At 46.0% G+C, this 71,216-nt stretch overlaps 4 protein-coding genes and 1 pseudogene across 5 annotated transcripts; 2 read left to right on the forward strand and 3 right to left on the reverse strand.

The window, feature by feature from the left end:
• Positions 1-22,529: 22,529 nt before the first annotated feature.
• Positions 22,530-24,806, forward strand: LOC125548867 (protein NRT1/ PTR FAMILY 5.10-like). Its single transcript, XM_048712394.1, has 4 exons — positions 22,530-22,688; positions 22,782-22,999; positions 23,118-23,608; positions 23,714-24,806. Exons 1-4 carry the CDS (start codon positions 22,586-22,588, stop codon positions 24,537-24,539), a joined length of 1,638 nt encoding a protein of 545 aa, XP_048568351.1. The 5' UTR covers positions 22,530-22,585; the 3' UTR covers positions 24,540-24,806.
• Positions 24,807-27,060: 2,254 nt separating this feature from the next.
• LOC125545409 (protein NRT1/ PTR FAMILY 5.10-like) lies at positions 27,061-29,425 on the forward strand. The gene is made up of 4 exons (XM_048709334.1): positions 27,061-27,448; positions 27,536-27,753; positions 27,836-28,323; positions 28,412-29,425. The coding sequence occupies exons 1-4, from the start codon at positions 27,346-27,348 to the stop codon at positions 29,238-29,240; spliced, it is 1,638 nt and encodes a 545-aa protein (XP_048565291.1). The 5' UTR covers positions 27,061-27,345; the 3' UTR covers positions 29,241-29,425.
• A 122-nt stretch (positions 29,426-29,547) lies between these two features.
• Positions 29,548-33,689, reverse strand: LOC125545410 (3-phosphoinositide-dependent protein kinase 1-like). Of its 2 annotated transcripts, XM_048709335.1 has the most exons (11): positions 33,036-33,687; positions 32,696-32,876; positions 32,510-32,562; positions 32,330-32,431; positions 32,137-32,242; positions 31,969-32,047; positions 31,076-31,241; positions 30,685-30,819; positions 30,448-30,611; positions 30,077-30,299; positions 29,548-29,993 (listed from the first exon to the last, which is right to left on the reverse strand). In XM_048709335.1, the coding sequence occupies exons 1-11, from the start codon at positions 33,255-33,257 to the stop codon at positions 29,901-29,903; spliced, it is 1,524 nt and encodes a 507-aa protein (XP_048565292.1). In that variant the 5' UTR covers positions 33,258-33,687; the 3' UTR covers positions 29,548-29,900. The 2 variants fall into 2 exon arrangements, with proteins under 2 accessions (XP_048565292.1, XP_048565293.1); XM_048709336.1 differs by lacking the exon at positions 29,548-29,993 and having other exon boundaries at positions 30,171-30,409; positions 30,501-30,611; positions 33,036-33,689.
• A 12,374-nt stretch (positions 33,690-46,063) lies between these two features.
• LOC125547035 lies at positions 46,064-50,276 on the reverse strand (annotated as a pseudogene).
• Positions 50,277-55,561: 5,285 nt separating this feature from the next.
• On the reverse strand, positions 55,562-57,587 carry LOC125545412 (amidophosphoribosyltransferase, chloroplastic-like). Its single transcript, XM_048709337.1, has one exon. It carries the CDS (start codon positions 57,471-57,473, stop codon positions 55,824-55,826), a length of 1,650 nt encoding a protein of 549 aa, XP_048565294.1. The 5' UTR covers positions 57,474-57,587; the 3' UTR covers positions 55,562-55,823.
• Positions 57,588-71,216: the final 13,629 nt, after the last annotated feature.

The following is a 71,216-nucleotide window of genomic DNA, read 5'->3' on the forward strand; positions in this document are numbered from 1 at the left end:
CCCTAACCCTAAATATTTTTCCCCTATTCATCGTGCCGTAACTTTGCATCCGTAGCTCCGTTTTGGACATATAGCATATCAGAATGTTCGTCTCAGAGAGCACATCATTTCATCTCATTGCATCATTTTCATTTGAGTTCATCTTGATGCCCGAAATGCTGTTAGAAGAATGCTATTTGAGATAATTGTCAGATATGCTGCTCCAATTAGATATTTGTCATTTTTGCCATGATTGTTGTGTGCATGATATGCCCCTGAGCTCTACATGTGTTTTGTTATATGCTTTGCCATCTTTCCAGAGATGCAACCCATGTATTTTTGTGATGTGTGTGGTGACTAGCACAAGCTTGCAAAGTGGAGCATTCGTTAATGCTGATTTAAGGGATTTAGCATTTCCACTAAGTCCTTGATCTGTTTATCTCATTATGCCATATGTTCATGTTGTTTCCTAGTGATCCGTGCCTCTTTTGAGGATGATAAGTAAGGATGTTTTGTTAATCTTGTAGTGCTCTATCCATCCATGTCTTTGTTTGCAATTATGGAGCACCCTAGCTTGAGTCAATCGATCTCTACTTTTGTCATTTCGTGAATCTGGGCAGATTGTCTACTTGTTAGCGATTTTGCCGAGGATGTTGTAGTTGATCCGTGCATGCTATGTTATTGTTCTTGCCATGTCTAGCTTGTATAATGTGTATTCTTGATGGGTGTATGCTTAGATTGTCATGACTTGCTCTGTAGTGAGTGCATCGAGCTCGTAAACATGCCTACTTGATATCTGTTTCAGCATGTCCCAGTTTTTCACTAAGTCTGAGAACTGATTATGTTTTTGCCATGTTCACATGCTTGCAAATGTATTGTCTGATCCCTTTTGGCTCAAGGTCACTAAGGGACTTTTGTTAAGCTCTTTGAGTAGCTCCATGTCATGCTTTACCTTGCCATGTTCAGGTCCTGTAGCATATAGTTTTCATGATCCAAAGTGTGCTATCTGATCTGAAATTCCAGACAAGTGTTAATTTCACTAAGTCTGAAATCTGTTTTACCAAATGCATTTTTGCCATGCTTGTTTGAACCTGTTAATGGATGAATTGGCCGTAGCTCAGTGTTCCTCTTTTGTTAAGCATAATGAATGTATCTCTTCCATGTATTTTGATGCCATGTTTGGGTGCTGTGGCATGTTCATCTTGTTGCATTTAGACGGTTACTTGTTGTAAATCGCAGAACATGGTCATATTTGAATCGCTTGCCATTTCCAAACCGTAACTCCGATTCCGGCGTTCTTTATATCGTTTTCAAGCGGTTTCACCTCACCTTTCCAGTGGCACACTTGGATTTCCAAGTTGTGGCCAGGTTCATGCATTCCTTGTCAAATCTTGCATATGCATCACATATTGCATCCCGCATAGCATACCATCTTCGCATCATGTTGTTTGAGTTTGCACGTGGTTGATTGTGTCCTTGTTGCTTGTTTGTCTTGTTTGGGTAGAGCCGGGAGACGAGTTCGCTAACGAGGAGCCCGTTGAGTTTGCTTTCGAGGATCCAGTCAACTCTGAGAACTTTGCAGGCAAGATGATCATACCCTCGAAATCACTACTATCTTTGCTTTGCTAGATGCTCGCTCTTTTGCTATGCTTATGCTACGATGCCTACCACTTGCTTATCATGCCTCCCAAATTACCATGTTCAACCTCTAACCCACCATGTCCTAGCAAACCGTTGATTGGCTATATTACCGCTTTGCTCAGCCCTCTCTTATAGCGTTGCTAGTTGCAGGTGAAGATTGGAGACCGTTCCTTGTTGGAACATTATTTACTTGTTGGGATATCATTATATTATCTTGTTATCTTAATGCATCTATATACTTGGTAAAGGGTTGGAAGGCTCGGCCTCTCGTCTAGTGTTTTGTTTCACTCTTGTCGCCCTAGTTTCTGTCATATCGGTGTTATGTTCCCGGATTTTGCGTTCCTTACGCGGTTGGGTGATAATGGGAACCCCTTGATAGTTCGCCTTGATTAAAGCTTTTCCAGCAATGCCCAACCTTGGTTTTACCATTTGCCACCTAGCCTCTTTTCCCTTGGGTTTCCGGAGCCCGAGGGTCATCTTATTTTAAGCCCCCCTGGGCCAGTGCTCCTCTGAGTGTTGGTCCGACCGAGCTGCCTGCGGGGCCACCTCGGGGAAACTTGAGGGTTGGTTTTACTCGTAGCTAGTCTCATCTGAGTGTGCCCTGAGAACGAGATATGTGCAGCTCCTATTGGGATTTGTCGGCACATTCGGGCGGTGTTGCTGGATTTGTTTTAACTTGTCGAAGTGTCTTGTAGAACCGGGATACCGAGTCTGATCGGAATATCTCGGGAGGAGGTCTATTCCTTCGTTGATCGTGAGATCTTGTCATGGGCTAAGTTGGGACTCCCCTGCAGGGATTTGATCTTTCGAAAGCCGTGCCCGCGGTTATGGGCAGATGGGAATTTGTTAATGTCCGGTTGTAGATAACTTGAACCTTAATTTAATTAAAATGAATCAACAGTGTGAGTTGCCGTGATGGTCTCTTCTCGGCGGAGTCCGGGAGGTGAACACGGTGTTGGAGTAACGCTTGCCGCAGGTTGCCCTCTAGTTATTCGTTCGCGCCTTGCCTCCTCTTCTCGCTCTCTTTTGCGAACAGGTTAGCCACCATATATGCTAGTCGCTTGCTGCAGCTCCACATATTTACCTTGCCTTACCTATAAGATTAAATAGTCTTGATCGCGAGGGTGCGAGATTGCTGAGTCCCTGTGGCTCACAGATTACTTCCAAACCAGATGCAGGGCCTGATGATTCCGTTCCAGATGACGCGCTTGAGCTCAAGTGGGAGTTCGACGAGGACTCACGCCGTTACTATGTGTCTTTCCCTGATGATCAGTAGTGGTGCCCAGTTGGGGTGATCGGGACCGTGTCGCATGTTGGGTTTATCTTTCATTTTGGCGCCGTAGTCGGGCCATGAGTGTTGGAATGTTGTAATTCTATTTATGTACTTTGATTGATGTGGCGAGTGTAAGCCAACTATGTATCTCTTGTGAAGATTTCCTAACTTGCGACATTGCTTTCAATGCGGTTATGCCTCTAAGTCGTGCCTCGACACGTGGGAGCTATAGCCGCATCGAGGGTGTTACATGTAAGCAGCTTCACCGAGGTCTTTCTTCGAAAAACTCCTTTCAAACACTCCTTTACGCTTTGCAGAATAATTCTACATTATTTCCGATCAACAATATGTCATTCACATATACTTATCAGAAATGTTGTACTGCTCCCACTCACTTTCTTGTAAATACAGGCTTCACCGCAAGTCTGTATAAAACTATATGCTTTGATCAACTTATCAAAGCGTATATTCCAACTCCGAGATGCTTGCACCAGTCCATAGATGGATCGCTGGAGCTTGCATATTTTGTTAGTACCTTTAGGATTGACAAAACCTTCTGGTTGCATCATATACAACTCTTATTTAATAAATCCATTAAGGAATGCAGTTTTGTTTATCCATTTGCCAGATTTCATAAAATGCGGCAATTGCTAACATGATTCGGACAGACTTAAGCATAGATACGAGTGAGCAACTCTCATCGTAGTCAACACCTTGAACTTGTCAAAAACCTTTTGCGACAATTCTAGCTTTGTAGATAGTAACACTACTACCAGCGTCCGTCTTCCTCTTGAAGATCCATATATTTTCTATGGCTTGCTGATCATCGGGCAAGTCAACCAAAGTCCATACTTTGTTCTCATACATGGATCTCATCTCAGATTTCATGGCCTCAAGCCATTTCGCAGAATCTGGGCTCATCATCGCTTCCTCATAGTTCGTAGGCTCGTCATGGTCAAGTAATGTGACCTCCAGAACATGATTACCGTACCACTCTGGTGCGGATCTCACTCTGGTTTACCTACGAGGTTCGGTAGTAACTTGATCTGAAGTTACATGATCATCATCATTAGCTTCCTCACTAATTGATGTAGTAGTCACAGGAACAGATTTCTGTGATGAACTACTTTTCAATAAGGGAGCAGGTACAGTTACCTCATCAAGTTCTACTTTCCTCCCACTCACTTCTTTCGAGAGAAACTCCTTCTCTAGAAAGGATCCATTCTCAGCAATGAATATCTTGCCTTCGGATTTGTGATAGAAGGTGTACCCAACATTTTCTTTTGGGTATCCTATGAAGATGCACTTCTCCGATTTGGGTTTGAGCTTATCAAGTTGAAACTTTTTCACATAAGCATCGCAACCTCAAACTTTAAGAAACGGCAGCTTAGGTTTCTTGCCAAACCATAGTTTACGGTGTCGTCTCAACGGATTTAGATGGTGCGTAGCTGTCTCTAATGCATAACCCCAAAACGATAGTGGTAAATCGGTAAGAGACATCATAGATCGCACCATATCTAATAAAGTACGGTTACGACGTTCGGACACACCATTACACTGTGGTGTTCCAGGTGGCATGAGTCGTGAAACTATTTCACATTGTTCTAACTGAAGGCCAAACTCGTAACTCAAATATTTTACTTCTACGATCATATCGTAGAAACTTTTATTTTTGTTACGATGATTCTCCACTTCACTCTGAAATTCTTTGAACTTTTCAAATGTTTCAGACTTGTGTTTCATCAAGTAGATATACTCATATCTGCTCAAATCATCTGTGAAGATCAGAAAATAATGATACCTGCCGCGAGCCTCAATATTCATCGGACCACATACATCAGTATGTATGATTTCCAACAAATCTGTTGCTTGCTCCATTGTTCCGGAGAACAGAGTCTTAGTCATCTTGACCATGAGGCATGGTTCGCAAGCATCAACTGATTCATAATCAAGTGATTCCAAAAGCCCATCAGCATGGATTTTCTTCATGCGCTTTACACCAATATGACCTAAACGGCAGTGCCACAAATAAGTTGCACTATCATTATTAACTTTGCATCTTTTGGCTTCAATATTATGAATATGTGTATCACTACAATCGAGATCCAATGAACCATTTTCATTGGGTGTGTAACCATATAAGGCTTTATTCATGTAAACAAAACAACAATTATTCTCTAACTTAAATGAATAATTGTATTGCAATAAACGTGATCAAATCATATTCATGCTCAATGCAAACACCAAATAACACTTATTTAGGTTCAACACTAATCCCGAAAGTATAGGGAGTGTGCGATGATGATCATATCAATCTTGGAACTACATCCAACACACATCATCACTTCACCCTTAACTAGTTTCTGTTCATTCTGCAACTCCCGTTTCGAGTTACTTCTCTTAGCAACTGAACCAGTATCAAATACCGAGGGGTTGCTACGAACACTAGTAATATACACATCAATAGTCTGTATATCAAATATACCTTTGTTCACTTTGCCATCCTTCTTATCCGCCAAATACTTGGGGTAGTTCCGCTTCCAGTGACCAGTTCCTTTGCAGTAGAAGCACTTAGTCTCAGGCTTAGGTCCAGACTTGGGCTTCTTCACTTGAGCAGCAACTTGCTTGCCGTTCTTCTTGAAGTTTCCCTTCTTCCCTTTGCCCTTTTCTTGAAACTAGTGGTCTTGTTAACCATCAACACTTGATGCTTTTCTTGATTTCTACCTTCGTCGATTTCAGCATCACGAAGAGCTTGGGAATCGTTTCCGTTATCCCTTGCATATTATAGTTCATCATGAAGTTCTAGCAACTTGGTGATAGTGACTAGAGAACTCTGTCAATCACTATCTTATCTGGAAGATTAACTCCCACTTGATTCAAGTGATTGTAGTACTCAGACATTCTGAGCACATGCTCACTAGCTGAGCAATTCTCCTCCATCTTGTAGGCAAAGTACTGTCAGAGGTCTCATACCTCTCGACACGGGCATGAGTATGAAATACCAATTTCAACTCTTAGAACATCTTATATGCTCTGTGGCGTTCAAAAAATTTTTGAAGTCCCGGTTCTAAGCCGTAAAGCATGGTGCACTAAACTATCAAGTAGTCATCATACCGAGCTTTTGTAAAATGTTCATAACGTCTACATATGCTCCTGCAATAGGTCTGTCACCTAGCGGTGCATCAAGGACATAATACTTCTGTGCAGCAATAATGTTAATCCTCAGATCACGGATCCAATCCGCATCATTGCTACTAACATTTTTCAACATAGTTTTCTCTAGGAATATATAAAAATTAAACGGGGAGCAACATCGCAAGCTATTGATCTACAACATAGATATGCTAATATTACCAGGACTAAATTCATGATAAATTAAAGTTCAATTAATCATATTACTTAAGAACTCCCACTTAGATAGACATCCCTCTAATCCTCTAAGTGATCACGTGATCCATATCAAATAAACCATGTCCGATCATCACGTGAGATGGAGTAGTTTCAATGGTGAACATCACTATGTTGATCATATCTACTATATGATTCACGCTCGACCTTTCGGTCTTCGTGTTCCGAGGCCATATCTGTTATATGCTAGGCTCGTCAAGTTAAACCTGAGTATCCCGCGTGTGCAACTGTTTTGCACCCGTTGTATTTGAACATAGAGCCTATCACACCCGATCATCACGTGGTGTCTCAGCACGAAGAACTTTCGCAACGGTGCATACTCAGGGAGAACACTTATACTTTGATAATTTAGTGAGGGATCATCTTATAATGCTACCGACAATCAAAGCAAGATAAGATGCATAAACGATAAACATCACATGCAATCAATATAAGTGATATGATATGGCCATCATCATCTTGTGCTTGTGATCTCCATCTTCGAAACACCGTCATGATCACCATCGTCACCGGCGCGACACCTTGATCACCATCGTAGCATCGTTGTCGTCTCGCCAATCTTATGCTTCCACGACTATCGCTACCGCTTAGTGATAAAGTAAAGCATTACAGCGCAATTACATTGCATAAAATAAAGCGACAACCATATGGCTCCTGCCAGTTGCCAATAACTCGGTTACAAAACATGATCATCTCATACAATAAAATTTAGCATCATGTCTTGACCATATCACATCACAACAAGCCCTGCAAAAACAAGTTAGACGTCCTCTACTTTGTTGTTGCAAGTTTTACGTGGCTGCTACGGGCTTAGAAAGAACCGTTCTTACCTACGCATCAAAACCACAACGATAGTTTGTCAAGTTGGTGCTATTTTAACCTTCGCAAGGACCGGGCGTAGCCACACTTGGTTCAACTAAAGTTGGAGAAACTGACACCCGCCAGCCACCTGTGTGCAAAGCACGTCGGTAGAACCAGTCTCGCGTAAGCGTACGCGTAATGTCGGTCCGGGCCGCTTCATCCAACAATACCGCCGAACCAAAGTATGACATGCTGGTAAGCAGTATGACTTATATCGCCCACAACTCACTTGTGTTCTACTCGTGCACAACATCAACGCATAAAACTTGGCTCGGATGCCACTGTTGGGGAACGTAGTAATTTCAAAAAAATTCCTACGCACACGCAAGATCATGGTGATGCATAGCAATGAGAGGGGAGAGTGTTGTCTACATACCCTCGTAGACCGGAAGCGGAAGCGTTAGCACAACGCGGTTGATGTAGTCGTACGTCTTCATGGCCCGACCGATCAAGCACTGAAACTACGGCACATCCGAGTTCTAGCACACGTTCAGCTCGATGACGATCCCCGGACTCTGATCCAGCAAAGTTTCAGGGAAGAGTTCCTTCAGCACGACGGCGTGGTGACGATCTTGATGTTCTACCGTCGCAGGGCTTCGCCTAAGCACTGCTACAATATTATCGAGGATTATGGTGGAGGGGGGCACCGCACACGGCTAAGAGAACGATCACGAAGATCAACTTGTGTGTCTAGAGGTGCCCCCCTGCCCCTGTATATAAAGGAGCAAGGGGGGAGGCCGGCCGGCCCTTGAGGCGCGCCAAGGAGGGGGGAGTCCTCCTCCTAGTAGGAGTAGGACTCCCCTTTCCTAGTCCAACTAGGAAGAGGGAAGGGGGAAGGAAAGAGAGGGAGAGGAAGAGGGAAAGAGGGGCCGCCCCCCCCTCCCCTAGTCCAATTTGGACTCCCCATGGGAGGGGGCGCTCCACCTCCTGGGCTGCAGCCCTCTCTCTCCCCTCAGGCCCACTAAGGCCCAATACTTCCCCGGGGGGTTCCGGTAACCCTTCCGGCACTTCGGTTTTCTCCGAAATCACCCGAAACTCTTCCGGTGTCCGAATATAGCCGTCCAATATATCAATCTTTATGTCTCGACCATTTCGAGACTCCTCGTCATGTCCGTGATCATATCCGGGACTCCGAAGAACCTTCGGTACATCAAAATATATAAACTCATAATGAAACTGTCATCGTAACGTTAAGCGTGCGGACCCTACGGGTTCGAGAACAATGTAGACATGACCGAGACACGTCTCCGGTCAATAACCAATAGCGGAACCTGGATGCTCATATTGGCTCCCACATATTCTACGAAGATCTTTTATCGGTCAGACCGCATAACAACATACGTTGTTCCCTTTGTCATCGGTATGTTACTTGCCCAAGATTTGATCATCGGTATCTGAATACCTAGTTCAATCTCGTTACCGGCAAGTCTCTTTACTCGTTCCGTAATACATCATCCCACAACTAACTTATTAGTTGCAATGCTTGCAAGGCTTATGTGATGTGCATTACCGAGAGGGCCCAGAGATACCTCTTCGACAATCCGGAGTGACAAATCCAAACCTCGAAATACGCCAACCCAACAAGTACCTTCGGAGACACCTGTAGAGCACCTTTATAATAACCCAGTTACGTTGTGACGTTTGGTAGCACACAAAGTGTTCCTCCGGTAAACGGGAGTTGCATAATCTCATAGTCATAGGAACATGTATAAGTCATGAAGAAAGCAATAGCAACAAACTAAACAATCAAGTGCTAAGCTAACAAAATGGCTCAAGTCAATCACATCATTCTCCTAATGATGTGATCCGTTAATCAAATGACAACTCATGTCTATGGTTAGGAAACATACCATCTTTGATCAACGAGCTAGTCAAGTAGAGGCATACTAGTGACACTTATGTTTGTCTATGTATTCACACATGTATTATGTTTCCGGTTAATACAATTCTAGCATGAATAATAAACATTTATCATGAATATAAGAAATAAATAATAACTTTATTATGTGCTCTAGGGCATATTTCCTTCAGGCCCTCCCCTCCCCCTATATATACTTGAGGTATTGGGGCTGCCCAACATATGATTTGATCTCTCTCTTGGCGCAGCCCTACCTCTCTCCCTCCTCGTCTCTCGTAGTGCTTGGCGAAGCCCTGCTGGAGTCCCGCGCTCCTCCACCACCACCACGCCGTCGTGCCGCTGCTGGACGGAGTCTTCCCCAACCTATCCCTCTCTCCTTGCTGGATCAAGGCGCGGGAGACGTCACCGGGCTGTACGTGTGTTGAACGCGGAGGCGCCGTTATTCGGCGCTTCGATCGGAATCGACCGCGATCTAAATCGCTGCGTGTACGACTCCACCAACCGCGTTCTTGCAACGCTTCCGCTTAGCGATCTACAAGGGTATGTAGATGCACTCCCCTTCCCCTCGTTGCTAGATTACTCCATAGATTGATCTTGGTGATGCATAGAAAATTTTAAATTTCTGCTACGATCCCCAACATTGGGGACACAAGAGACGCTTTGTTATTTGGTTGCAGGGCTGCTTGAGAGAGATCATCTTCATCCTACGCCTCCTACGGATTGATAAACCTTAGGTCATCCACTTGAGGGAAATTTGCTACTGTCCTACAAACCTTTGCACTTGGAGGCCCAACAACGTCTACAAGAAGAAGGTTGTGTAGTAGACATCAAGCTCTTTTCTGGCGCCGTTGCCGGGGAGGTTGGCGCTTGAAGGTATATCTTTAGATCTTCCAATTGAGTCTTTTAGTTTCTTGTTTTATCACTAGTTTAGTTTATAAAAGAAAACTACAAAAAAATGGAATTGAGTTTGTCTCATACGCTTCACCTTTTTAATATCTTTCGTGAGTATGATGGAAAGGATAATTGTGCTCAAGTGCTAGAAGAAGAAATCTATAAAATGTTTGGCACTAAATATTTGAATGATGAGCATGATTGCAATGTTGTTAGTATGAATTTGTACTAGTTATGGTGAAAATTCCTCCTATAAACATGTCAATTTTTGTGGAGTAGACTGGGTTTGCAAGTACACACCAAATAGGGAAGATAGATATTGCAAGAGGCATAAGTACTTAGAAACCAAATCGTTGCAAGAAATCCTAGATGAGTGTGCTGAAAGATTCAATATTTTTCGTGCCCCTTGTGAACTTTGCAATGAACATGGTCATTTAAAGCTCCAATGCTATTTGTTTCATGATCAAGTCGTGTCGAAACATTGTGATAATTTGATTACCCTTGAGCATCATAAAGAGCTTAGCCTTCTTTTGGGTTATGAAGAAATGAAACATATAACTGAGGGTATTCCAAAGTTTAATCTTGATAGAGTTCTTGATTTTGATCTAGAGAAAATTTATGTGTATTGTGCGGTGAATTGCATTGATAATCCTTATATTGACAACTACATAAAGAAAAGAAAACAATTAGAAGATGAAGAGAATACTAATGAAAGGGAAGAGACTTCCCAATATCCTCCTATTATTTCTTATGATGAATCAGGCAACGAGGAGGAGCCTCCTATTCAACCAATCTCATTAATAAGGAGATCCAAAAAGAGGATTGAACCCACACATGATGTGGTGAAGAATAAGAAAAGAAAAAGGAAGAGAGGTAAAAAGGTATCTCTCCCAAATAAAGTTGCTCCTATTACTATTGTGCCTCATGAAAATATAATTGTAGAAGATAATGATACTTCTTATGATCTTGAAAATCTTTTTGGCACTTGCTTGGAAGAATATAATAATTGCTATACTATTGGTGCTATCCATGCTATTAATGATGAGAGTGACTATGCTTATGATACGAAAAGGCCCAAGCTTGGGGAAGCTATGTTTGATGAGGATGACATATTTGAGAATATATTTGCTGCAATTAATGTTTGTCCCAAGCTTGGGTATGCTACGCTTAATGATGATATTTTTAGCCTTCCATGTTTAGATATGCAAAGTGATTATGATGAGAACAAAGTTGCTACTTATGATGATTATTGTGATGAAACTTATGCTATAAAAAGTAGTAATGATTATATTTATAAAAAAATTCATGATTATGATTACCCCTTCTCTGAACATTACCCTTTTAATATGGAAACAATTTATAGTATTCGAGTTTCCTATGATACTCCCACTATTCCGAATGAGAAGAATTTTGCTTATGTGGAGAGTAGTAAAATTTATATGCTTGTAGATCATGAAAAGAATGCTTTAGGTGATGGTTATATTGTTGAATTCATTCATTATTCTACTGAAAATTATTATGAGGGAGGAATATATGCTTGTAGGAATTGCAATAATATCAAGTTTCCTCTCTATGTGCTTAAAATTTTGAAGTTATGCTTGTTTTACCTTCCTATGCTAGTTGATTATTGTTCCCACAAGTTGTTTGCTCACAAAATCCCTATGCATAGGAAGTGGGTTAGACTTAAATGTGCTAGTCATATTCTTCATGATACTCTCTTTATGTTACAATTCTCATCCTTTATGTGAGCATCATTGAAATCATCATGCCAAGCTAGGGGCATTAAACGATAGCGCTTGTTGGGAGGCAACCCAATTTTATTTTTGTCCCTTGCTTTTTGTTCCTGTTTAGTAATAAATAATTCATCTAGCCTCTGTTTAGATGTGGTTTTATGCTTTTAGTTAGTGTTTGTGCCAAGTAGAACCTTTGGGAAGACTTGGGGGAAGTCTTGTCGATCATGCTGTCAAAAACAGAAACTTTAGCGCTCACGAGAATTGCTGCCATTTTTATTTGGAGAGTGATATTTAGTTAATTATTTTTGAATATGATTAATAGATAAATTCCTCAGGTCCAGAAATTTATTTGAGAATTTTATAAGTTCCAGAAGTATACGTTTGATCCAGATTACTACAGACTGTTCTGTTTTTGACAGATTCTGTTTTTCATGTGTTGTTTACTTATTTTGATGAATCTATGGCTAGTAAAATAGTTTATAAACCATAGAGAAGTTGGAATACAGTAGGTTTAACACCAATATAAATAAATAATAAGTTCATTACAATACCTTGAAGTGGTGATTTACTTTCTTATACTAACGGAGCTTACGAGTTTTCTACTTTAAGTTTTGTGTTGTGAAGTTTTCAAGTTTTGGGTAAGGATTCGATGGACTATGGATTAAGGAGTGGCAAGAGCCTAATCTTGGGGATGCCCAAGGCACCCCAAGGTAATATTCAAGGATATCTAAGAGCCTAAGCTTGGGGATGCCCCGGAAGACATCCCCTCTTTCGTCTTCGTTCATTGGTAACTTTACTTGGAGCTATATTTTTATACACCACATGATATGTGTTTTGCTTGGAGCGTCAATTTATTTTGTCAGGATTTGCTTGCTGTTATTTAGAACAATGTTTTGCATCTTTTATTTCAATAAAAGTGGCATTGATAGCCTTTACTATGCCTATGTTACAAGTATACATGTTGCTGTTTGAAAACAGAAAGTTTACCGCTGTTGCAATAATTCCCTAGAAAAGTCAGAATGTCATAAAATGTTGAAACATTTTGCATATTAAGCTCTGATAAATTTACTACAGTGGTAATTTCTTTCATAATTTTTGGATCTAGGGAAGTATGGATGTTGCTGCATTCTTTACAGACTATCCTGTTTAGGCAGATTGCTGTTATGTTTGCATTGTTTGCATATGTTTGCTTCTTTAATGATTCTATTTGAGGATAGGACTATTAAATATGCAGAGGAATTTAGTATGCAATGTTGAATAATAATTTTAGTGATTTGCTATAGTAGAGTATGATAAGGTTTTGCAATGGTTTATACTAACTTATCTCACGAGTCCTTGTTGAGTTTTGTGTGGATGAAGCTTTTGAGATTTAGGGAGACCGTGATATGAGAGGAATTAAGGAGACACAAAAGATCAATCTTGGGGATGCCCAAGGCACCCCAAGATAATATTTCAAGAAGTCTGAAGCATCTAAGCTTGGGGATGCCCCGGTTGGCATCCCACCTTTCTTCTTCAACAACTATCGGTTAGTTTCGGTTGATCCTAAGTTTTTCCTTCTTCACATGATGTTTGCTATTCTTAGATGTCATTTTATTTTGTTTTCTGGCTGTTTGAATAGAATACCAAGATCTGAAATTATTAAATGTTAGAGAGTCTTCACATGGTTGCATAATTATTCAACTACTCATTGATCTTCACTTATATCTTTTGGAGTAGTTTGTCGATGCTCTAGTGCTTCACTTATATCTTTCAGAGCATGGTGGTAGTTTTATTTTGAAGAAATAGATGAACTCTCATGCTTCATTTATATTATTTTGAGAGTCTTAAATAGCATGGTAATTTGCTTAAAATCCTAATATGCTAGGTATTCAAGAATAATAAAAATTCTCTTATGAGTGTGTTGAATACTAAGAAGTTTGATGCTTGATGATTGTTTTGAGATATGGAGATGGTGATATTAGAGTCATGCTAGTTGAGTGGTTATGAATTTGAGAGATACTTGTGTTGAAGTTTGTGATTCCCGTAGCATGCACGTATGGTGAACCATTATGTAACGAAGTCGGAGCATGAGGTGTTTATTGATTGTCCTCCTTATGAGTGGCGGTCAGGGACGAGCGATGGTCTTTTCCTACCAATCTATCCCCCTAGGAGCATGCGTGTAATACTTTGCTTTGATAACTTCTAGATTTTTGCAATAAGTATATGAGTTCTTTATGACTAACGTTGAGTCCATGGATTATATGCACTCTCACCCTTCCACCTTTGCTAGCCTCTCTAATACCGCACACCCTTCGCCGGTATCATACACCTACCATATACCTTCCTCAAAACAGCCACCATACCTACCTATTATGGCATTTCCATAGCCATTCCGAGATACATTGCCATGCAACTTTCCACCATCTAGTTCATCATGGCACATTCCATCCTTGTCATATTGCATATCCCGGTACACCGCCGGAGGCATTCATATAGAGTCATATCTTGTTCTAAGTATCGAGTTGTAATTCTTGAGTTGTAAATAAATAGAAGTGTGATGATCATCATTAATAGAGCATTGTCCCAAATAAAAAAAAGAGAAAGGCCATAAAAAAGAAAGGCCAATAAAAAATAAAGGCCAAAAAAAGAAAGGCCAAATAAAAAAATAATAAAAAGGGGCAATGCTACTATCCTTTTTTCCACACTTGTGCTTCAAAGTAGCACCATGATATAGCGGGTCTCATATATTGTGCTTCAAAGTAGCACCATGTTCTTCATATAGAGAGTCTCATATGTTTTCACTTTCATATACTAGTGGGAATTTTACATTATAGAACTTGGTTGGTATATTCCAATGATGGGCTTCCTCAAAATGCCCTAGGTCTTCGTGAGCAAGCGAGTTGGATGCACACCCACTAGTTTCTTTTGTTGAGCTTTCATACATTTATAGCTCTAGTGCATCCGTTGCATGGCAATCCCTACTCACTCACATTGATATCTATTGATGGGCATCTCCATAGCCCGTTGATACGCCTAGTTGATGTGAGACTATCTTCCCCCTTTTTGTCTTCTCCACAACCACCATTCTATTCCATCTATAGTGCTATGTCCATGGCTCATGCTCATGTATTGCGTGAAGATTGAAAAAGTTTGAGAACATCAAAAGTATGAAACAATTGCTTGGCTTGTCATCGGGGTTGTGCATGATTTAAATATTTGTGTGGTGAAGATGGAGCATAGCCAGACTATATGATTTTGTAGGGATAGCTTTCTTTGGCCATGTTATTTTGAGAAGACATGATCGCTTTGTTAGTATGCTTGAAGTATTATTATTTCAAAGTCAATATGAACTTTTGTCTTGAATCTTTCGGATCTGAATATTCATATCACAAGTAAGAAGAATTACATTGAAATTATGCCAACTAGCATTCCACATCAAAAATTATCTTTTTATCATTTACCTACTCGAGGGCGAGCAGGAATTAAGCTTGGGGATGCTAGATACGTCTCCAAGGTATCTATAATTTTTGATTGCTCCATGCTATATTATCTACTGTTTTGGGCAATATTGGGCTTTATTATCCACTTTTATATTATTTTTGGGACTACCCTATTAACCGAAGGCCCAGCCCAGATTTGGTGTTTTATGCCTATTTCAGTGTTTTGAAGAAAAGGAATATCAGACGGAGTCGAAACGGAACGAAATCAACTGGAGAAGTTATTTTTGGAAGGAAACACACCCGATGGACTTGGACCCTACGTCAAGGAAGGAACGAGGTGCTCACGAGGGTGGGGGCGCCCCCCCTAAGGCGCGCCCCTTGTCTCGTGGGGCCCTCGTGGCTCCCCTGACGTACCTCCTGCACCCATATATACCTACGTGACCTAAAAATTCCAGAACACAAGATAGATCGGGAGTTCCGCCGCCAGAAGCCTCCGTAGCCACCAAAAGTCAATCGGGACCCTGTTCCGGCATCCTGCTGGAGGGGGGAACCCTCACCGGTGGCCATCTTCATCATCCCGGTGCTCTCCATGACGAGGAGGGAGTAGTTCTCCCTTGGGGCTGAGGGTATGTACCCGTAGCTATGTGTTTGATCTCTCTCTCTAGTGTTCTTGAGATGATACGATCTTGATGTATCGCGAGCTTTGCTATTATATTTGGATCCTATGAAGTTTCTTCCCCCTCTACTCTCTTGTAATGAATTGAGTTTCCCCTTTGAAGTTATCTTATCGGATTGAGTCTTTAAAGATTTGAGAACACTTGATGTATGTCTTGCCGTGGATATCTGTGGTGACAATGGGATACCGCGTGCCACTTGATGTATGTTTTGGTGACCAACTTGCGGGTTCATGAACCTATGCATAGGGGTTGGCACACGTTTTCGTCGTGATTCTCTGGTAGAAACTTTGGGGCACTCTTTGAGGTCCTTTGTGTTGGTTGAATAGATGAATCTGAGATTGTGTGATGCATATCGTATAGTCATACCCACGGATACTTGAGGTGACATTGGAGTATCTAGGTGACATTAGGGTTTTGGTTGAATTGTATCTTAAGGTGTTATTCTAGTACGAACTCTAGGGCTGTTTGTGACACTTATAGGAATAGCTCAACGGATTGATTGGAAGAATAACTTTGAGGTGGTTTCGTACCCTATCATAATCTCTTCGTTCGTTCTCCGCTATTAGTGACTTTGGAGTGACTCTTTGTTGCATGTTGAGGGATAGTTATGTGATCCAATTATGTTAGTATTGTTGAGGGAACTTACACTAGCGAAAGTATGAACCCTAGGCCTTGTTTACTATCATTGCAATACCGTTTACGCTCACTTTTATCACTTGCTACCTTGCTGTTTTTATTATTTCAGATTACAAAAACTATTATCTACTATCCATATTGCACTTGTATCACCATCTCTTCACCGAACTAGCGCACCTATACAATTTACCATTGTATTGGGTGTGTTGGGGACACTAGAGACTCTTTGTTATTTGGTTGCAGGGTTGCTTGAGAGAGACCATCTTCATCCTACGCCTCCTACGGATTGATAAACCTTAGGTCATCCACTTGAGGGAAATTTGCTACTGTCCTACAAACCTCTGCACTTGGAGGCCCAACAACGTCTACAAGAAGAAGGTTGTGTAGTAGACATCAGTATGTACCAGTAGCTATGTGTTTGATCTCTCTCTCTCTCTCGTGTTCTTGAGGTGATACGATCTTGATGTATCGCGAGCTTTGCTATTATATTTGGATCCTATGATGTTTCTTCCCCCCTCTACTCTCTTGTAATGGATTGAATTTCCCCTTTGAAGTTATATTATCGGATTGAGTCTTTAAAGATTTGGGAACACTTGATGTATGTCTTGCCGTGGATATCAGTGGTGACAATGGGATATCACGTGATTCACTCGATGTATGTTTTGGTGATCAACTTGCGGGTTCCGCCCATGAACCTATGCATAGGGGTTAGCACACGTTTTCGTCGTGATTCTCCGGTAGAAACTTTGGGGTACTCTTTGAGGTCCTATGTGTTGGTTGAATAGATGAATCTGAGATTGTGTGATGCATATCGTATAATCATACCCACGGATACTTGAGGTGACATTGGAGTATCTAGGTGACATTAGGGTTTTGGTTGATTTGTATCTTAAGGTGTTATTCTAGTACGAACTCTAGGGCTGTTTGTGACACTTATAGGAATAGCCCAACGGATTGATTGGAAAGAATAACTTTGAGGTGGTTTCGTACCCTAACATAATCTCTTCGTTCGTTCTCTGCTATTAGTGACTTTGGAGTGACTCTTTGTTGCATGTTGAGGGATAGTTATGTGATCCAATTATGTTATTATTGTTGAGAGGACTTGCACTAGTGAAAGTATGAACCCTAGGCCTTGTTTACTATCATTGCAATACCGTTTACGCTCACTTTTATCATTAGTTACCTTGCTGTTTTTATATTTTCAGATTACAAAAATCATTATCTACTATCCATATACCACTTGTTTCACCATCTATTCGCCGAACTAGTGCACCTATACAATTTACCATTATATTGGGTGTGTTGGGGACACAAGAGACTCTTTGTTATTTGGTTGCAGGGTTGCTTGAGAGAGACCATCTTCATCCTACGCCTCCTACAGATTGATAAACCTTAGGTCATCCACTTGAGGGAAATTTGCTACTGTCCTACAAACCTCTGCACTTGGAGGCCCAACAACGTCTACAAGAAGAAGGTTGTGTAGTAGACATCACCATGCCAGCACCAACATACAATGCCGGCTTCAGAAAATACCACGGTTCATGCTGGCGCACTCGCCAGCCGGCCGGCACACATGCCAGCACACAAAAAATGGTAGGACTTGGAGTTCGACCACGCCATCGCGGCTCCCGTGGTCATGCCGGCACACCTGCCGGCATACAAAAAGATGGCCCTCGACGCCATAGACGGCGGACGGCATTTCCTCGAACAGGTTGCGGGCGTCCGGGAGACCGCCGGCCGGCGTCTGTCGCGCGCGTTTCCTCGTGCCGCCGGACGACGAGCCACCGACCACCGGGGTGGCGTTAAGGTCGATGGGCACGCCTTCCACGCTCACGTCGGGTGAGCGCTCCCCGGAGAGGCGGGAGGCCTGCGGGTAGACGTGGAAGCCGGGGACCGGGTTGCAAGCCGATGCGCGGGGTGAGTCGGGCATCACCACCGAGGAAACACCGACGAGCCGGTGCTGGCCGCGGCGACAGCGGCTTGGACGAGGTTGTGCTGGCTAGGGTTTACCCCAAGCATGTTGAGCGCCTCCCTCGTTGCAGCAGCGACGCGGGCGTTGGTGAATTCGTGCTGCACGGTGGCGGCCTCATCCCTCGCGTCCGCAGCGTGCCTCCGGCCCTTCCTCTTGGCTGACTCCCTTGCCCGCTGTTCGTGCGTCAGCGCCTTCTTCGGCTTGGTCGCCGCGGCGGTTTTGCGCGCCGCACGAGGCTTGCCTTTCCCAGAGGGGGCGACGACGCCGGACGAGGCGAGGGAGGCGAGGCCGGCGGCGGCGTCGAGGTCGAGGTCGATGGCGTCCTCCATAGTTGGTTGGGGGGCAGGGGCGCGCACTGGCGGGAGCGTTTTTGGGGAAAATGGAGGAAAATGGTTCTGGTTGCCACCGATAGACGGGCCCGGGGAGAGGAGTAGGCGCGCGCGCGTCCGTCTCGTGTTCGCGCCGACGCAAATCCAGCTCAAAAATGAGCCTGGAATGGGTCGCCCGCGGACAAAAAACGGACGCGCGTCCGTTTGGGTCGGCGCGTTGGGCCGCCACTTTTGTCCGCGCCGACCCAAACGGACGAGGGCGAACGAAATGGTTCTCCCCGTTGGAGTTGCTCTAAGGGTGTTTTGTTCCAAGCTAATGTATGTTGAGAAATTCAATTGTTGAATGTTTTTTTTTTGGATTTTCGGCTGGTACTGGAGAGCTTTCATCATCCAAATCAATGTTCACAAAGGTGACCTGGAGTTGTCTTGCTCCATATTAATTTTATCCTACTTAAAATTCAAAAAAGATTATCCTAGTTCAGCCCAGTGAGTGTCAGGGAACGGCGAGCCATACAAAGTCAGCCAAAAGGTAATAAAACTAATTAATTAATTACACTAAATATAGGAGGTTGTAAGAATATAGCTGGAAAAAAATGTTTGTTGTTTCTAGTTTTTCATCACTACAAGGCTCCTTGGGTTAGAGATAACTTTAGATGATAACATTGCTTGATAGTATGAGGTTTGAGTCGAAGTTAATCAATTATTTCATTTATGTGCTAGAAAGGCTTTTATCATTCCTCTAGTCTAGTAACGTATTTTATCACTAAAGGTTCCTTGTATGCTTTTTCAATGGGCGACTATCCAAATTTGATATAGCCAATATTTTCAATAGACGCCTTCCACTTGTTTTAAATAGTTGAGACGAAGGAAAAAAATTTGAAAAGGAGGATTACCTCCGGTATCTGCATCAAGCGATGCACACAACCATTTATTGAGCCAAAGCAATGCCGGAGATTATGTAACTACTTTGATGGAAAAATCAATGAATCCACATACTGAAGGTAGACATTCAGTTTAAAATTGATTGTGTCTTTGAACTTAAAGCGATTTTGATTAGCATATGATCCTCCGCCATGTCCTTTTGTTCAAATGTACTAATCTTGATCCAAGAGAGGCGAATCACAGGAAAAAGAGGAGTTCATACTCAACTGCACTATTGGTATCAAACCAATTTCTGCTCTCTTTCGAGGAAGATAGGGAACAACATGGCTGATCTGCTCAAGTTGCTGAAAGTTTTATATCAGTCGCTTGACGTTCGATAGCCTAATAGTTCTTTTTAATAACGGCCATACCAACTTATTTTCAGCATTGCCGTCATCTTCCTCTATTAAACAACTCCTCTTGAAGTAACACAGTCATCTTGCAGGAATCTCCATGGCACGGGACTATGAACGGATTATGATATATTGAGCCTGATTTAATGTTACCCTTTCAAATCCGGCCACTCCATATATGCACCGACTTGTAGTACCATTTACATTCAAACTACAAGGCATCACGTCGTAGTAATTTAAAAAAACCATGGCAACTATTTAAAAATATCAAAGCACTAAACTTTTTATTTTCATTTCTTCCATGTACATCTTATCTTCGGTGTTTTATGCTTCAAATGTTCATAATTTTCTAAACCATTTATTGAATAAATAGACAGCACGACAACGCGCGTCATCATGATCTAATTGTGTTGAGACGTGGTTCTTTTTCTTGAATTGCCCGAATGCTTTTTGTCCGCTTCCCGTCCGTTGCCGCTTTGTTTCTATACCATATCTCCTTTTTTTAATGTATTTAGTATTTGTTTTCCCATCCATACCGCACCTGTCCCGCTTTGGATTTATAAAAAAAATATGTAATATAAGAGTATCTACATCCAGACGCCTCAAACCCATCTCATACGTTTGGGCAGGCTGCTTGGCCACTGACCGGTCACAATTTTTCTAAACAGGCCTCAAACGCCCGAGATGACCGGCACCCCTCATATCCAACCCAAATATGGGGCACCCGAAGGAAACACCGGTCCGGAGGAAACCCGGCAGTCCGAAACTCGTTTCCTCCGGACCAGTGTCGCCACGTGGTCCTACCATCCATATTTTCCTCCGCCTGTCCACCGTCGCCGCCACTTTCCACTTCTCCCGCCCGCCTAGTAGCCATGCCCCCACGTCGCCGGGTCAGGAGCGAGCCATTTCTAAGGCCGGAGCGCCGGCTCGAGCTCCTTGAGCAGATCTGGACAAGGCGCGAAGTCCAGATCGCCGCGGGGCTACCTCCAGATGCAATGGATCTGGAGAAGGAGTTGGAGGAGGAGGAGGAGGTGGAGGACGACGACGAGGAGGAGGAGGATGCGGGGGACGCTGGCGACGCGGATCTGCATGCGGAGCAGCAGACCATCCTCGATTCCCTCCGCTCGGAGTCGGCTGCGGAGGCTAGACACCGTCGGCGGCAGGAGATGAAGGCCATAGAGGAGGCGGAGATGCTCGCCTACATGGATGAGGTCGAGCAGGAGGAGGATGAGCCGGAGCCCTCCTTCCCGCCCGTCCAGCTGGCGTCCGGCGCCATCGTCGTGGACATCTCTGACAACGAATATTAGCTAGGGTAGTACGTAGAATTTCTTTTGCATGCTTTGTATAAATCCAGGGGTCGAAATATGAGAGACTCAGATGCAGAGTGGCTAATTTGACGCGTGGCCGGTCACTCTCCGCGGATGTGCCCGATCGCGTCCGCGGGCGTTTAAAGGGCCGGATTTGCAAAGTCCAGTTGTAGATGCTCTAAGAGCATCTTCAAGAGAGACGCTAAAAGTAGCCCGCGCTAGAAAAAATGTCAATTTAGCGCGCGGAGCATCTCCAACAGACGCTGCAAAAACCAGCACGGTGTAAAATCCATCTAGCGCGCTGGGAATTTCTGCATCGCACGCGGGATATTTAATGCGTGGCGTACAGCGCGCTGGACAATTTAAAGCGCGAAGACGAACTGCTCCGCTTCCTCTGCTCGTCCCGCCTCGAGCTCGCCCCTGCAGGGGCTGCAGCGCGCCGCCGCCGGCCGCGGCCACTCCTATGCGTTCTCGTCTCTACTCGTCCTAGCACGGGACGGAGCCGACGCTGCCCTTCTACTCGTCGGCTGCAGCTCGCCGCCTCGAGTTCGCTGGTCGGGAGCGTGTGCCGGCCGGGAGCCGCCGTTGCCCTTCTGCTAGCTTGCTCCAACAATTAAGGGAAGCTAGCTAGCTCGCATTTGCGATTCACAACAAGCTAGCTCGCGTGCGGTGCCCGACGGAAGATGATTTGCAAGATCAGCAAGCTAGCTTGCTCCAACCACTGGGGACCCAATTGTGTTTTTATTTTGATTAGATGGATTTATTTGTAAATGTTTAGGGACCTGTTTGTTGTAGATATATGTGTGGTGCTTTATTTTTTAATGCGTCTGCTGGACTGTTGCGTGTTGTCCGTTGCTAAAGTTACTAAAATGGCGCTGTAAAATTATTTTAGCGTGCCTTTTTTTTGGGCTTCTGTTGGAGATGCTATAATACGGTATGAGTATTATCTGTCCAAAATCCGATGTCACCCTTCAGTTTTATAGCATTCTGGTTGGTAACCTGTCAAGCGTCCAGACTCCCCGCTCATATTGTATCTGGACTTTGCAAAAGCACAAACAACACTAGAACAAAGTCGTGCAACCACAAGCCGGGAAACATATACAATCTCAAGAGAAGAGATTCGGCAGGGAGCAGAACAATTAACAAAGAAATGAGCAGTTGGCACATCGCACCATCGGAAAGTTTGAAACACATGCAAAAAACCACAGCCATCTCTCTCCAGCCTTCGTCACACTCAACCAAAAATTTGTTATTACGACACCAGTCAGGGAAACAAAGCTGGGATAAAGCTACACTTTCACTGGCAGAGCAGCTGGGCGGAACGAGGATGGCATTGGCAGGAGCGGAGGTGGTGGCCGCCGTCGACCACCGCGGCCGCCCGGTGTCGCGGCGCTCCTCCGGTCGGTGGCCGGCCGCGCTCTTCGTCGTCGGTACGCCACGGAGCAAACTGCAGCCCCCTCCTCGTTTGCAGAGAGGTTTTGCGCGCATGCCTACGCGTTGATGACGGTCGGAATTGAACGCAGGGGTGGAGGTCGCGGAGCGGTTCGCGTTCGCCGGCATCTCCAGCAACCTCATCACCTACCTGACAGGCCCGCTCGGGCAGTCGACGGGGTCGGCTGCGGCCGCCGTCAACGTGTGGGCGGGCGTGGCCATGCTGCTGCCGCTGCTCGGCGCCGCCGTGGCCGACTCCTGGCTCGGCCGGTACCGCACCATCGTCTACGCCTCCGGCCTCTACATCCTGGTACGTACGTCTAGCCGCGCCGGCACTAGCTTCTTCCTACCGAACAATTTCACAAGAATTTGCTTCCCCAGTCCTTCCATAGAAGAGAGTTCATTGCTTTTTTTCTGATTGTTCCCAGGGACTGGCCATGCTCACCGTCTCGTCGGCGCCACCAGCGGCATGCGCGGGCACGCCGGACTCAGCCGAGTGCTCGGCAGGCCCGTCTGCTATCCAAGTGGTCTTCTTCTACCTCTCCCTCTACCTCGTCGCAATCGCCTACGGCGGCCAGAAGCCCTGCGTGCAGGCGTTCAGCGCGGACCAGTTCGACGAGAGTGACCCCGAGGAGCTCGCGTCCAGGGGCTCCTTCTTCAACTGGTGGTGCTTCGCCACAAGCGGCGGCAACACCATCACCATCTCGGCCTTGAACTACGTCCAGGAGAGCGTAAGCTGGCAGTTCGGATTCGGCATCCCGTGCGCCGCCATGGCGCTCGCTCTCTCCGTCTTCTTGCTCGGAACCAGCACCTACCGCTTCTACCCACCGGAGAGGAACGGCGGCCTGCTCGCGCAGCTCGGCGAACTGCTCGTGTCGAGGGCTAAATCCTGGCACTCGTCATGGAGTTCCAATTCCAAGTAATCAACCTTTTTCTTTCTATCCATCAGAAGTTCAGAACACTTCAGTTGAGCGAATTCATCTGAGAAACTGAATGTTCACTCGCTCGTTTGGCATCCACGCAGATTACCCGATGATGACTCACTGCCATTGCTTGCCGATGCTCCATCGGCATCCAAGGATAACGCCAAAGATTTCCCTCACGAAGCCACGTCGCTGCTCAAGCTGTTCCCGATATGGTCGACCTGCCTGATCTACGCCGTCGTCCTGTCGCAGTGGTCGACGCTGTTCACCAAGCAGGCGAGCACGCTGGACAGGAGGATCGGCAGCCTGCTCGTACCGGCCGCCGCCATGCAAAACCTGAGCCACGCCGCAGTGCTCATCTTCCTCCCGATCTACGACCGGATCCTCGTCCCGCTCGCTAGAAAACGCACAGGGAACCCTCGTGGCATCACCGTCCTGCAGAGGATCGGCGTCGGGCTGGCGATCTCGATCGTCGCCATGATTGTCGCCGCGCTGGTGGAGACCAAGAGGCTCAGGATCGCAGTCGACCACGGCCTGCTAGACGAGCCTCAAGTTCCCATCCCCATGAGCCTGCTGTGGGTGGTTCCTCAGTTCCTCCTGGCCGGGCTGTCCGGCGTGTTCGCGTTCGTCGGCCTGCAGGAGTTCTTCTACGACCAGGTGCCGGACTCCCTCCGCAGCCTGGGCATCGCTCTGTGCATGAGCATCGCCGGGGCTGGCTGCTTCATCAGCAGCTTCCTCGTGTACGCCATTGACAGGGTGACCAGCAGCAATGGGGGGAGCTGGTTCTCAAACAACCTCAACAGGGGGCACCTCGACTACTTCTTCTGGCTCCTGGCCGCGCTCAGTGCCTTGGGCTTCTCTGCTTACCTGCACTTTGCAAGGGTTTATGTCGGCAAGAAAAGGAACAGTTCAGCTTCAGTACAGTGATGCGATGGTATCTACAGAGCCTTCAGCGCAATTTTCATGGACAATCATGGCAGGTAGGGAAGGAAGCTTGCCACGGGAAATTAGCAAAATGATATTTCGCGTCGCTTCCAGATTCAAAGCTACACGGACGAGGATGGCGTGACCATAGAACAGCCCCGCATTTACAATGGTTTTCAAAAGAAATGGCCACGCTGACTTGATGTAAATATGTGGAAAATATGTGAACATAATGTACCAGTACGAAGTTCAGATAATTTTTGAAAATTCTGATTTCTTGTGCACATGTTCATGTTAGTGTCGAAAGCGTGCCTGATAATTTTTTTCATGCAAACCTAGTTATGCAGTTATGCTTCACCAATAGGATAAACAAAGTCCAATCTCTCTACTATTAAACCCAATTATGCGGTCTGCGGGGGCCCCCTGAACCACCTTAGTCCAATTCCACCGCCACTAAATCATGTAAATCCCGAAACCATTTGTCATACCTCAGGAAGAATTTTATCGCCGTCGCTAGTCTCTATTTCGCGAAGATCCAATCTGGAGGCCTGTTATGGAGCTCTGTCGGAGGGGGAATCCATTGCAGGAGTCTTCTTAAAAAATGTTCATGGATTTTTTTTTTATGAATTGAAAAAAAATGAGTTTGAAAAAACACAGAGAATTTGAGAAAAGTTCATCTATGTTGAAGAGAAAGTTCATTAAGTTGGGGGGAAAATCATTGAATTTGAAAAGGAATCATCAATTTTGGAAAAAAAAAGTCAAAAAATGAAAACAGATCATCATATTGGAAAAAGTGCACCAATTTTTTTTAAAAAGTTCATTGATTCCAAAAACTTTCACAAAGACTGAAAAAAAATCATCAATTTAAAAAAAATCCCTGCAATTTGAAAAAAGAAAGAATGAAGAAAATAAAAAACAGAAAACATTGAAATCCCAGTTGGAAACGCGAAAAAATGAACAGAAAAACAAATGGGCCGCCCGCTAACTGGACTTAGTGTCTCGGGGGGGTGAGGGTGGGGGGGGCGCTCACCCCCTTGGCTCCGCACCTGGGCCCCATGGTCGAGCATCAACAGCACGTGAGTCTGTGTGTATTCAAGTAATGCTACACATACAAACGAGTTACAAGGTTTTACAAAAAGAGTTAATTTGATTGGTCAATAGGTGGGGAGGCGGCCCACCCTCCCTGAAAATCAGGGAGAGGGCAAGTTTGTGATTGGTTAGTAGATAAAAAAAATCTTAGTCAGTGTGTAATTGCGTATAACTCTTTGTATGTTTAGCATTATTGTTATGTACCCCTACAAAAACATGAGGTTGTGTGTTGCCGTGGTTGCCGACAACGAGAAATTGGAGCTCGTACACAACACATCTCACACGTCTCTTTGTTAGTAGCATGAATCAGGTAATGAGTTCTCGCACAATTTATTTTGCCTATTAATTTCTCATTTCCACTCATTGACTGGTAGAGCCCGCATACGTAGAGAGAAGTGAGATGACTTGGTTGCATTTTTTTTTTTTGCAATCTAATCTGAGAGCTTTATTCAACAAAGGTACTCCTAGCATCATCCGCCAAAAGGTTAGTGAGTAGGAAGGATGGTCTCGAACCAGTCCAACTGTCGGTGACCACCGGTGTGCTTGCATGTTTAGCACAAAGGTGGGCAGATACATTGGCTGATCTGTTTACATGTTGAACAACGAAAGAAGAAAAATAGAAAGCTAGCTCTCTAATTTCTAAAAGTAAAGAAGCCACAACAAAAAGACTGTTATGACGAGTGTTCTAGAGATTAACTATCTTCAGGCAGTCTATTTCCATGATCACATGTGAGAAACCGCGCAGGTTAGCAAAGATAACTCCATCACGCAAAGCCATGGTCTCTCCAATGAACGGATCCGATAACCCCAGATAGGGTTTACTCCAAGCTTCCAACAAAGCCGAGCTGGCCACGTAGGCAGTTTGGCCGGTCAAAGTAGACAATACCGAGCACGGTAAGACAATGATCGTATAATCACCAGTACTCGTATATAGTGACCGTATTCTTAAGGACAACGAGTAAAGTAAGCTATCGACACAAGTACAGTGATCACCAATGCATTTTACTCTTCCAGATCCCCAGAATGCCTGTTGTATCCAGAGTTCTAAACTTAGCATAGCGCATGAATACTTTTTTTTTTGCGGAAAAGGAAATGTTTTAAAGTGTCAAAAGATTATGGCAAATATTTGACATGTACATGTATAGATATGATCTAGGCAACTAGAAATAAGCCAATACGTCGATTTGAATTTACTCATTTCACAAGTTTGTATTTTTGTGTGCAGCTCACATGGTAAGGCATTTTCTAATGAAGGTTGACAGACATGCGGTCTACTCCATGTATACGTACATGTGGGAAATTTTCAGAGTTTTGCTTGACACTTCAGAATACGAATCTCGATGGAGTTCTGTCGGTGCAAAGTCGTTGTCTCCACGAAATGGAAAACCAAATGACAAGACTCGCTCGCATCGAAACTGAGAAGCAAGTCGTAGTTTACAACCCCCGTCACCGCAACCACGATTTTGTTTCTCGCCCAACATGCTAATAGATAAACAGAAAATGGTGGCGAAAACTAAGACCTGACGACGACCAGCTCCACCACATGTAGATGCCGAGTTGCACATGGCGCTTCAGGCCATGGCAGCATTGGAGAGCATCTCAGCTCCTGCTGCATTGACCTTTTACTACTGTTATCGGTAGTCTAGTTTAGTTGCCCTTGGCCTCGGCGTCGGGCTCCAAACGGAGGAGGACGAGCATCGGCAGCGGAGAAGAAGACGTGATGGCATCGGCGGGAGCGGAGCCGGTGGCCGCCGTTGACCACCGCGGCCGCCCGGCCTCGCGGCGCTCCTCCGGCCGGTGGCCGGCCGCGCTCTTCGTCATCGGTACGTACGATACGACACGAGGCAAATCGCAAACGTGCAGGAGCTGGTGAGCTGGTGACGGTCGAAACTGAATTCGCGGCAACGCAGGGGTGGAGGTCGCGGAGCGGTTCGCCTTCGCCGGCATCTCCGGGAACCTCATCACCTACCTGACCGGCCCGCTCGGGCAGCCGACGGCGGCCGCCGCCGCGGCCGTCAACGCGTGGTCAGGCGTGGCCATGATGCTGCCGCTGCTCGGCGCCGCCCTGGCCGACTCCTGCATCGGCCGGTACCGCACCATCCTCTACGCCTCCCTCCTCTACATCCTGGTAGACGAATTTCGCAGAGGAACAAAACCCCGTATTCCCAAGAAACCAGTTGGACTTCTCCCTTGAACTGTGTGCTTTCCAGGGGCTAGCCATGCTGACCATCTCGTCGTCGGTGCACGGCGGCGAGGGCACGCCACACGTGGCATCCTCGGCGACGGCGAGCCCGTCCGCGGCCCAGGTGGCCTTCTTCTACGTGTCGCTCTACCTCGTCGCCTTCGCCTACGGCGGGCAGAAGCCGTGCGTGCAGGCGTTCAGCGCCGAGCAGTTCGACGAGAACGACCCCGAGGAGCTCGCCGCCAGGGGCTCCTTCTTCAACTGGTTCTTCTTCGTCACGGACGGCAGCGTCACCGTCACCGTCCCGGCCCTGAACTACGTCCAGGACAGCGTTAGCTGGCAGCTCGGGTTCGGGATCGCGGGCGTCGCCATGGCGCTCGCCCTCGCTGTCTTCTTGCTCGGAACCAAGACCTACCGCTTCTACCCTCCGGCGAGGAATGGCGGCCTGCTTGCGCGGCTCGGCGAACCGCTTGTCGCCACGGTTCGATCCTGGCATTCATCATGGCGCTCCTCCAAGTAATCAAACTCTTGATTTCTCAGCTTCGATTCAGTCCATTCTTCTGAAACTGAACCTTGCTCGATCACTTGGTCCATTGGCACGCAGATTATCCGACGACTCACGGCCATTGCTCGATAGCTCGTCATTGCCACCCAAGGGGAGCACCGGCAATGCAGGTTCCCCTCATGAAGCGGCATCGCTGCTCAGATTGTTCCCGATATGGTCGGCATGCCTGATCTACGCCGTCGTCTACGCACAGTGGCCTACTTTCTTCACCAAGCAGGCGAGCACGCTCGACAGGAGAGTAGGCAGCCTGGTGGTGCCAGCCGCCGCCATGCAGAACCTGAGCCATGTCGCGGTCATGATCTTCCTGCCGATCTACGACCGGATCCTCGTCCCGCTGGCTAGAAAGCACACGGGGAACCCTCATGGCATCACAATGCTGCAGAGGATCGGCGCCGGGCTGGCGATTTCGATCGTCGCGATGATCGTCGCCGCGCTGGTGGAGATGAAGAGGCTCGGGATAGCAGCAGATCATGGCACCCTGGATGAGCCTGATGCCGTTGTTCCTATGAGCTTGCTGTGGGTGGTTCCCCAGTTCCTCCTGGCAGGCTTGACCAGCGTGTTTGCGTATGTTGGCCTGCTGGAGTTCTTCTACGACCAGGTGCCGGACTCCCTCCGGAGCCTGGGCGTAGCTCTGTGCATGAGCATAGGTGGGGTTGGCTGCTTCATCAGTAGCTTCCTTGTGTACGCCATTGACAGGGTGACCAGCAGCAATGGGGGGAGCTGGTTCTCCAACAACCTCAACAGGGGCCATCTTGATTACTTCTTCTGGTTTCTGGCTGCCCTCGGTGCCTTGGCCTTCTCTGCTTACCTGCACTTTGCAAAGGCTTATGTCGAAAAGAAAAAAGATTATTCAGTTTTGGTACAATGATGTAGAGAATGTTCAGTGTAACAATCATGACAAGTATCAAAGGAAGTTTGCTAGTACTACTGAAAATTAGCAGAAATGATTTGTTGGCATATATATGGAGGAGGAATGTTAAATTGCCTGTTTTCGATCTCCATTGTTACCCAGATGATGGTAGCAGATCAGCTCTGCATCATGGAAATGGCCAAACACATCATGTAGTAGTACAAGTGTACAGCACGAGATATGGACACACTACTCAGTACTCACAACCTCCGCAAAGCATAACAACGGCACAAAAACCATTTCACGGTGTTTAAGCACTAAAACAGAGGACGCAAGAGAATATAATTAAGCTATGGCAACATTGTTAAGGTGATTCGATGATACAAATACAACAATACAAATCGATCATCTCATGGATTTCTTTTGTTAACTGTTCCGGAGGGCCAACATTTCAATCACTCTGATGCTATCTGCTGCAGCAATTAACAAACAAACAAAACTGTTTAGGGAGGTAGACGGGGGACATCGATCAACATGCCACAAGTGATTTCCTTCCCAGGCACGTGAGGAGAGCAGGAGCGAGAAACCCCCATGTGTTCCGCCAAGTGAAAAACATGACTAAGGTGTGCTCAGAGTGCTTAACATCACCCGTTTTGGTATCTTGATTTCAATTGAAAATCAGTTCTTTTGGCAGTGCTGGAGGTCTTCAATTGCATTCTTCCATTGCCAGGCACGCTGTTTTGCATCCTCAAATACGAACACCTTTTTTGGCTGTAAGAGAACTCAGTTAGGCGTAATAAAATAGAACAGCTACTAGGATAATACTAAGGAGCAGTAGCAGCAAAGAGGAATACCGTGGAGATCCTAAAATGCGAGGAGTTGGCTACTTGTACATTGAGTTCACTTGGATCATCAGACCAACTAATATTCCCCTTGGTCACCATCTTCGCAGGGTCAACACAGATCAACTGAGGTTTGTTGGTGAGGATCAGCTGGACCTTCTTATTTGATAGCTTATTAATCTTCTTCAGCTTAGATATCAACACTACAGATTCACCTGGCTCCAGGAAATCCTGCCTGCCACATTGTTAAAGCAATATGCACTGACATGAATCACCTCTCACTTGTGGAAAAATTGTGAGCATGTAGTCGACCGTTTCCCCCCGTTTTCATTTTTCTTTTCTCTCCTGTAAGTATAATAAATGTTGTGATAGTCTGTATTTACCATCTAGAGTCGAAGGAGTCGATGGAAGCTAATTTAGATACATGGGACCGTACTTCAGAAGATGACGCAGCACCATTATTCCCAACAGGGACATTTTGGTTGGCATGTGCACTTCCCATGTGTGACAACCAATCTGAATCTTGATTATCCTCATCCTCATTTGCCTGAATAGGGAGACCATCAGAATGATAAAGAGTAGCGTTAAGTGATTACACTGACATATGTAAGATAGCATACATTTGCCTCCACAGTGGGCTTTGGTGCACGCGTCTTCCTTATATTTTTCCAGTCAATACCTCTGAAGAAAGGATGCTTCTTCAAGGAAGCATAACCATCAGGTCCTGCACCTGGTCGTTTGGTTGGATCAACATCCTGCAGAACGAAGAGTTTAAGCAGGCCCTACTCGTTGGAAATTTGACTCAGAGATCTAAGGATGCAGCTTCTCTTTTGGCTGGAGTGGGGACTATGCAATTTCATTATGTATTTAGAATATTACTGTATCTGATAAACCATGAAATGATCAGAACTAGGACAAGAGTTGTTTTTATGCTGGTAGCATTTTTTTAAGAACCATATATAACTTATGACCAAAAAAAAAATGCAAGAAGTAATCTGTATAATTGTATACCAGCAACTTGTCAATGAGATCTCTTGCTTCATCCGAAAAGAACTCAGGAAATCTGAGATCCCTTGCAATAATTCGCTGGAAAATCAACCACTCACTGGCATCCTTAAATGGCGAAGAGCCAGAAAGCATTTGAAACAACGTGCACCCCAATGCCCACAAGTCATTTCTGCCAAGAAAACATAGAAACCCATCAGAAAAACGTGTATAAATCACTGCTTGTAACACCACAAAAAAAAAACACAGTTCTTTAGAAGCTTAACATCTTCGCAACTGGCAGCAAACTAGGGTTAGAGATACATCATGGAAGGTGGTTTTTCTTTGATGCAATGAACTTAAGTTATTCTTTCGTAACAGCTAAAGAATGCATCAAGAATCTAATGTCTTCAGTTAAGAAAAGAAGAATCTAATGTCTTCAAAAATAGAATACAACACTTATCATCTTATGCATACTCAGAAAAGGTGACTTTCTGATACAAATGTTGAACTGACAAGACATAGTACACAATACTATGCTGATGGGACAGACAGATACCAGAAATGCATTTCAGCTAGCACAATTTGTACCGACTGTTATTTTGTGTACCATCATCTTGAAGTCTTTGATGTTATAACATGAATTTTTCAACTTCTGCTAGTAACCTAAAGTCCAGAAGCATGACAACACTGATAGCTAGGGAAGTCGTCTACAAGATATGTTTTCTAGCAAGATAAGCTTTCGGACGTAGCCAATAAATGCACAGTGCTGGTGCTTAATAATGCGATTGAATACATCACTCAGAGGCAAAACATAAAATCACATCAAAGAATGCAGTACTGTAAATATCACAAAAGTAGAATTGTACCAAGAAAGCAAGGATTGTCAAGGGCATCAACAGATGAAGTTATTCACTTACCCAAAAGTTGCTGGGGCAGAGTTCAGGACCTCTGGTGGTACATATGCAGCTGTTCCAACAAATGTGCAGGCCCTCTCATCTGCACGGTAAGTGTAAGGAAAGCAGAACATTAAGAGCTTTACATCACCAAACACTAAGAGAATCCAGCTCTGCGTATGTTTATCTTACTAGTTGAATTTGGGAGGACTTTGATTGGAGTGTCCACAGTAGGCTTCACGCTACCAAAATCAGCAATCTTGATGTGTCCATCAGAAGTAAGGAGTAAATTTTCTGGCTGGGAGATCAAACAATGTGAGTAAGTCATTGTTGCTGATGGCATTAACTCAAAGACAAACATGAATCTCATGTACAATGAACAAACCTTCACATCCCGATGAATTAGGCCTACACTATGCAAATACTCCAGAATGTCAACAATTTCAGCGGCATAAAACCGTGCCTCGTCCTCAGACAGGCGGCCTTTCTGCAAGCAAAACCCAAGAATAAGAAGCAAGTATAGAAGAGGAACTAGCCACATTGTGAGCAGGTTGATGATACTAACCCGTACGATTTGGTCGAACAACTCCCCGCCTTCGCACGACTCCAGTGCCATGTCTGGACAGCCAAAGAAATGCCGTGTTCAGCCAATGTAAGCATCCAAAATGCAACTAGGACTTCAGTAAAATAAAAGTGCCCAGTTGCTAATTAACTACTGTAATTCAAAGAAAGAAAGAGAGGCAGTGCTGACAGAGGGAGTATGTGTCCTGGAAGGTGAAGAAGAGCCTGATGACGCCCGGGTGATCGAGCTGGTCGAGCACGATGCGCTCCATCTTGACGTAGGAGATCTTGTTCTCCTTGGTGATGAACTTCTTGTCCATGATCTTGAGCGCGTAGACGTTGCCCGTGTCCTTCTTCCTGGCCCTGACCACCTGACGCAAAAACAAAGCGGCCTCAGCAACGGCAATTCCCACGATTCCGTTCCCCACGCGGCCACCAAGCCATGGGGTAAAAACAAGGAGGGAACCGTCCGTCCACTGGTTAATTAAACAACGACGACGCCAACACGATGGTGTGCCACCACTAACTACCTTGGAGTAGGAGCCGACGCCGTAGATCTTGCCGAGCTCGAAGTCGGCGGCGGTGAACTGCTCCTGCGGCGCGCGGAAGGCGATCCCGCCCCCGCCCGCAGTAGGGGAGGCCGCCGTGGGGGAGGCTGAGGCGGAAGCGGAGGCTGAGGAGGGGTTGGAGGGCGCGAGGCGCAGCCTGGCGGCGAAGTCCCTCTCCATGTCGTCGTCGCCGCCGACCGCCATTTGGCCGGAGCGATCAGGCGGGGCGGTATCTATAGGGGGAAGGGGCTGGGGGTGGCGCGGCGCGGCCTCCGATGGCGGAGGCGGTCAACGGGTGGAACCATCGGATTCGGCTTGGGAGGGCGGGAAAGCGCGGCGCGGCGGGGCGGGCGGTGGGGCAATCGATGGGACTGCGACGGCCGCAGCCTTTCTTTCCCTCTCTCTCTCTCTCTCTCTCTCTTTCGCGGTGGGGTTGGGGTGGGGGTTGGGGTTGGGCGGAAGGGGAGGAAAGGAATCGAATCTAGGAGGAGGGAGGCTGGGGCTGGCTGCCCACAGTCGAGTCTACAGGATGAGGAGGAAGAGAGAGCTTTCCATGTCTGTTGGTTGTTGGCTTGGCTTGTGAGGAGTCGTGGGGAGAGAGAGGTGTGCGCGTGATCGAATCATGGGGATGAATGATGGATGGAGGGTCTGCCGGTCCGGGAGAGATGAACCAGAGGAGCCGCCCTTCTTTTCTGTTTTTTTTTCTCGTGATTTTTTTTTAGAAATTCTCGTGAATAAGTGTGTGAGAGACAAGGATTATTTGCTTTCACGTGGGCTGCTCGCTCGGTTTACCACATTTCCAAACCGAAGAATTTAGATTGATTTTTTTTTACTGGAACTCCATTTTCCTTGGGAATTTATATGCTTTCAGTCCAAAGCCTGTGGTTGTCTCGGGTCTGTTTCTGCCCACTAAAGCCCATCAAAGAAGCTCAAGGTTACAACCTTCAAAATAATCCTCTGGTTTATCATTCTTGTTTTAGGAGGACATTACATATGAGAGTTATGGTGGAATTTTAGAAGAAGAAAAAAAGTTCTTCATGCTAAAGTCCGAGGAGGTCATATGTAGTTGCTATGACGTCTGTCATGACATGTGACGGGTGGTCCAATGGTGGTAACTCATTTGGCGTGAACCTTGCATGTTTCTCCTCTATTGCTGGACATTGGGATCAGACTGTTCGACATGGGCTTTGTCAAAGATCACTTGTTGTGGAATCGGAATCACTTGCTCAAGAAGTGACGGCAAGACAGTCTCGAGCAAACCTCGCTAGCGTCCTTCGCGGTGGCGTGTGTTAAATTCTTGTGTGTCACAGTTATTTCCGGTAGATCCCTCGACATGGTACACTCGTCGGACGAGTACGTCGAATGGGAAGCGGAGAAGGATTTGCCTACGTTCACGCCCTCGCGGAGGAGGTAAAATCCAACTTCATGCTGAGTTGTACTAATTGCATATAGGGGGGGGGGGGGGTACAATGAGAGAGGGGTTGAGTATCAACTTTAGGTTTTGTTCCTATCGACTAACCTACCCTGACTTGTATGGGTATCGGGGTCTAGGGTTACATGATCCTAGTCGGTTGGAGGAGTCCTCCTGGACACCAGTCGCCTCGTCGTGTACTCCAAGTCCCTTGTGTCCATCTTATAGAGTTATAGCCGGGACATGGGCCGGTACGACCACCCAATGCAGGAGCCGACCTAGGGGGGCTCGAGACGGCCTCCGATATGATGAGCCACCCCTGGGCTGTAACACCGCTAGTAGCCTCTGAACCGATCTTCAACCTTGTCTTCTAGATATCTGCCTCTATTTTTTTCTGTGTTTGTAACATGCAAAATAATTATAAAAAGTAGTACAATTCATTTGCGACTATCATGCAAATATTTCTGGTACAACAATAGTTCCAACATAAATATTACATCTGAAATAACTGAATGTTCAACAAGTTTTTTGAATTCATTGGTTCCAATTTCAACTATACGAGCCAGTATGCGCATATTTTGATCCACGCATTGTGCCCCTTGAGATTTATCCAACAATACGTCAACATGAATGACCTACCCTTTGTTATGTGCTACAGCGCGACCAACAAGTTGCAACATTGAGTGAATTAATAAATTGACCAACATATAGAGCAACAAGAAGCAAAATTTTCGATCTTCAACGCCGCTGTACCCGGTGGCCACAACCGTGCAATCACGCAACAATACTTCATGATGGAGTTAAAGATGATGTACCACCGATGGGCTAGCGACTTCACATTGCGTTAGTAGATCACATGCAAGTTGTATGGCGTCTAGTAGTTTTGCTCATGAAACAAAGAATGTACATTTTGCGAAAAGGCCGAGCCACCTTGCCTCCTGCCTACAAAGTTCGCAAATACAACCGACCATGCATCGGACAACAATTCATCATTCATCACCGAGAACCCTGCCATTGTGCTTACTGTAGGAAACAACCAAAAGGTAAAGAAATCTCAATGGCATTTGACTAAACACCTGTCCGACGTGGTGCCTGCCTTAGACGGCGTCGGTAGGGGGTGGAGGTTACCTGGTTGCGGCCGGATCCGGGGTGGATGGCAGCGTAGTCCAATGCGGGCATGCGCGTGGTTGGGGTTACAAACATCCACAATGTGTCTGCGGCGGCCAAAAAGGTACAACAACGGTGTCAGATGAAGAGGGTGCGGATGCAAAGTAAGGGAAAGGAGAGGCGCAGTGAAAGAAAAATGGCCGTGAGAAGGATTTTGAGTGGACGAAGTCCTATGTGACCAGGGTCAGGACGCCCGCAAACCTTCCTTAATTTATGTCTGATTTTTAAAAATTTAGACGAGACGAATACAATCCGCGCTGGATAACAAAATACGTGAAAACAACCTACCCGGCCGTTTCGAGGGACGACGGATACGCAGCACGGCATCCATATCTCTCTGGCCATGTCGGTCCTCGTTGTGCGCCCCACGCTGCAGAAAAGAAGCAGTGATGACTCCCAGGCTTTCAGTTGTTGCGTGCCCAAGAAATTCTCTAGGTCAAAAAGACACAAAATGCCGCTGGCCATCATCAGTGAGAAAAAGCCAGAGTAAGACCAGAAAGAAGGCTGAGACGAACGCAACGCGACACGCTACTTCTATGATGGCTGCCCTACTATTTCTGGCGCTGAAAGTAACACAAGAGAGTGCACCCATCCAAGGCGTGTTTGGAACATGAACTCTGAAAACAACTTTATTTTTTGCTTCACTTCTTTTTCGATACAACCCCTAGACACATCAACGATTCAGATCGTCTTATACCCCTTCATGTAAAAACTTAAAAAAGAGTAGGATGGTCATTCCCCATCACCCTCCCCCCAGCCCCGCTCCCGCGACGTACCCGCGCGCGAGGCGACGGCTTTTTTTTACACTCGCGCAAAGACGGTGTATTTTTATACAGTGGGGCGACGGCCTTTTTTTTACACTCGCGCAAGGACGGCGTATTTTTGTACAGTAGGGCGACGTACGTACGCTCCCGTCGGTGGTCAATCCGCGACGCGTCGCCCGCGGAAAACGCGTCGTGGCGCGTGGATAGCGGCCCCGACGTCCCGTCCCGTCCGTCCCCTCGACTGCCGCAACGCCGCCCTCGACTGCCGTCCCGCCGCCTGCCGCCCCGTCGTATCCCGTGCACATCAATGCCGTCGACCCACCCGCCTGTCGCCATTACTGCCCGTCCGCCCGCCGCCCCCGCCGTCTGCCCTATAAAAACCACCCCCGTCCGCCCGTCGCCGCGCACACCATTCCTTCCCCCGACCCGTCGTCACATCCACCTCTGAAAAGCTCGCCGGCGAGATGTCGTTCCACCGCGGCAGCAGCTCCGGCACCGGCGGCGGCGACAGACCGAGCGCATGGCCGTCGAGCCTGAGCACGCCGGAGACAGAGGAGCTGTACCGGTTTGGGCTCCTCGTGCCGCCGGGTTGCCGTCTGCCGCACGACTGGAAGCTCGGCAAGGACGGCTACCCGAGGCGCGGGCCCGGCGCCACCGCAGAGGAGAAGCGGACCGGCGGCCGCAACAACATCGCCGGCCGTCACGCGTTCTGGGACGGCAAAGACTACGCCGCCGTCATTCGCGCGTGCCGGCTTGCGGAGTCCGGCGGCACGGCAGACCTCGTCCCGCGCCCCCGTCCAGAAGCACGCGGCCGTCGGGCCCCTCCACCACCTGCGCCGGCGACCGCCGATCCCCCCGCCCCGCCGGAGGTGGAACTGCCGCCGGAGCAGTTGGTTCTTTGGGAGGACGGCGATCCCGACGATACGCGGGTTACCTCGTCGCCCTGCGGGCGTCGGTGGCTGCAGCGGCGGCTGCAGAGGCGGCGGCGGCTGCGAGGGAGGCCGCCGAGCAGGCGGCAGCGATCTAGGTGACGGCGGCGATTCCGCCGGTGGTCCCGTAGGCGGAGGCGGAGGCGGCAGAGTCGTCGGACGAAGACGACATCGACTGGGAGCGGCTAGCCCAGGTCAGCGACGACAACGATGGCGGCGGTGACGGCGGTGACGGTGCGGTCATCGATCTGCTGGGTAGCGACGACGAGGAGGAGTAGTTGTTTTTTTTCAATGTTCTAAGTATGAACTATGAATCGTTTATGTTCGGATGAACTCGTTTCGTTTTCGTCGTGTTTAATGGACTATGTAAAATATATTTATATTCAATCAAGTTTATTCGAATGTTGTTTTAATTTGTCTTCAAAGTTTGTTCAAAAAATTAGCATTGAACGCTTATTTTGACAAAAATTTGAAAATTTTCCGACCCATGCATAAAAATGTTCACAATATATTTAAAAAATTTCCATCAAATATACATAGCACAAAATAAGGTATGCAATTATCTAAAAATTGTAGCAAAAAAATCGTGAAAACACATAAAATATAAAAGAAAACTGAATAAAAAGTCAAAAGTGTTTCTAAATGTTTATAAAGTGTTTTAGAAATGTTCAGATGTTGTTAAAATATGTGCATATAGTAAAGCCCGGTGGATGAAAAAATGAAAATTAAGAAATAAAAAATTTAACAAATTAAAAATAATCAAAAAGGTGAAATATTTTAATTCATTAATTAACATTTTCTGAAATATTTTTAAATTCATTAACATTTATGAATCCGAGAATTTTTAAATTCATTAACATTATCTGAAATAGTTTTAAATTCATTAACATTTATGAATTTTCTGGAAACGCGAGACGTGACAAAATTTTAGGGGTTTTCAGCCCGGAAAATCGTAGAAAATCCATACGGACTCGAAACGCGACAAATTTTTGCGTGCGTGCCCTGCATGGTCACTGTGGCCCGTGAAAAAAAATTGGGCACGTTTGGCGGATGCAAAGCGGAGACGTGCGACCGAGGGTCCCCTCCGGCCATACCGCAACAACCCCCTTCCACAGCAAGTACCTGAGCGGTTTCACGGAATGCACCCAAATTTTGGCAGCGCGTGTGGGGCCCCACCCGGACACACCACGGCCAAAATGAACGAAATCCGACAACGAACGCAAGTTGCATCACGTCCGGGAAGTATTTTAGGGGTTTTCGGCCCGGAAAATCGTAGAAAATCCATACGGACTCGAAACGCGACAATTTTTTGCGTGCGTGCCCTGCATGGTCACCGTGGCCCGTGAAAAAAAATTGGGCACGTTTGGCGGATGCGAAGCGGAGACGTGCGACCGAGGGTCCCCTCCGGCCATACCGCAACCACCCCCTTCCACAGCAAGTACCTGAGCGGTTTCACGGAATGCACCCAACTTTTGGCAGCGCGTGTAGGGCCCCACCCGGGCACCCTACGGCCAAAATGAACGAAATCCGACAACGAACGCAAGTTGCGTCACGTCCGGGCAGAATTTTAGGGGTTTTCGGCCCGGAAAATCATAGAAAATCCATACGGACTCGAAACGCGGCAAATTTTTGCGTGCGTGCCCTGCATGGTCAATGTGGCCCGTGAAAAAAATTGGGCACGTTTGGCGGATGCGAAGCGGAGACGTGCGACCGAGGGTCCCCTCCGGCCATACCGAAACCACCCCCTTCCACAGCAAGTACCTGAGTGGTTTCACGGAATGCACCCAACTTTTGGCAGCGCGTGTGGGGCCCCACCCGGGCACCCCACGGCCAAAATGAACGAAATCCGACAACGAACGCAAGTTGCGTCACGTCCGGGCAGTATTTTAGGGGTTTTCGGCCCGAAAAATCATAGAAAATCCATACGGACTCGAAACGCGGCAAATTTTTGCGTGCGTGCCCTGCATGGTCGTTGTGGCTCATGAAAAAAAATTGGGCACGTTTAGCGGATGCAAAGCGGAGACGTGCGACCGAGGGTCCCCTCCGGCCATACCGCAACCACCCCCTTCCACAGCAAGTACCTGAGCGGTTTCACGGAATGCACCCAACTTTTAGCAGCGCGTGTGGGGCCCCACCCGGGCACCCCACGGCCAAAATGAACGAAATCCGACAATGAACGCAAGTTGCGTCACGTCCGGGCAGTATTTTAGGGGTTTTCGGCCCGGAAAATCGTAGAAAATCCATACGGACTCGAAACGCGGCAAATTTTTGCGTGCGTGCCCTGCATGGTCACTGTGGCCCGTGAAAAAAAATTGGGCACGTTTGGCGGATGCGAAGCGGAGACGTGCGACCGAGGGTCCCCTCCGGCCATACCGCAACCACCCCCTTCCACAGCAAGTACGTGAGCGGTTTCACGAAATGCACCCAACTTTTGGCAGCGCGTGTGGGGCCCCACCCGGGCACCCCACGGCCAAAATGAACGAAATCCGACAACGAACGCAAGTTGCGTCACGTCCGGGCAGTATTTTAGGGGTTTTCGGCCCGGAAAATCGTAGAAAATGCATACGGACTCGAAACACGGACAAATTTTTGCGTGCGTGCCCTGCATGGTCACTGTGGCCCATGAAAAAAATTGGGCACGTTTGGCGGATGCGAAGCGGAGACGTGCGATTGAGGGTCCCCTCCGGCCATACCGCAACCACCCCCTTCCACAGCAAGTACCTGATCGGTTTCACGGAATGCACCCAACTTTTGGCAGCGCGTGTGGGGCCCCACCCGGGCACCCCACGGCCAAAATGAACGAAATCCGACAACGAACGCAAGTTGCGTCACGTCCGGGCAGAATTTTAGGGGTTTTCGGCCCGGAAAATCGTAGAAAATCCATACGGACTCGAAACGCGGCAAATTTTTGCGTGCGTGCCCTGCATGGTCACTGTGGCCCGTGAAAAACAATTGGGCACGTTTGGCGGATGCGAAGCGGAGACGTGCGACAGAGGGTCCCCTCCGGCCATACCGCAACCACCTCCTTCCAGAGCAAGTACCTGAGCGGTTTCACGGAATGCACCCAACTTTTGGCAGCGCGTGTGGGGCCCCACCCGGGCACCCCACGACCAAAATGAACGAAATCCGACAACGAACGCAAGTTGCGTCACGTCCGGGCAGTATTTTAGGGATTTTCGGCCCGGAAAATCGTAGAAAATGCATACGGACTCGAAACGCGACAATTTTTTGCGTGCATGCCCTGCATGGTCACTGTGGCCCGTGAAAAAAAATTGGGCACGTTTGCTGGATGCGAAGCGGAGACGTGCGATTGAGGGTCCCCTCCGGCCATACCACAACCACCCCCTTCCACAGCAAGTACCCGAGCGGTTTCACGGAATGCACCCAACTTTTGTCAGCGCGTGTGGGGCCCCACCCGGGCAACCCACGGCCAAAATGAACGAAATCCGACAACGAACGCAAGTTGCGTCATGTCCGGGTAGTATTTTAGGGGTTTTCGGCCCGGAAAATCGTAGAAAATCCATACGGACTCGAAACGCGGCAAATTTTTGCATGCGTGCCCTGCATGGTCACTGTGGCCCGTGAAAAAAAATTGGGCACGTTTGGCGGATGCGAAGCGGAGACGTGCGACCGAGGGTCCCCTCCGGCCATACCGCAACCACCCCCTTCCACAGCAAGTACGTGAGCGGTTTCACGAAATGCACCCAACTTTTGGCAGCGCGTGTGGGGCCCCACCCGGGCACCCCACGGCCAAAATGAACGAAATCCGACAACGAACGCAAGTTGCGTCACGTCCGGCAGTATTTTAGGGGTTTTCGGCCCGTAAAATCGTAGAAAATCCATACGGACTCGAAACGCGGCAAATTTTTGCGCGCGTGCCCTGCATGGTCACTGTGACCCGTGAAAAAAAATTGGGCACGTTTGGCGGATGCGAAGCGGAGACGTGCGACCGAGGGTCCCCTCCGGCCATACCGCAACCACCCCCTTCCACAGCAAGTACCTGAGCGGTTTCACAGAATGCACCCAACTTTTGGCAGCGCGTGTGGGGCCCCACCCGGGCACCCCACGGCCAAAATGAATGAAATCCGACAACGAACGCAAGTTGCGTCACGTCCGAGCAGTATTTTAGGGATTTTCGGCCCGGAAAATCGTAGAAAATCCATACGGACTCGAAACGCGGCAAATTTTTGCGTGCGTGCCCTGCATGGCCACTGTGGCCCGTGAAAAAAAATTGGGCACGTTTGGCGGATGCGAAGCGGAGACGTGCGACCGAGGGTCCCCTACGGCCATACCGCAACCACCCCCTTCCACAGCAAGTACCTGAGCGGTTTCACGGAATGCACCCAACTTTTGGCAGCGCGTGTGGGGCCCCACCCGGGCACCCCACGGCCAAAATGAACGAAATCCGACAACGAACGCAAGTTGCGTCACGTCCGGGCAGTATTTTAGGGGTTTTCAGTCCGGAAAATCATAGAAAATCAAAATCGTAGAAAATCCATACGGACTCGAAACGCGGCAAATTTTTGCGTGCGTGCCCTGCATGGTCACTGTGGCCCGTGAAAAAAAATTGGGCACGTTTGGCGGATGCGAAGCGGAGACATGCGACCGAGGGTCCCCTCCGGCCATACCGAAACCACCCCCTTCCACAGCAAGTACCTGAGCGGTTTCACGGAATGCACCCAACTTTTGGCAGTGCGTGTGGGGCCCCACCCGGGCACCCCATGGCCAAAATGAACGAAATCCGAAAACGAATGCAAGTTGCCTCACGTCCGGGCAGTATTTTAGGGGTTTTCGGCCCGGAAAATCGTAGAAAATCCATATGGACTCGAAACGCGGCAAATTTTTGCATGCGTGCCCTCCATGGCCACTGTGGCCCGTGAAAAAAAATCGGTCACGTTTGGCGGATGCGAAGCGGAGACGTGCGAGAGAGGGTCCCCTCCGGCCATACTGAAACCACCCCCTTCCACAGCAAGTACCTGAGCGGTTTCACGGAATGCACCCAACTTTCGGCAGCGCGTGTGGGGCCCCACCCGGGCACCCCACGGCCAAAATGAACAAAATCCAACAACGAACGCAAGTTGCGTCACGCCCGGGCAGTATTTTAGGGGTTTTCGGCCCGGAAAATCATAGAAAATTCATACGGACTCGAAACGCGGCAAATTTTTGCGTGCGTGCCCTGCATGGTCACTGTGGCCGGTGAAAAAAAAATTGGGCACGTTTGCGGATGCGAAGGGAGACGTGCGACCGAGGGTCCCGACCAACCAACCACCCCCTTCCACAACAAGTACCTGACGGTTTCACGGATGCATCCAACTTTGGCAGCGCGTGTGGGGCCCCACCCGGCACCCCACCGGCCAAAATGAACAAATCCGACAACGAACGCAAGTTGCGTCACGTCCGGGGCAGTATTTTAGGGGTTTTCGCCCGGAAAATCGTAGAAAAATCCATACGGACTCAAACGTGCAAATTTTTGCATGCGTGCCTGCATGGGCTATGGGCCCGTGAAAAAAATTGGGCACAATTTTTATATGCAGTATGGACATCGATGGTGTGATTGCATGTTCTGTAGAAAAATGGGTTACTCTTGTTAATAAATTAACATCAAGTCAGCGATTTATGTTTTACGAAACGGAGATGGAGGGCATGTTACGAATACCTTCGGTCAAGATGCGTGATAATTTGCTTGCGCTTATGATTCAAGGTTACAATCCTAGTAGTAAAAAATTCATGGTGCAAGAGGCAGCCGGAAAAAAAGGGTTGATTTCATTGAGGCCTGATGATGTGTTTGCTATATTTGGTTTGAAGAATGAAGGAGTTGATGTTTCTAGTTTTTTTAGTATGGACCAAGGCAAAGCAATAAAAAAATTCCAGCTAGTTTTGTTAACAAGAAGAATGGTAAAATATTGATTGATGATCTTATTGAGAAGATTGTCAGAAATAAAAACGCGGACGATGAATTTGTTCGGATGGCGTTTCTCGTCCTGTAAGGGACTATAATTGCACCAGTGTCTGATGAGTACATTCCGAAGAATTATTATGCACTAGTGCAAGATGTCAGGCAGATAAAAAAGTTCAACTGGAACGCATTCACTTTGCGGTTTTGTTTGTCGGAGATTGGTACGGTCTTGAAGCCCGGTCGTGTTAGGGAATAGCCACGTGGCAACCTAGCACTTCTGCAGGTATGTTTTATTTTTTAAATTGAATAGTTGTATTATGTAATAATAGTGTAACACATGCTAAATGGTTGTGTGTTTGTTTTGCAGTATCTATATTGGGAGAAGGTGCAGCCAAGCACCGGTCCAAAGTATGATCTTTTAGCGTTGTTGAGCCCCTTGATGAGGAATTGGACAAAAGCGGCAGCGGAGAAAAGAGTCAAGTACGACTTTCAAAATGGTCGTGGTGTTGGAATGGTAATACGTTAAATATTTATTTTTCCATTTAAAGTCTGCAATTAATTATTAATTAAATATGATTGTATGATTCTTTATGTTGTAGATCGATGACACCATTACTGAAGAGTACCGCTTAAACAAAATAAGAATGGAACAGGCTGAAAAGAACAAGAAATCTAGTACAAGAAAGTCTAACATTACTGGAAGGAGAACAGGCGTGAGTACATCTGAGGCTTCAGCTACCCAAACCCTATTATGGATTGGATTTTGACTGAGCTGAAGCACATTTGTAAGGATATGCTTCGTATGCCGGAGCTATGCGCACCGGTACAAGTTTTCTGATTTTGCCGTTCACAATGGTTTTCAATGTGTCACATAACTAATTACAACTAATTTTTAATCACAGAGGGTCATAGATAAATTGAACAAAAGCGCTGTATTTTACAAAGCCGGTGATAGTGAAAAAGAAGAAGAGAATGAGTATGGTGAAAATAGTGAAAGTAGAAACTATGGTGGAAAACCTCGTAAGGAATTTGTATATAATCCTGACGTGGACAATTTCAAAACACCAGGAAAAAAGAATGTGCAAGAGGATGATGAAGATGATATTAATGATTCTGAAGAGAAGACACCTTATTATTGCACACCTGAATATTTCGATAGTTTCAAGGGTGATGAAGAAGATCCTATCGAAGTTCCTGAGGTATCTGATGAGAAATCCATTACATCTTTAGGAACAGATGAAATCGCATCACGTGGATCGGTAGATTGTATTGGAGAAGATGAGGTAGAGGAGAAGGGTGTAGGGAAACGGAAGCGGAGACGATCAAACCTTATAAAGTCTCCTTATATTCCCGTTATACCTACAAAGCGTGCAAAGCGTTCAGCAAAAGCAAGTGAGTTTTATCATATTATTTTCGAGCTGAAATTACTACTTATCATTGAATTATTAACATATTACCGTCATGTATTGCAGAACTATTCGAGAAAGAAGTCTTTGAAGAAGAATACGATGTGATTAAAGCTAGTGTTAAGTTTGTTCGTGCTTATCAGCGATCAGCAAAACATAGAAAGAAGGAAATATTCAATGATGGCATGCGCGAAGGTCTGAGTGCAGAGAGGGCTTGTAAGATTCTTGACCATCAATGGCTAACCGGTGATGTAAGTTATTGTTCTGTTTTCTATTAGCATTCAATGCAAATTGGAATTGTTATACATCATTTAAATTATTTTCAAGCTATCAATGCTTATTCGTCGTATCTGTTGGGAGTTGTTGGTGAAGATCGTCATATAATGCCGACCTGGCTGGTCAATTGGTTACTTGAATTTAGACCGGACACCCAGGGAGGAAAAAATGACAACGAAGTTGTAGCGAAGAAGAATGGACCCTTAAATAGATGCACCGATGAGTACTTTAAAAAAGATAAGGTAAGTTCAACTGCCTTAAAGTATGCATATATGGGATATAAATAATAAGATAGTATATGTTGATTGCATCATATTTTCGTTGTGATGCAACTTTATATTCCTCTTAATAAGGGAAATACCCACTGGGTTTCGGTTGTCATGCATCGCCCGAAGGAAGAGTTCCAGGTTCTTGATTCTTTGATGGGACCCGAACTTGATAGTGAAATTACAAAAAAAGTTGAGGAGCTGGTACGGCATAAATTTACATGAGCATATTGAAATTATCATTTAGTAACTGAACTATGTTAGATTCTTTTCGTGCTATCATGTATATGAACAGAAAAATCAATTTGGATATGACATACGTGATGCGAATGCGAGCGGTGCTGTGAATTTTCCGGATGTGTCTACCTGGCCTATCAAAACGTATAACATCCCACAACAAGAAGACGGGTGAGTAAATACTTTCATATTGTTTTAATATCTTACCTCAAATGCGAACTTATGAACTGTTGTTTGTATGGACCAGCAATTCATGTGGAATATTTGTTCTTCGATGCTTTCAATATTGGAACGGTGAAAAATGGACAAGCCATTTTTCTCAGGTTTTTTTTTTCAAATGCTTATATTCAATTAAATTCATTATGTAATACTATTTGAATTGTACTAATATGAAGTTCTAACAGGGGTCAATTGATAAATCGAGGGACTTAATGATTGTGCAACTTATTTTTTCGGAGAGAAATACGCTCAACGATGTGAAGGACAAAGTTACCCGGCTTGCAAAGAAGAAATAAATGTGCCAAAATTTTTGTAAAAGAAAATTTTGTAGGCTCAAATAATGTTTACATTTATTTCGACTATCATGTCTTGTGATGAAGAAGACACTACTATTTTGAATATTTAAGTCGAGAATGACATTTGGATTATTATGTTGTCTTCATGCCGTTGTCTTTACATTTGAAATCTTCATATTTATAGTTGTGCAGTCGTCAAGTTGTTTTCCTGTACTGCTGAATGTTAAAAAAAATGTACATGTATTTATTATGCACTTTAAAGCACTGTCGCCGTCGCTTATTATAACACCGACGTTCTTAATTTCCTTTTCTACAAAAAAAAATTGCCGACAAGTGCGCCGGCCAGTCTAACGTCAGACAGGACCGACGGCACTGTCCAACAGGGCAGCGTCGAACGACGGGTAGCATAACTAATCAAAGACGCTCGACTGCAAGTGCGCCGCCGGGTATATAAACTGGTCGTCGCGTGCTCCGTCGGGCGAGGTGGGACTAAAACTTAGCTATCGCAGCCGTCGTGCCTGCAGCGACGCGCGTGACCGCGTGGGCCGGCCCAATATCATTGTTTCCGCCCACGGCGCGACGACGGCCCAAGTAGCACGCGGCGCGACGACGGCCCAAGTTCCACGCGGGGCGACTTGGGATGTTTAGTCCCACCTCGGCCGACGGAGCGCGCGGCGACCGGCTTATATACCCGGCGGCACATAGGCTATCGAACTCCTTTCGTTGCCTTGTACTGTTGCCGCCGTCCGACTCTGCCCTGTGGGACAGTGCCGCCGGCCGACACTGCCACTGTGGGACAGTGCCGCCGGCGCACTTGTCGGGTGTTTTTTTTTAAATGACGGCGTTCTAAGCGATGACGACCGTGCAATGCAGAAAATATACAGTAAACAGCGACGGCAGTACTATGCAAAAATGAGCACGTCAAAATAAACAACAGCAACTTGCACAAAATTAACAGTAAAAATTAACACATCAAAATAAACAAAGTAAAACTCCTTCTTGCATTACATAGTCTGTCATCAAAACAAAATAGTCTGACATCAACGAAGTAAAATAAGTTCATATAATATATTATAGCAATTATTAAAGATCAAATGTATAGAACATTAAAAAACTGTCTTCAATGAAAGGGTGGAACGATCTTCCATAGCCATCCATAATAAAACTGTCTTCAATCAAAGGGTGAACCAATCTTCCATACTCCACAAGTTAAGCAAAGTTCCAGATAACAATAAGATATGTGTTAATTCACAATGAACAAATAAATTTGGTTTGAACAATAACATATACAATAGCATAAGAAAATCATACTTAGGATTTTGAGGGCACGTGGACTTATAATGACCCGTAACACCGCACAGTCCACATTGACGTTTGCTTTTCTCATCAAAATCTTTTGGTCGCCCATTTTTAGTGACATCAGGACCATCCTTACAGCGGCCTTTAACATTCTGTTTTGGTGCGCCTTTGGTGTTAACTTTTGCAGGATCACAAACAAGACCATGATCTTGATTAGGCTCGAATGCATCGTCGTTCACAAACTATACCTTCGCACCAGGCTCATCCTCCTCGGTGTAATTATTATCTATTATGTCCCTCAGAGCCGCCTTCAACTTGTCGAATAAAAATGGTTTATGGCATGCTTTATGAGTTGCTTCAGCAGATAAGATAGTCAACTCGCTGTACCTAGCTCTGTCCCCTGCACCTGCCCATCCCCATGCAAACAGATCGCTAGTGCGCTTCACGGGAAGTCCACCCCTTGCAACTTGGCTCAACCTCCGCAGTACTAAACACTTAGGTATCTCACGTAAGCGTAGCTGAATCAGAACGTGAAGAATATGTTTGCAAGGAAGTCCTTTGCTACATGCTTCTGCAACTGCACTTCACAGTTTCTTCTAAGTTACCTGGGGTGTAGTCCACAGTGAATCTGATATCTCTATTTTCCTTCCATGTCAGTATGAATCTGTGAGTGTCTGCTCCTCTCAGTCTCTCAAGGACCTCTAGCTCCCGTGCCTTCTTCATATCTTCCTGCAAGATATAAAAGTTTGCCGCAGTGAACTCACGGGCAGCTGATTTCTCAATATCTTTACACTCATCCGATACTGGTACTGGAACTGTCTGTGAGTTTGTGTAATCGTCATGCGCCTCATTCTCACGGAGACGAACTATGCAGTTCTCATAGTGCACAATCATATCAACAATAGTCATACCGGAGTCTAGATGCAAGTGAAGGCATGAATTCAGACTCTCACTTCGCTGGTTACTTCGCATACCTAAGAAAAACCCACCTGACAGATATGATGCAGCCCAAAGCCTTTTCTTCTTGTACATCCTACGTAACTATGTCTTTGTTTTCTCCGACTGCCATTTGGCGGTAAACGCTGCCCATCTCTCCTCAAATACCTTTTTTGAAGTGGCATAATAAAGTAGAGACCTGAACTCCTTTAGAGACTTATGATGAAGGTGTTTCTGCATGTTCTTCTCAATATGCCACGAGCAAAGACGATGCCAAACCTCCAAAAGTACCTTTCTTATGGCCTTAATCATAGCTGCATCTCCATCAGTAATTACTGACCTGGGCTTCTTCTGACAGTGAGCCCTCAAAAACGTCTGAAGCAGCCAGACATATGTATCTTCCGTCTCGTCAGACACAAGAGCACAACCGAATACCGTGGTGCAACGGTGGTTGTTCAGACCAACAAAAGGTATAAATGGCATGCCATACCTATTCATCCTGTATGTGCTGTCGAAGACTGTCACATCACCGTAGTCAACATAGTCTCGACGTGATTGAGAATCACACCAGAATATGTTTTTCAGCCTTCCTTCATCATCGACGGTGTGCTCAAAGAAGAAATCTGGATCTCTCTCTTTTCTGGTCATCATGATCCCAATGGCAGTGTCTGCATCACCTTGTGCAAGCAACTTCATTTTTTCTCTATAACACATGTTATAAAGCTTCTTCCTCCCAAAACTAGCCTTTGCATATGACCCGGAGCGCGCAACGAGTTGATCATAAATCATATGTTTCCTGATTCCAGCACCTGCCATGGTTAAGATCTCAACCTTCTGATATTCTTTTATCTGATTGTGAGACCGAAGAAACGTGACTTCATCCGGTCTAGCTAGAACGTGACTGTGATCATCATTGAAACTGCTGACATACCAAACGTCACGCTCTTTATCAAGTTTCAAAGTTATATGCGCATTGCAGAAGCAACGAGTCTCCCCTCTCAGCCTGCGGGTCCTGCCTTCCATTGTACAACGTTTTGCCTGTCGTTTCCCAGCTCTCGCACACACATACTTTCTCAAGCGCTTAGTTGCCTCAGGACCTTTCGAATATTTCAGTGAGTCCTTTCTTACGCTGAAACCACGCTCGTACGCATACTGATTATAGAAATTGTAAGCATCTCCTAGTGACTTGAACGTCTTCCTCATGACCTTCCAATGCATGTCCAATGATTCTTACTGATATTCATCAAATCCGATGTCAAAATTAAACAGATCATCACCAACATGCTCATCATTCCCGCTTGTACCATCTACATCTCCCTATAAATTAATGCATTAAACCATTTATGTCAGTCAGTTATAATTTTAAAATGTACTGTAGTGATGTAAGTTTCAAAACTTACTTTGCTAGAGCTGTCATCATGAGATGCATCAACGTGCGATTTGTCACTTTCATCGTCCACAATATTCCTCACAAAGTTCCCGTCCTCGTCCATCTGCGCGCATTGCAAAAAAAAACATGTAAGCGCTCATATGGTTATTATGTCATTTCTTCTCTGATTTTATTAATAACATACCCGGAGTGCACTTTCAGCAAATGAATCATCTATATCCATATCATCATCATCATCGCCATGTCGCTGCATCATGCAAAAAAATAGTAAATTTTCCATGCGGTCTATCATATTTACCCCCTCATATTTATTGTTTTATTAACATTGATCACACTTACATTGCCACTATAAGATTCATCCAAACTCATGTAGTTCTCCTCACGAGGTTCATCCATATTCCGTGACGAGGTTTCGTTGTACTCGCCGTAATCATCGCCATCATAATCTCCCTCCTCCTCTAACTATATATAGTTAAAAAAATTGTACGATGAATCAAACGCCGTGTAACATCATCCCTAAAACAACTTCTTATCAAGCACAACAATGTCTCAAACCAACCTCTTGCACGGCGGTGAGGATTTCAGCCGGTTTCCTCCGATGACGAACGTGATGACGGCGTGACATTGCTGGCCGGCGGAGGCAGGTGTCGACGGCGTGAGGACGATGGCTGGTCGTAGTAGGCGTAGTGCGCGGAGGGAGGCGGCGTCGTAGATCGCGGGTGGGCGGCCATCTGGGCGACGGGAATGGAATGCGGCGGCGGGCACGCGCGCCGGCAGCGGTAAAGGCGCCGGGGCACGCGCGGCGGCCTGTTTGGGCCGCGACTCGGGCGACGGCGACTTCGTGCAGATGGGGGCCAACGTGGAGACGGCGTGGATGCGTTAGGGTTCAGGGTTTTGACGGCGGGCGTCGGCGGCTACCGTGTCTTTTTTTCCTCCAACAACTGTCGACGCCAACGTCGAGACGTGAGGGCGTACGGCGACTGGTGCGGGTACGCGGGCGGGCGGGCGTACAGCAACGGGTGCGGCATAGGCGGGCGGGTGTACGACGTCGCGCGCGACGTACGGCGTCGGGTGGGTATTCCTATACCTAATGTGAAATTACCATACTACCCACTATACGTTTTAGGGGGTTGTACCGAAGCACTCCCCTTTTTGCTTACTCAAGAGTGAAGAGAACAACTTGTTTCTCCTCCACGTAAAAAAGAAGAAGAAAAAAAGAGCAGAGTATACAAGATTCTCCTGCTCTGCCAAGAAGTTGTACTGGCGTCCCACATGGACGTGACGATGAGACTTGGTGGTACCCCTTGTGGCCCGGTGATTTGCTTTTTCATCCTCTTTGACTAGTAGCCCTACACAGAGTTTGCACTTGGCCTGCATATACGACCTTTTTCTTTGAGAGAGCGTAGGCTTTATTGATTAATCAACAATATTACAAGAGTTTCTCGGATACAACCCAAAACACAATGGAAAAACACTAACACCAACCCAGTCGTTCTGCATCAAACATCTTTGCTGTATGTGTAGGAAATCACACCCAGAAAAGACAGAGCAGATGAGACATACGAATGTTAGGAGCATCTCTAGCCGATTCCTAATAATTTAGAGGAGTAAACCGCCAAGTGGCATGTAGGACACTCTATATTTGCCCCTCTAGAAAAGATGTGGTTCTTAACAAATCCCCTAAACTTAATTCACTGTTTTTTTGCTAAATATTCCTAGTTTTAATTTACATACTACATTTCAACTACATATTTGCGCACATATTAAATTCAAAATAATAATTAAGATTCACACAATTCATGAATATTATAAATTGAGAGTTTACAAAAAAAATCAAATCCAAACACACGAAAGGGTTCAAATGAAGTGAAGAGTATGATAAAAGCACAACTATGAAGTGTATAAAGTTGCCAATGATGCTCAACAAGATCATCTTGGAGCTGGGTATGAACTTCTCGGTTCTCGATGCTTCTATGCAGCGTGAGGAATCTTTGTATCATGTATGCTTCGTGCTTCGGCTCAACAGGATCCCCAATGAAGATGTACTAAAAGTTATCCGGCATGACTCATTCATCTTCAATGGTCATGTTACAGAAAATGATGCAACATCTCATTATTTGCCATAGGACCTTGGGGGTTTCAATGCTCAATAGAGCCACAAATGATGCCAAATCGCTTCTGAACCACACTGATAGCTCTTCAACATCCTTTCTTTTGGACTCTTGACACATTGCAAAGTGAAACCTCTTGTTACCTTTAGGATGCAGGGTTGTCTTCATAAATGTGGCTCCATCTGCAAGGTAGTAACCTATCATGTACTCACGACCATTGAGAACATAGTTGCAAGAAAGAGCATCTCCGAAAACAAGCCTAGCAAACTGTGGTGATCTGAATAGCCAAATCATGTCGTTAGAAGAGCCAGACAATCCAAAGAATGAAGGCCAAATACATAGATCCTCCGATACAAATGTCTCAAGAATGATTGTTGGATCTTTGAAGTGGTCTTTGTACTCATCTTTTCATCCCGTAGGATAATACTTCCATGTCCAGTGCATGCAATCAATTGATCCAAGCATCCCAAACCATCCTCGTTCCTTACTCAATCCTAACAGCCTCTCGGTTTCTTCATTGGTGGGTGCCCTCAGGTACTCCAACCCAAAGATCTCAATCACGTCTTTTGTGTATCTTCAAATGGCCTCCAAGATTGTATCTTCTCCAACGCGGACATAATTGTCAACGACATCGGCCAAACACCCATAGGCAAGCACTCGAACATCAGCGATACACTTCATCAAAGAGCTCACACTTATCTCTTCGGCTGCACTCCTCCCGAGTTTGAACCAATCATCGTGCTTCTCCCGCAGCTTTTCAATGGCGAGAAAAGACTTGTGTGCATCCGAAATCGCTGACATAAATACTTCTACAGATAGGTTGCACTGGGGTTGAAGTAACCTCTCATAATCTTGGCATGACCCTCCGCTCTATCTAGATTGGTGTGTATACGATCGAATTGTGATCCTCTTTTCGGCTGCCAAAAAAATTCATTAAAGAACATGCCAATGGCCATTTTCAAGTCGTCATCGTCTTCCTCCTCCTCTGACAATGAAGAGTCCTCGAAGATCATCTCCCTCAACCCCTTCATCTACACTAGAAATGACTTGGTTCAGTTCAATTGCCAAGACAAAAGACGAGATGAAATAGCACAAAAAAACTCACCTAGGTAGATCACCGAACACCGAAGGATGGCAGAGGTGTCACAGCTGGCCGGTGACGTTGAGCCGTTGCCAAGCTACTAGTGGTCGACAGGGCTTCGTGATGGCCGACAGTGGATGAAGAGGCTCGGAGGAAGATGATCTGGTGCGTGCTTCCGACGACGAGATCGATGCGGTGGTGTTGGCCATAGAACTCAACTCCGGTGACGACAGTGACCGGCGACTTTCTCAAAGTGGGGCAAGCGGGCGGCAAAGAGGGTGTCGACGGAGGCATTGGGTGGTCGTTGGAAGCTACGCCAACGATGATGCAGCACAGGGTGGGGAGGTCGCATGCGCATGAGAAGAGGCCAAGATTACTCCATAAATGGGCGACCGAGTATATTTGAGAGTCAGTGCGTCTTCGTGGTAAAAATTACCCTCTAACAATGATAGGGGTTCGGTTAGATGCGGTTTAAAGAAGAATCTCGAATTTATCATGCTCTAACATCTTTTAAGGAGTCGGTTAGACATGTTCTAAGCTAGGCAAGGAGCACACTGACACGGCCTCAAATATGCCACGAATGCGATGCGCTTTCATGTCCCTCGAGTTAGGAGTAATATACCGAAACATGCAGAGCGTACCTCAACACATGACCATGGTTTACAAATTGGGATAAATAGAGTGTCAAGTTTGGCCCAGACAGAGAGCAGACCAAGCCCTGCTTACCCATGGATCACACAGTCACACAGAACATACAAAACGGTTCAATTGCCGGCCTGTCATGTCTCCTCATGGTTGTTCCCGAATTTAGCCAACCACGCCATCTCAGTCCCCGAGCTATGTATGGAACTAGCTTGCATATCCTAACAGATGAAAACATGCCAGATGCACCTGAAAATAGTGGGGTTCAGCTGTCCATGGCCCTAAGAGCATCTACAATGGGGCACCTCAAACCTCTCTCAAACATCCGGACGGATGATTCGGTCAATGACGGCCAAAAAAAGGCGACCCAGACAGGCGCCTCAAACGCCTGGGCTGACCGTTACTCCTTATATCCAGCTCAAATTTGAGACATATATGGGGCGGCCCAGACGTGATCGGGTGCACCCGCCACGTCACACTGACGTTGGAGTCCCATAGAAAAACACCCGGAAACCCGACGGTCCGACGGCCGTCTCCTCCGACGGGGTGTAAACGCCGTGTGGCGCCGCCCTGGCTCGCCGCTTGAGAGCCGAAGTCCGGCTATTTAAGCCGGACGGTGTCCCCTAGCCCTAGCCGCATCTACTTTTTCTCTCTCTGTGCCGCCAGCCCGAGCTCATCCACCTTTCTACCTCTCCGCCTCACTCTTCCCTCGACGTCCGGCTCCGCCATGGCCCGACAGAAGAAGACCACTTAGGCTATGCTAACGTTGGAGTGCCGCCTCTAGATGCTAGAGGAGATCCGAGCGAGGCGCGACGCCCGCATAGCAGTCCTTCGGACTCGGAGGAGAAGGAGGGGAGGAAGAGGACGGGGAGCAGCAACCGGTTCCCATGGAGGTGTCGGATCCAGAGAAGGATGACACGGAGGAGCCGGCGCCGGCGCTTCACCATGGAGGACGCCATGCCGGAGTTCGCGGTCGTCCAAGCGACGGGGATGGCGAAGCAGCAGGCCATTCTAGAGTCAATCCAAGACGAGGCCTATGTCGAGGTCAACAGACAGTTCGTCCAGCAAAAACGGGTGGTGAGCGACACGCTATTCGCCGAACTGGACACGAAGGAGGCGGAGGCGACGCGGAGGAGCCGGAGTTGCCCGTATACCTGGAGCCCGACACGGAGATCGTGGACATCTCCAACGACGACAAGTAGTATAGTTGATCTACTTAGTAGGTTTTTTTTTTGCATGCTTTGTATGGTTTTAAGGATTGAACGATGAGATATCCAGATATAGAGAGAGAAATTTAAAAGCTGCCCGGTCACTATCCACAGACACGCCCAAGGTCAGATTTGCTGTTTGTAGATGCTTTAACAGGGTATAGCAGCAGCATCGGATCATGGGTTTCATCACTTACTCTCAGGCAGGGAAGCCATAATAACACTAAAAACATTCAGAGAAACAGAATGTCCCCGTGAAAAATCGGCGTGGCACATGTCGGAATCATCCGCAAGGAGTACCGAGATTTCAGAGACAACATTTGATTATGTCAAAGCTAACAACTGACAGCAACATGAGTTTCAAGTGCACATTCATGGCATAGTCGTTGTAGCCAAGATTACACTTGACTCATGATACATGTCATTGTCATGCTCACTTACTTGGTTCCAGATGCAAGTTAGTTTAAGAGGGTGTTTGGATACATTTTAGTCCCATGACTAAAAGTAGTGGGACTAAAACTTATTAGACTCACCCATGCTTGGATCCAAATACTAAAGAGACTAAAATAGTTATTGAGCATTTATTATCCTCCAAACCCTTCAATTCAGAACTCGCATGTGTTAAAGGAGAGGAATTAAATGAGGAGAGAGAAAACTAATACATATTTTAGTAGGTTTCCTATGACTAAAAATTTTTAGCTTCAAGACTAGTCCTAGCCTTTCTTTAGTCTGGGGTGCTTGAACTTTAGCCTCTAAAAGGGACTATTTTTAGTCAGACTAAAAATAGTCCCTTGGATCCAAACACTCTCTAAGTGTCCAAGCTAGGAATGTTGCGGGTTGACTTCTACTCACATGAGGTTCCATGCCGTCAGTACACAACTAATACTACTCCACATGAGGTTTTTTGCTTCGCTTTGCAGATGTAAGTAACTAATAGAAATGCTCCCGATTCAGCAGGAGCTTGAAAAATGCAATTCATCAGCAATTCACGCCGGCGACGAAGCAATATTAGATGCCTGACTTGTCAACCTTTCTTACAGTATATAAATTGACCCAAGAAAAAGGTTTCGAAACCTCAATTTTGAGAGGCCAAGAATGCTAGCCGCTCAGCGATACAAACTTAAGACCTGCAAAAATTCAGATGAAGAATGCAATTGCCACGACACAGTTCGCCACGCCGAAAATCCTATAGAAGCATGCGGAGTACAGAGCCACTTCCCTAGTCGCACATTCTGGTCAGTCTTCATCATCGGCGGATGCCATCGCCGGCACCTTCTCCGGCATAGGCACTGGGTAGTTCCGCGAGAAGCAGGCGTCGCAGAGCTCGTCCGCCTCGTCGCCGTAGATGCTGTGGAGCTTGTCCAGCGAAAGGAAGCCGAGCGAGTCGCAGCCGATCATCTCGCGCACGCCCTCGACGTCCAGCCGGTTGGATATCAGCTCCTTCTCGTCCGGCGTGTCGATGCCGTAGTGGCATCGGCCCACCACCGGCGGGCTGGAGATGCGCATGTGCACCTCGCGGGCCCCGGCGTCGCGGAGCAGGCGCACGATCTTGCTCGACGTGGTGCCGCGCACGATCGAGTCGTCGACCACGACCACGCTCTTGCCCGTGATGACGCCGCGCACGGGCGCGAGCTTGAGCTTCACGGCGAGGTCGCGGATCGCCTGCGTCGGCTGGATGAAGCTGCGGCCGGTGTAATGCGACCGGATGAGCCCCTGCTGGAACTCGAGCCCCGAGGCCTGCGCGAAGCCGAGCGCCGCGTAGAAGCCAGAGTCCGGCACGGGGATGACCACGTCGGCGGTCGGGGCGGGGGACTCCTCGGCCAGCGCGCGGCCGTAGGCGGTGCGCCGCTCGTGGACGGCGTGCCCGAACACGATGGAGTTGGGCAGCGCGAAGTAAATGTGCTCGAACACGCACGACTTGCGCGGGCGGTGCGGGACGAGGCAGGCCGAGGACACGGACATGTCCCGGCGGTCCACGACGATCACCTCACCGGGCTCCACCTCCCGCTCGTACACGGCGTCGATGAGGTCGAGCGCGCAGGTCTCCGACGCGAACACGACGGCGCCGTTGGGGCGGCGGCCCATGACCAGCGGGCGGAAGCCGAAGGGGTCGCGCACGGCGAAGAGCTTGTCGGCCGTGAGGAAGAGCAGCGAGTAGGCGCCCTGGAGGCGCTCGCAGGCGTCGCAGATGCGGGCAAGCAGCGGGCGCGAGAGCGACGTGGCGATGAGGTGGAGGATGACCTCCGTGTCCGACGAGTTGTTGAAGATGGAGCCCTGCGCCTCCAGCTTGTGGCGCAGCGGCAGGTAGTTCACCAGGTTGCCGTTGTGCGCCACGGCGAGCTGCCCGAACCGGTACCCGGCGAGGAACGGCTGCACGTTGCACAGCTGGGCCTGGCCGCCGGAGGTGGAGTAGCGGACGTGGCCGATGGCGGCCTGCCCGGGGAGGCTCCCGAGGTGCGCCGGGTCCCTGAACACGTCGCTGACGAGCCCCAGCCCCGTCACGGACTTGAGCTTGCCGTCGTCCCCGGCGGCGCAGATGCCGGCGCCCTCCTCCCCGCGATGCTGCAGCTTCTGCAGGCCGAGATAGCAGAGCGACGACGCCTCCGGGTCGCCCACGACGCCGAACACGCCGCACTCCTCGCGGGGGTGGTCGTCGCCGCCGTCGTCCTCCTCCTCGCCGAAGTTGAAGGGCGTGACCTTGTCGAGCAGGGCCCGGGCCGGCGGGGCGCGGGCGGCGCGGTGGCGCAGCGCGAGGAGCGAGGGGCTGGGGCCGGTGTGGCACCTGAGCTGTCGATGGACGGTGGACGGCGCGGGGGGCGCGCGGAGGGGACGGGAGGAGGGTGTGGCGGCGGTGGCGGTGGTGGCGGCGGCGGCGGCGGCGGCCATCCCTGGAGCGCGGCGGGATTGGGAGGGTGAGGGCTCTCGAGGATGCCCTCCCGAAGGAGCGTGAACGGACAGGATTTAAAGGGGTCGCCGCCAGGCGTGTGGAGGCCGTATGCCCTACGCACGAGTGATTCCACGATATTTGACTCCTATCGTCATTTTCTACTCTGGATTTTGGGTAAAATGAAAGGACAGAATCTCTGTCTGTTTGATTTGCTGTTTTCTTTCAGTTTTTTTTTCTCTCGATCCAATATTTGGTTTTTCTTCAAATTCACGAGTAGAGATATATGTGGTCACGCAAATTCTGTTTCTCTTTTAAATTCATGGTATGGCAACTATATATGCCTCCCTCCGAGATTCCAATTCCAATATGAACTACGTACGAAGCAAAAATATGTCTATATAGCAAACCAACATGTGGCTGGATGATTAGAGGGACTGTTATATCCCAGCCCATCAGGTTCAAGTCCCGGTGCTCGCATTTATTCCTGAATTTATTTCAGGATTTCCGGCGATGCGCATTTAGTAGGAGAAGACGTTCCCGTCGACGACGAGGTGCCTACAATGATTTCATAAATTTCAGGATGATATGCCGGCTCAGTCTTGCGAAGGTGCTCATAGAATGTGCGGGTATGCGTTCATAAGTATGAGTGTATGCGTTGTATATAAACGGTTACGTATGTACTGTGGTAAAAAAATGTCTATATGTATGCATATGTAGTTCATATTATAATATAGGAAAAAGACTTATATTCAGAAACCGAGAGACATAACATTTCTACGTTTTCTTTGGATGCAACTAGAAGCAAACTACGGAATAGAATCATTTGCTCCCAATTCTTGGCTGGATAAGCGCCTAATCTTGTGTCTTCTTTGGAGGGATATAAATTTTGTCTTAAGTGCTATTTGTGGGCAAGAATTAATACTATTCCAATTAATCTTCTGGATTCGAGGAGCGGTCCTGCGACCACTTATGACGGTTCATGAAAGCGCGGAATTTCCTTCCTAGTGCGCCATGCCTTTCGATCAGCCGCCAAGCTAGAAGATGAGGCTGAAGCCGTCTTTTGACTACGTTGACGCCTCTTTCATCAAGCAGATCTCGAACCGTCAATTCAATTCTTCCCTGGCTAGCTGCTTTGCGCGGGCTCGAGAAGGCAGGCCCACTGGGCGCTGACACTGGGGCCCACCCCTGAGCCGGCCAGACCGCTAGCCGGTTAAGTGGTGTGGGTCGTCATGTGGTCCAGCCCTTTCACGTTTACAGGCATGCGGCCCCACAGGTTTACAGGCAGCGGATATGTATGTCAAACGGGATGCGGGCCACACGGCCCACGTAGACGTCGATCTTCCTCCTCCCTTTTGGAACGTTGGTGTTTGTAGGATAGAGTCGCCACGGGATGGCTTTCGTCGTGGAGCAGGTGAGCCCCTCCGTCCAAGTTTATCCTTGCCTTCAGAACTCGGGCCTCCTTCTCGATTGGCCGGGAAAAACTCGCGGCGCATATCGAACACGAGTCGCCGTCGAATCTGAAGGTTCGCCTGATCGCCTCATCCGGATAGAGAGCTCCACGCCGTACGAAACCGGCGCTAGAACGGACGACGGTCGCTCGACACACAGGTCGTCCTGGAATCGTCCCGGCGGGACGAGGGTGAGGCGCTGCGTTGCGTGATTCCGTCGCCGTCTCACGGCACGCGAACACGAGACGGGCGCGCGGCCGGAACCGGAACAGGTGGTGGGACGCGCTAGAGTCCAGCGGGCATCGGCGAGCGACGGAATCTCTCGGAACTCTCGCCGCCACCCGTTCCCTCGACTCGAGTGGTGCTCGCCCCAGCCGGCGCCTCGTCCGTTCACGGCTCATCCGCCGCTTCCTTCGCCACCGCGCCGGGCGGCATGCTACGGGAAACCGCAAGCTGCAACTGGCGGAAACAATCGTCCATCGGCGTGGCAACTGGCAAGGGCCCGCACCAGGATGCTTCGTCCTGTGTGGTCGCCCGTGCAGCGCTGCGTTGGTCGGAAGAGTCCGTGGTGCTGTCCCGTGTGCTCGTGTCTCGTCGGCGTACGTCTGACTGGATTTTTTTTTTGATGAGATCAGATGTGCGACGAGGAATCCCGTGTTGGCCTGCGAGAATTGGCTGGCCCGAGGGCCCGAGAGTCCTGTGCATTAAAAATTTGGGGCCGAGTCCAGGTCTCACCTTCAGCGAGAGAGCGGTAGTGGGATGGCCCAGTTACGATGCGGTTTCATCACAACGATGTCATGCACGTGCTTTTTTTCTATCCTAATTTTGTTAATGTCTTGAAAATACTAAATTTATATATACTGAGAAAATAATTTATTTATTTATTTGAAGTGTTGCTCTCACATTTAAAAAATGTTGATGCAGTGTAAAAAATTGTCGCCCCAATTTTTAGAAAATGTTTGTACCATTCAGAAATAAATGCTTGTGACATCTTTAAAATGGTCACGCGTTTCAAAAAAATGTATGCAACATTTTAAATAATGATATAAAATGTAAAAAAGAATCATGTAGATTTTAAAAATTGCACAACGTTTCAAACAGAAGTTTATGTTATTTTTTTAAATATATCACATAGTTTAAATAAAATGTTTGTACAATTCAGAAAAATGTTTCAACATGTATTTAAAAATTTTAACACGTATTTTAAAAAATGTTCAAAATATGTATTTGAATAAATATTAATCATGTATTTACAAAAATCTTAAACACATATAAAAATGTTTTAGATGTATACAAAATATGCACAACATGTATAAAATAGATAGACATCACTACATATATTTGAAAAAAATGGTTATAATGTATTTACCAAATTTTACACATGTATAAAAAAGCTCTATAAAAATGTTCCTAGTGTATACGAAAAATGTACAGTATATATAAAAAATTAGACGTGTGTTTGAAAAAAAAAGGAGAAAACAAGAAAACCCGAAGAAACCCCGATAAAAACCCAATGAAACCCCAAATTAAACCAATGCAAAACAGTGAAAATATAAGAAAAAACAATGAAAAAACTCGCCAACGGCCATGTCGCGTTGTAGGCGAGACCTAATACGATTCACAACGGGGTGTTGAGTTTTGTAATTGTTTAGAAAACATAGGATAGACTAGGATTTGTTCTATCTTGTTTTGTATTCCAAAATGATCATGCACTTTTAATATATACGTCCACGAGACTCAAGCAATATATCTTTGATTCCATCAATTCCTCTATTCGTCTTGCCTGTTTCAGGCTAACCGATCCAAACCCTAAACGTCGCCGTCGCTTTCGCTCCGCGCCGCTCTCGGGGCGGTCAGTTTCCATGATCGGCGCCAGGGTTGTGCCTCCCATAATTAGTGTTTGTCTGCCAGTCGTGTTGACCGGCTATCCTAGAGAGTTTTTTTTTCCAATCCATTAATGTGGGTTTTCTCTCTCACTGGTCGTCTTGATCGTGTTTTTTTTTCAATTTAAGATTTGTTTGCGTCGCCTCCCGCCGCTTCGACCTTCGCGCCTCCACTCCAACTTTGACGTCACAACCGGAACTTAAGTTCCGATTGTTGATGTTTTATTCGAATTCGAAAGGGCCAGACCTATATATATTATAAAGAAAGTAATCCAGCTGGAATCAATCAATCAGAAGCTCCCTTTTCGTCTGCGGCCAACGCGCATCGTGGTCCAAGTGCACTTTGCTACCGCCACTCTCTCCTCGAATCACTTCATCTTCATTGCATGCCCAGTCTAATCAACTGTATACGTGCCTTCATCCGCGTCGCACGATCAACCTGATTTGTGCGGGCCTTCGTCAGTTTTGTGAAGATCCTCCCCAAGTATGCGCGTCTCTCCATCGATCGAGCAGCGGGTTGCCACTGCGTCGCCCCGTCGGGCCGCAGCGCCGCCGCCCCGTGGTTCTCCCCGCTGCTGCATCGACTTGAACATTGCCGCAGCGTCGCCCCCCTCAGGCCATAGTGTCGTGACACACGATTCACAACTTTGCCCCGAGGCCGCCCCTGCGGTAGAACCGACCCTCATGACGTCATTGCGTCGCCTCTTCTTTTCATAGCGCCACGACACGCGGTCAACGCCACCGCTCTAAGGTCTTCCCTGTAGCCGCCTGGACTCGCGTGCTGCTGTTGCGTTACCCCTTCGGGCCGTAGTGCCGTGGCACGCAGTCCACTCCGCCATCTCCGCATGTCGACTTATACGTGGTATGTGATACGTCTCCAACGTATCTATAATTTTTGATTGTTTCATGCTGTTATATTTATCATTTTTGAATGTTTTACAATCATTTTTTGGTACTAACCTATTGACATAGTGCCCAGTGCCAGTTGTTGTTTTTGCTTGTTTTTTACATCGCAGAACAGCAATATCAAACAGAGTCTAAATGTAGCGAAACTTTTTTGTGGAATTTTTATGGACCAGAAGACACCCAATGGGCCGGAGAAGCACCTGGGGGGTGCCCCGAGGGGGGCACAACCCACCAGGGCGCGCCTGGCACCCAGGCGCGCCCAGGTGGGTTGTGCCCACCTCGGTGGCCTCCCGCACCGCATCTTTGCTCTATAACTAGTAAATGTGCACGTGCAACACACGTTATTATTTAGAAAATATATTAATTGCACGCGGATATTAGGTATGCTATTATTTGTGTGTTAATTCTATGAGTAATGCAATATTTGATATGATATTAATTACATGTTAAACACGTTGAACGCTCGCCATTGGAGCAGTTTAGGTCGTTGGATTGACTTAATTTGATGGCTGAGATCAGTTGGATCTGCCCCTTTGGGTCTTTTTATATTTGCTCTATAATTACCCCAATATTCCAGAAACCCTAGGGAAGTCGACGAAAATCAATTCCAGCCGCCGAAAATTCCAGAAACACCAGATCTAATCTAGACACCATCATGGAGGGGTTCATCATCCTCATTGATGCCTCTCCGATGATGCGTGAGTAGTCTTTTGTAAACCTTTGGGTCCGTAGTTAGTAGCTAGATGGCTTCATCTCTCTCTCTCTTGATTCTCAATACAATGGTCTCTTGGAGATCTATTTGATGTAACTCTTTTTGCGGTGTGTTTGTTGAGATCTGATGAACTTTGAGTTTATCATCAGATCTTTGTTTTTATCCATGAAAGTTATTTGAGTCTTTTGATCTCTTATAGCCTCGTATTTCTTCTTCGAATCTTTGGTTTAGTTAGGCCAACCAGATTGATTTTTCATGCCATGGGAAGAGGTGCTTTGTGATGGGTTCGATCTTAAGGTACTTGATCCCAGTGACTGAAGGGAAACTGACACGTATGTGTCGTTGCTATTAAGGATAACAAGATGGGGTCTATTTCTACATAAATAGATCTTGTCTACATCATGTCATCATTCTTATTGCATTACTCCATTTCTCCATGAACTTAATACACTAGATGCATGCTGGATAGCGGTCGATGTGTGGAGTAATAGTAGTAGATGTAGGCATGAGTCGGTCTACTAATTTTGGACGTGATGCCTATATAATGATCATTGCCTAGATATCGTCATGATTATTTGAAGTTCTACCAATTGCCCAAAAGTAATTTGTTTACCCACCGTTGCTATTTTTCTCGAGAGAAGCCACCAGTGAAACCTACGGCCCCCGGGTCTCTTCTTTATTATATTTGCCTTCGCGATCTATTTTTATTTGCTTTTATTTTTAGATCTATTAATCCAAAAACCCAAAAATACCTTGCTGTAGTTTTTATTTAATTATTTTATCTCGCATTCCTGCGAGATCTATTTATCCAATCTACTACAATTTTACCTATTGTTTTACCCGTGAGGGATTGACAACCCTTCTCTTACGCCGGGTTGCAAGTATTTGTTTTTTGTGTGCAGGAGTTGTTTACGTGGTGTTGCGTGGTTCTCCTACTGGTTTGATAACCTTGGTCTCATCACTGAGGGAAATACCAACTGTAGCTGTGATGCATCATCCCTCCCTCTTTGGGGAAATACCGACGTAGTTCAAGCCGCATCAAAAGGAATTTCTGGCGCCGTTGCCAGGGAGACATCATCAACATCTACCAGGTTCCTAATCACAAATCTCATCTCTGTGCAATTTACATTATTTGCCATTTGCCTCTCATTTTCATCTCCCCCACTTCACAAAAATTTGCCATTTTATGTGCCCTCTTTTTCATTCGCCTTTTTCTCGTTCGATCTTATGTTTGGTTGTGTTGCCATGTGCCTTCTATTTGTTTGCATCTTCGCTTGCTGAAAATCTATTGATATGGATCCTCATAAACTTGCTAATATTTTCAATCCAATTAGGATGAACCAATTGCTAGTGACTTGAGTGCACTAGATTATCTTCATGAAGTTTTTCTTGAGATTCGTGAGTCTGAAAATTGTGATGAATTGTTAAACTAAGGAATATATAAAGTGAATCATGATACCTCCTTGAATGAAAAGTATGATTGCAATGATGTTATTATAAATTCTATTAATGTCAATTGTGCTAACACTATGCAAAACCCCAAGCTTGGGGATGCTTCTTTATCTATGTCCACTACTTGTTGCAATGATCATGATTGGGGTGATGATGTTTATGATCTTGAAAATTTGTTTAAGCCTCATGATGAATATGTTTGCGATAATATTAAAAGTGGGATTGGAAGAGCACCAACTTTAGGTAAAAATAATCCCACAAATTTGGAGAATGTTCAATCTTATGAATTTTTTGATAAAGGTGGGTTCGGAGAGGTCATGACTTTATTTGATGATAATCCCACTATTTTGGAAGAGTGTCAACTTTGCATGCATATGGATCATGAAGAAAAAAAATATGATAGCTATATTATTGAATTTGATTATGATCTTACATGTAATTATTATGAGAGAGGAAAAAATTATTGTAGAAATTTTCATGTTACTAGCTTGCCTCTTGTTATGTTGAGATTGTCAATGTTTTATTTCTCTCCTATGCATATGCTAGATATTTCTTGTCTTGATAATTTGTTTGCCTATAAAATTTCTATGCATAGGAAGTATGTTAGACTTAAATGTGTTTGTCACATGTTTTATGATGCTCTCTTTATGTTTCAATTATTATCTTTCATGTGAGCGTCAATAAAATCGCCAGCCTATCTTGATGGCTATAAAGAAAGAGCTTGTTGGGAGGCAACCCAATGAATAAAATTTATTTTTGTCTTTTTCTTTATGTTCTTGAGTGTTTCCACAATTATGTTACCATTATGATTGTGTTTTTTGTGTTTTAATTAGTGTTTGTGCAAGTAAAGCCTTTAGGATCATGTTGGGTGATAGTTGATTTGATCTTGCTGAAAAACAGAAACTTTTGCGCTTAGAAAAATAATTTTCATTTTTAGCATAAGCACGATAAAATACTGGTTGTTTTTGCAAAAGATTAATATACAAGTTTATCACGTTGTCCTAATTTGTCAGAATTTTTGGAGTTACGGAAGTACTCGAAATCTCCAGATTGCTACAGACCGTTCTGTTTTTGACAGATTTTGTTTTCTTTGCGTTGTGTGCTTGTTTTGATGATTCTACGGTTTTCTTTGAAGAGTTTTTGCCATAGAAAAGTTGGAATACAATACATATAATGCGAAAGTAAAATATGAATGGGTTTGCAACAGTACTTATAGTAGTGATTTGCTTTCTTATACTAACGGATCTCACAAAGGTTTTGTTGAGTTTTGTGTGATTGAAGTTTTCAAGTTTTGGGTGACTTTACGATGGATGAAGGAATAAGGATTAGCAAAAGGATAAGCTTGGGGATGCCCATGGCACCCCAAGATATTGTTCAAGAAGTATCAAGCAACTAAGCTTGGGGATGCCCCAAGTGGCATTCCCTCTTTCTTCTAACAACCATCGGTATTTTACTTGAAACTATATTTTTATTCGTCACATATTATGAGTTTTGCTTGGAGCGTATTGTATGACATGAGTCTTTGCTTGTTTTGCTTTGTGTCTTTAGTAATGAATCCTTGCTGGACACACCTATTTGAGGGAGCCAAAATTATGCTATGACTTGTTATAATTGCTCTATATGCTTCACTTAAATCTTTATGAGTTATGGAATTGCTCTAGTGCTTCACTTATATCTTTTTGAGCACGATGTGCTTTAGCATTTTTGAAGAAATGCTCACATTCTTCACTTCGTTTTTTTAGAGTTAGTAATTTTTTAAGAAATTCTCTCTTGCTTCACTTAAATTATTTTGAGAGAAGAAAATTTTTATGCTCATGTTCTTCACTTAGATTTGTTTGAGCTATCAAAAGCAACATATGAGACTAGTCCCAAAGTGATAGATATCCAAGGAGGATATAATAAGAACTTTCATGAAGATCATTGGACAAAATAAACTTGATTCCTTGTAATACTTTTGAGATATGTTGATATAATATGTGATTTATGTTGATGAGTAATTATGGTTTAGTAAGAATATTGGTGTTAAGGTTTGTGATTCCCTATGCAAGCACGAAAGTCAATAGTTATGCAGTGAAATTACATCCTACTTGTGGTGCATCATTCGGTGTTAGTTATGCTTAATGCTCGCTTATGAGATTTTTCATTTCTTGGTTGGTCGCTTCTCAATCTTTTGCTAGCCTTCATTTTGCACTAAGTATGATCACTACTTGTGCATACAAAATCCTTTAAACCAGTTTTGCCATATGAGTCCACTATACCTACCTATATGCGGTATTATTTTGCCATTCTAAGCAAATTTGTATGTGCCATCTCTAATTTTCAAAATAAACTTCTCTTTTGTGTGCTCGTACCGCTCATGAAACGGTAGGGGTGGCTGATATATTTCCATGCTAGATGTGTTATTCTCAAGATGAGTGTTTATTCACTTGTCATTGCACGAGAGTACGACAAAGGTATTAGGGATGCCCAGTCCCGAAATGAAAAATGAATTTACTTTATGTTGTCAAACAATAAATTCCTTGGAAAGTGTTGGTATGGACGGCACCCGTGGATTCAGTTAGCCATGGAAAGTGAAAGTATGGTGGAAAAATGAATAAACTTTATTTTCTGTTTGGGAACCACCTATGATATATCTAGCATGGAAAGTATTGGGAACTACTCGATGTTTTCGTTGACAAGAAAAGCATGCCACCCAAAATGTTTTATCTCTATCTTTTTCGCTTTGAGCTTTGGCACCTCTAGAAATTCCCACTCCCCTCTGTGAAGGGCCTTTCTATTTACTTTATGCTATTTTTATTTTTACTTGAGTCTCCATCTTCTTTTATAAAGCACCAACTAAGGGGCATTATGATCGTACTTGAGCATTGGGTGTAGATAATATGCGAGTGTGTTTCATGAATGGATCAATGGTTGAGCATAATGGGCTAGGGATAACTTGCTTTAGCGTTGATATTTGGAAAGACATGGTTGCTTGTTGATATGCTTGAGTATTAAAGTCCTCATGTCAAAACTAGACTATTGTTTTGAACCATATAAAAGTCCAATTGTCCATGCTATAAAAGAAAGAATATGTGATGAACATGTTAGGCAGCATTCCACATCAAAAATTCTGTTTTTATCATTTACCTACTCGAGGACGAGCAAGAATTAAGCTTGCGGATGCTGATACGTCTCCAACGTATCTATAATTTTTTATTGTTCCATGATGTTATATTATCATTCTTGGATGTTTTACAATCATTTTATATCATTTTTTGGTACTAACCTATTGACATAGTGCACGTTGCCAGTTGCTATTTTTTACATCGCAGAAAATCAATATCAAACGGAGTCCAAATGCAGCGAAACTTTTTGTGGTATTTTTATGGACCAGAAGACGCCCAATGGGCCGGAGAAGCACCAGGGGGTGTCCTGAGGGGGGCACAACCCACCAGGGTGTGCCTGGGCCCCCGGGCACGCCCAGGTGGGTTGTGCCCGCCTCGGTGGCCTCCCGCACCGACTCTTTGCTCTATATATACCACAATATTCCATAAACCCTAGGGGAGTTGACGAAAATCAATTCCAGCCATCGCAAGTTCCAGAAAGACCAGATCCAATCTAGACACCATCACAAAGGGGTTCATCATCCTCATTGGTGCCTCTTCGATGATGCGTGAGTAGTATTTTGTAGACCTTTTGGTCCGTAGTTAGTAGCTAGGTGGCTTCATCTCTCTCTCTTGATTCTCAATACAATGGTCTCTTGGAGATCTATGTGATGTAACTCTTTTTGCGGTGTGTTTGTTGGGATCCGATGAACTTTGAGTTTATTATCAGATCTTTGTGTTTATCCATGAAAGTTATTTGAGTCTTTTGATCTCTTATATGCATGATTACTTATAGCCTCGTATTTCTTCTTCGAATCTTTGGTTTAGTTAGGCCAACTAGATCGATTTTTCTTGCCATGGGAAGAGGTGCTTTGTGATGGGTTCGATCTTACGGTGCTTGGTCCCAGTGACAGAAGGGAAATCGACACGTATGTATCGTTGCTATTAAGGATAACAAGATGGGGTCTATTTCTACATAAATAGATCTTGTCCACATCATGTCATCATTCTTATTGCATTACTCCGTTTCTCCATGAACTTAATACACTAGATGCATGCTAGATAGCGGTCGATGTGTGGAGTAATAGTAGTAGATGCAGGCAGGAGTCGGTCTACTAATCTTGGACGTGATGCCTATATAATGATCATTGCTTGGATATCGTCATGATTATTTGAAGTTCTACCAATTGCCCAACAGTAATTTGTTTACCCACCATTGCTATTTTTCTTGAGAGAAGCCACTAGTGAAACCTACGGCCCCCGGGTCTCTTCTTTACTATATGCCTTCGCGGTCTATTTTTATTTGCTTTTATTTCCAAATCTATTAATCAAAAACCCAAAAATACCTTGCTGCAATTTTTATGTAATTATTTTATCTCGCATTCCCGCGAGATCTATTTATCCAATCTACTACAATTTTACCTATCTTTTTACCCGTGAGGGATTGACAACCCCTCCCTTACGTCGGATTGCAAGTATTTGTTCTTTGTGTGTAGGAGTTGTTTACGTGGTGTTGTGTGGTTCTCCTACTGGTTCGATAACCTTGGTCTCATCACTGAGGAAAATACCTACGTAGCTGTGCTGCATCATCCCTTCCTCTTTGGGGAAATACCGACGTAGTTCAAGCCGCATCAGTATGCGCCACGCCACCTCTCTAGGCGCGAGAACGTCACCATCCGCACATGTATTCGTCACGCTATCGGATTTTTCGTCGCCTACTTCAAGCACCGCCGCCGCGCTCCTAACCTAGTCGCCGTCGCCGCCCTTCTTCCTCGACGCCGCTGCCGCTTGCTCACCCGAGCCCCACGGCATGTCCACCCCCTTCATCTTCATACAGCTCATACATGTCCTCGTCTACGCTTTCCCGATGCTGACAACATCGATGCGTGCCTTCGTCCACGACGTGTCCCCAAACTTGGCAAGCCTAGTGCGGCGCCTCGACAACATTGACTTCATTCGTCTACGCATGCCCGGTGCTGGCTACACCGATGCGTGCCTTCGTCCACGACGTGTCCTCGGGTTTGGCAAACCTGGCGCGACGCTGATACGTCTCCATCGTATCTACATTTCCCAACACTTTTATTCTTGTTTTGCACTCTAATTTGCATGATTTGAATGAAACTAACCCGGACTAACACTGTTTTCAGCAGAACTACCATGATGCTGTTTTTTATGCAGAAATAAAAATTTCTTGACATTGGATGAAACTTTTTGGAGAATTATTTTGGAATATATAAAAAATACTGGAACTAAGACCAACTGGACGGGGGCCCCAGCTGCCCACTAGGCACCAGGGTGCGCCACCCCCCTCTGGCACGCCCTGGTGGGTAGTGAGGCCCACGAGGCTCCGCTGACCCTAATTCCAACTCTACAAATTCCTATTTTTGGATAAAAAATAGGAGAGGACGTTTCATCGTGTTCTATGATATGGAGCCGCCGCGACCTCCCGTTCTTCATCGGGAGGCCAGATTTGGAGCCCGTTCAGGCTCCAGAGAGGGGGATCTTCAGTCTTCGTCATCATCAACCACCCTCCATCACCAATTTCATGATTCTCACTGCGGGGAGTGAGTAATTCCTTTGTAGGTTTGTTGGACAGTGGTGGGTTGATGAGATTCATCATGTAATCGAGTTAGTTTTGTTAGGGCTTGATCCCTAGTATCCACTATGTTTTGAGATTGATATTGCTATGACTTTGCTGTGCTTAATGCTTGTCACTAGGGCTTGAGTGGGATGATTTCAGATCCGAATTGTTTATGTTTTCTTCATTATATCTATGTTCTTGATCTGATCTTGCAAGTTATATGCACCTTATGATCCGTAAACCCCAAGGTGACAATAATTAGGATACTTTCTGGTGATGACCGTAGTTTGAGGAGTTCATGTATTCACTATGTGTGAATGCTTTGTTTCGGTTCTGTATTAAAAGGAGGCCTTAATATCCCTTAGTTTCCTTATGTACCCCGCTGCCACGGGAGGGTAGGACAAAAGGTGTCATGCAAGTTCTTTTCCATAAGCATGTATCACTATTTATGGAATACATGCCTAAGTTATATTTATGAACTGGAGCTAGTTCTGTGTCGCCCTAGGTTATGACTGTTACATGATGAATATCATCCAACGAAATCACCAATCCAATGCCTACGAGCTTTTCATATATTGTTCTTGCTAAATTAGTACTCTTGCTGCGGATGTTACAACTGCTACAAAATTACTACTTTTGTTACTGTTACTATTGCTGCGACTACTATTGCTATGAAGGAAATATGCCCTAGAGGCAATAATAAAGTTGTTATTTATATTTCCTTATATCATTATAAATGTTTATTATTCATGCTAAAATTGTATTAACCAGAAACTTAGTACATGTCTGAATACATAGACAAACAGAGTGTCACTAGTTTGCCTCTACTTGACTAGCTCATTGAATCAATGATGGTTATGTTTCCTAACCATAGACATGAGTTGTCATTTGATTAACGGGATCACATCATTAGAGAATGATGTGATTGACTTGACCCATCTGTTAGCTTAGCATGATGATCGTTTAGTTTGTTGTTATTGCTTTCTCCATAACTATACATGTTCCTATGACTATGAGATCATGCAACTCCCGAATACCGAAGGAACACTTTGTGTTCTACCAAACGTCACAACATAACTGGGTGACTATAAAGGTGCTCTACAGGTGTCTCCGATGGTGTTTGTTGAGTTGGCATGGATCAAGATTAGGATTTGTCACTCTGATTGTCGGAGAGGTATCTCTGGGCCCTCTCGGTAATGTACATCACTATAAGCCTTGCAAGCAATGTAGCTAATGAGTTAGTTACAGAATGTAGCATTATTGAAACGAGTAAAGAGACTTGCCGGTAATGAGATTGAACTAGGTATTGAAATACCGACGATCGAATCTCGGGCAAGTAACATACCAATGACAAAGGGAACAACGTACCATTATGCAGTTTGACCGATAAAGATCTTCGTAGAATATGTAGGAACCAATATGAGCATCCAGGTTCCGCTATTGGTTATTGACTGGAGACATGTCTCGATCATGTCTACATAGTTCTCTAACCCGTAGGGTCCGCACGCTTAACGTTCGGTGACGATCGGTATTACGAGTTTATGTGTTTTGATGTACCGAAGGTAGTTCGGAGTCCCGGATTGATCATGGACATGACGAGGAGTCTCGAAATGGTCAAGACGTAAAGATCGATATATTGGAAGCCTATGTTTGGACATCGGAATGGTTCCGGGTGAA

Source organism: Triticum urartu, chromosome 3, assembly GCF_003073215.2.
Source record: "Triticum urartu cultivar G1812 chromosome 3, Tu2.1, whole genome shotgun sequence".
In the NCBI taxonomy this organism is placed as follows: domain Eukaryota; kingdom Viridiplantae; phylum Streptophyta; class Magnoliopsida; order Poales; family Poaceae; genus Triticum; species Triticum urartu.

Excerpts from the sequence above, each read along its gene's own strand:
- LOC125545409 (XM_048709334.1), top strand. The coding sequence starts at position 27,346 with ATGGCATCGGCGGGAGCGGAGCCGGTGGCCGCCGTTGACCACCGCGGC. Across the intron at positions 27,449-27,535 it reads GGCCGCGCTCTTCGTCATCG|GGGTGGAGGTCGCGGAGCGG; the intron begins GTACGTACGATA and ends GCGGCAACGCAG. Across the intron at positions 28,324-28,411 it reads TCATCATGGCGCTCCTCCAA|ATTATCCGACGACTCACGGC; the intron begins GTAATCAAACTC and ends ATTGGCACGCAG.
- LOC125548867 (XM_048712394.1), top strand. The coding sequence starts at position 22,586 with ATGGCATTGGCAGGAGCGGAGGTGGTGGCCGCCGTCGACCACCGCGGC. Across the intron at positions 23,000-23,117 it reads CCTCCGGCCTCTACATCCTG|GGACTGGCCATGCTCACCGT; the intron begins GTACGTACGTCT and ends GATTGTTCCCAG. Across the intron at positions 23,609-23,713 it reads TCATGGAGTTCCAATTCCAA|ATTACCCGATGATGACTCAC; the intron begins GTAATCAACCTT and ends GCATCCACGCAG.
- LOC125545410 (XM_048709335.1), bottom strand. The coding sequence starts at position 33,257 with ATGGCGGTCGGCGGCGACGACGACATGGAGAGGGACTTCGCCGCCAGG. Across the intron at positions 32,877-33,035 it reads GCGTCGGCTCCTACTCCAAG|GTGGTCAGGGCCAGGAAGAA; the intron begins GTAGTTAGTGGT and ends TTTTTGCGTCAG. Across the intron at positions 31,242-31,968 it reads TCTGCCCCAGCAACTTTTGG|AAATGACTTGTGGGCATTGG; the intron begins GTAAGTGAATAA and ends TTTTCTTGGCAG.
- LOC125545412 (XM_048709337.1), bottom strand. The coding sequence starts at position 57,473 with ATGGCCGCCGCCGCCGCCGCCGCCACCACCGCCACCGCCGCCACACCC.